Consider the following 72,089-nt stretch of genomic DNA (forward strand, 5'->3'; position numbering starts at 1 on the left):
CACACGAACAAACGTACACAGGAAGAGGCAGAAGACAGAATTGCGCTCTTTCTGTCTTCTGCCTCTTCCTGTGTACGTTTGTTCGTGTGCGCAACGCCATCCCAAGAAAGCTATGCACCAACTCGCCCAGCAAGAAGTTCTTCTACATTACTTAACTTCAGCAAGGTGGACGCCTAAGCGAGTTGGACCTCAAAAGCAGCGAAAAGACGCAGTATGAGGAAAAACAAGAAAACAACAGCTGGTTTTAAGATCGGTAGGTTAACCAATGTTTCCGCATTGTTTTTACACCCTGGGCTCCGCTCGCAGGAATTCAGAGCATCCTGTCTGATCTCTTGAAGGACAAGAGAAGGCAGCGCGCGACTTGTTCTGCAAACGTTTTGCATTCATTCCTCTTTATTTCTTTAAGACACCGCTCAGATATGCCGGAATTGAAAAGTGGTCAACACGAACGAAGCCTTTACCATAACCGCCACAAATCGGCGTCCAAGCGAGCGAGCTGCGCCGTCGGCGCCGATGAGTAGGCAGTGCGCCGCTGACCCGATGCGCCGACGCAGCGTCACCAGCCAAAGTGCGGCAGCTCGAAGCAATAGATAAGGCATGCTTAAGGGCGCACATGCGTCGGCAGCGTGGTCGGTCCGCCCTCGTCACCGGGTGGCCACCGACGGAGCGCACGTGTCCTGTGGCTTTCTGACTGCTGCAGATACCACAATCAACCGCCAGCTGCGAACGAAATTGGTCACGTTTCGGAAACTTGCGAACAAGGATTCGCAACAGGCTTTCAGGGGATGCGTTCGAAAGCTTGTGTATGTGGAGTCGAACCTAGCTGTGGACATAACTTCAATCCATGCTGCTGCGCGTAGTGCCGCATTCAGCGACAGTGACTCTGAGTCCGATATGGAGTGACTTATGATCAGTTTTCATGTTCTCTTTCTCGGTGCAATAGAACAAGAAGTTAGTTCAACAAATACGATATTTATATCTCTATATTCGCCTGAAGTGCAAATCATTGTCTTCTCGGTGCAACAGAACAAGAAGTTAGTTTCACAATATGACATCTATAACTGCATATTCCACTGAACTTCGGAGCATTATTATTGACCGCTGTGCTGTTGCAAATAAATATATGTTTGATACGTTTCGCAAAATTTCCAATTTTTCATGAAAAAACCCTGAAAAAAATGGTTTTTTTCATGCCATTCAAAATTTCTTGAAATTTTGCATATCTAGTGTATACCGAATCGATAAAATACAGCTATCGTGCGGGCATTACTGCTTTACTCTCAAGTTCTGGCCTACGGTTAAAGTGATCATGCAAAAAATTAAAAGCCGCTTGTAAATGTTAGAAGTGATGCTCAGAAGCATTGACACCAAGTAGGAGTCTTCGGAACTGAGCCGGCAATTTATTATGAATTTTTAAAGATCGCGTTTTTTAAAATTCGCGGCCGTTTTGTATCTTCGTAGGGAGCCACTTTGAAACCAAAATCGGGAAAACAGACGTCACTAGTCCCGTAACGTCGGCAGGCCACCACACGCTGTCATTCGCTCGAGCCGCGGCAGCTACGACGTCACGGGCACACTTCCGGTAGCGGTGAAATTCGTCAGCTCGAGCCGCCGCGCGACCCCCTCGGGCAAGCGCGAGCCAGGACTTTGCCTTCACGCATATGTTTTCAATTCACCTCTGGCGCCTCTTTCTGTCGCGAGTTCGGGAGCCAAGAAAGCGCAGAGACCGGAGAGACGCTGCCGACGTACGCTGCTCCTCGGGAGTGCGACAACCGGAAGTCGTAAACCGAACGTCAGCGAATGACGTATTCATGGGCGGAGCCAAGTCACGGAGCTGTTTTCTTTATTTTTTTTACGGTGCCCCGCGCGTACGAGTTGAGGGGGGAGAGGAGGAGCGTGATTTTTAATCGTCTATAACTTCGTTGTTATTGATGCTAGCTCAAAAATTCTTGCACTGGGGTGACGAGTGATGGATTGCCTATCTGTACGTAATCTCAATTAATTTATTGCATAGTCCCTTTAAAGTGGATGAGCGTACAGTTCACATTTCACACTCTGGTCCCTTGTTGGCAGTGAATAGCAGCTTGACAAATCGAACCCCCCTCCCTCTCCTAGAGGTGCTGCTGCACCTCCAGGGGGACCGCCACCCACCACACCCACCCCCCTCCCCCAATATTTTAATCTACTTGCACTGCTACTCAATACAAAGTTGGAAGCAGTAGGAGTTGTGAAACGACAACCATATGCTCATTTCTTCAACCTGCAGAGCAACGAGGGCCACTACAAAAAGCGCTAATGTGTCAAAACATAATAGAACACATTGAATGCACTCGATAAATTAGGCGGAACCTAGAGCAATCCTGCAGAGACTTGCACATTGCTTGTGCACTTAAATCCAGTCGTCCCCACCCTACAAGTCCTGTGGGCTGACCTTCCATCCTGTGTACTTCTCTGAAAGATTATGTTGAGGCACATTGGTTTCAAGTTAACTGTATGCTTCAACGCAACATTAACCTTTAAAGTTATCAAGTAGTACACCAGAAACTGATGACTGAAAGTGAACTTCGTCTAAATTTCTGGTCACAAATCTCACATGCCAGCGTATACTAATTCTACAATACATTTTCACAAACTTCTGCCGGCACTCAAGTGAACAAAAATGAAAATCCCCAATCCATTGTAGATGTCGCAGCAAAGCATCACAAACCCTTTCTAGATGTGCAGTATCCTCAACCAAAGCAAGAAAGTGGGTCTCAAGTGCTTGCACAAATGTGAATGCCCTTTGCGATGGTACAGTTAAATTTCCAAACACTGGTACATGATATGCTTTCAGCATCGTAAAATATTGATGAGAACCACTCAATGTATTGTCCTTATCTTTAAACAACTGAGGGCAAATGCAATTCTTTGCATATTTACCAAGAAAATATTTCACCAAGAAGCCTGCCACGTAACAGACAACAGAATCGTCAATAACATGAGAGTGCTTATCCGCGGCTAGCTCTGAAACATCTTGCAAGGACGGAAAGTCGTCAGCAGGATCCTGCCCAACATTATCAACCACAGATGCCCTGCTAACCGAGAATGCTGAACATTCCAGTAGAAGTTCACATCTATCATCCTCAGCATTACCTTGTTCAGAAAGTTTAAACAGTTCCTGAATGCAAATATGCTTTAAACCAGAGATAAACTGGAAAACATTCGGATTCATGTTGCAGCCTTGCTTCTGCCTAATGTGCCCAAAGATATATATTCTCCAGCGAATCCTGCTGCAGCCGACGGGTGAGGAGGTACAAAAAATTATGATTTTGAGAAAGATCACTCCAAAGAAGCACAACAGCCTGGATAGTTATCTGCCAGCCTATGATTGTTTGTGGCTGACGCTTGACAGCAAACTTCCACGTTTTAATCCAGTGAAGTCGATCTTGAAGGAAGTGAACAAGTTCGTCATCACCCCTTTTAACTGCATGGCGATACCTTTGCGCGGTTTTTTAGGAGTTGAGCTGTTCAGTGCATCAAACAGCTTATCCATTCTTTCGCGAAACTGCGCTGTAGCCATTGCTGCTGCGCGCAGCTCCTCTGCATATATTAAAGCCATAATGCCCACACTCACTGAAGCACTCAGTACTTGTGCTGCTCTGCTTACTTTCATATTAGAAAACGGTTTTTGAAAAATGTGCCGCTCGGTCGGCTTTGGGGCTAAACGCAAGCGCAACTCGTGGGACGAATTGTACAGGCGCTCAATGTAAGCCCAATCCACAACCTCTTCCCCAATTAGCAACTTGTGAGCTTGCACATTATTACGAGTAGTTTTAATGAGATGGGGTACGTCAAAAATAAAATATATCCGCTCACCCCTTCTTTGAAAGGAAGGCCTCTCAACAGGCACGCCCAGATGATAACACAAGCTGATGTTTGATGCCCCTTGGTCGCAAACAACTGCTTTCACTATCAGTTTGGCTATTTCTTTAAGTTTATCAATAAGGGACGTGAGCAATTTACGCATAATAGGTGCTGGTGTTGAAGTGTGTCCAATTGTAAATGCTATTGGCTGAACCCACCTCTTGGAGATTCCACCCACCAGAACAACCAAAGCTCTGTCTGCAATTGTCGATGTCCGCACATTACCATTATCCACAAAGACATGAATAACATACTGACGGGAATCGTAGCACAAGTTTTTTTTTCAGTACTATTTCATCGAAGATCAAAGTGCATGCTTGATCTCTTTTATCCCAAGTCTGACCTGTCGCTGAAAGCGACTCAATGACCCCAGGAATCACACCTGGTTTCATGTTGACGTTAGCCAAGCATCGTCTCAGCGAACGCTGGGTTGGCAAGGTAAAAATGGGTGCTAAAAATCTATACGCCCGTGGTCCACGAAAGTTTAGGTGGAACGCAAACTTCTTTTGCCACAAAGGAAATTGTTTGCCTTTGCCCCTTGGCTTTGAACGCACGTGTGCAGTGAGAAGTGTAAACTTCGTCTGTGACAAATGGCCGGATGACACCTAGTGCCCTCTAAATAGTTGGTGGCAAGCTGTGTTGTTGTTCGCGCAACCTTGCGATGGTCTTGCGGCAGCTCTTCACCTTCGCCTGCAGCCTCCTTATAGTTCCTGTGGCCCTGGACTTGGAATACTGCAGACAATTTGTGTATGCTGAGCCCATTGCAGGATAACTGCCAAGAACTGCAATAGAAGAAAAAGAGGTACCAGTAAAGTCAGTCTTGGCACAATGCCTTTTCATGGTTCCGTCACAGTAAACATTGCTTGCAGTAAGTGCAACGTATTGCATTACAGTTTTCTTTCTATGAGCATAATGCACTCTGCGCGATTCATTCATACAACCTATGAACACGACTAGTGTTACATTACACCTTATGCATTCAATGTTATGGTTAACACCCCTAGTTTCCTGTGAATGCACAAAAAACGTCCACTTAATCATTTGTCGCACATTTGTGTAAACAGCCCCGCATTTTCTTTTTGGGTGATGCTGTTACCGACATCTGTACGAACACGTCAGACAAATGACTTTTACCTCATCTGGATGAATATAATGATGGGAGCTTGAGGGTTGAGGAGATATTTAAATTAATTGAACAAAAAAGGCATTGCTTCAGACGCATGTACCAAAACAATGAGGGCAAACCTCCGACACTTTAATGCAAGCAGCTCCCCACAAAGCACCAGCAGCAGTCAGTCACTACTGTTTCCAGCCACCCAGTGCTGGCCCCGTTTGCTGTTCATTGCTTTCTTTGCTGCACTCAATTCTGCCAGCGTCTTCTCTTTCTGACCAACAGGTACTATGGGTATAAACTTTTTGTATGTGCACAGCCACCTTCCTTGCACTTGCGCACCGAGTCGCAAGCTCACTGAAAACATGGCCTCTCTTACCAGCTTATAAGCCTAATGGTAAAGGTAAAGGTTTGTTTGCCTACCGTGAATAGGTGGGGAAAAAATGAAACTAATAGTTCTCAGTATTACATGAGGGCAACTGAAACGAATTCTGACGTTTTCTGTAGAATATTGCGGCTTGTTTGTTCCTAGGTCATGAAATTTATGATTTTCTACAGAGGAAAGTTATGTTTCTGAGGTCTTAAGGGAACACAAGAGCCGAACACAACGTCATGGAAAACACAAATTTGCATTGACAAATGCAATTCAGGTAGTAACACTGGTGCTGAGGCAAGCACACATTCCTCTCTGTTCCTGTTTGCAATGCCTCTGTAAGGCATTTCCTGTAGAGCCCAGCGCGCCAGTCGACCAGAAGGATCTTTCAAAGAGGACAACCAGCAGAGGGCGTGGCGATCGGTGAAAGCGGCAGAAGGGCGTGCGTACACGTAAGGGCATAGTTTGACGGTCACCCATACGATGGCTAAACACTCCTTTTCGGTGACAGAGTAGATGGTTTCTGCTTTTGTTAGTGTCTAGCTGGCGTAAGCGACAACGTATTCGTCAAAGCCAGGCTTGGGCTGCGTGAGGACTGCCCCGAGGCCGACGCCGCTGGCATCGGTGTGGAGTGCCGTCGGAGAACGAGGGTTGAAATGACGCATAATTGGCGGAGTGGTGAGGAGGCTACGGAGTGTCGTAAAGGCTTCATCACAGGCTGGCGACCAAGCTGCATGGTAGTGGCCTGAAAGGAGCTTGGTCAGAGGGTCGCTGGCTAAGTTGCTAGGAGGAGAGGCCGACGAAGCTGCGGAGGTCTTTTACAGAAGTGGGTTTCGGAAATTCTGCTACAGCTCGCAACTTTGCCGGGTCCGGGAGAACGCCATTCTTGAACACGACATGTCCGAGAATGGTGAGCTTCCGAGCTCCGAAGCGGCACTTTTTTAAATTTAGTTGGACGCCAGAGTTGGCCAGGCAGCGAGGAACAGTCTCAAGGCACTGGTGGTGAGACGAAAAATCCGGCGAAAAGATCACAACGTCATCTAGGTAACAAAGGCATATGTGCCACTTAATCCCGCGGGCTAGGTTGTCCATCATGCGCTCGAATGTGGCGGGGGCATTGCAGAGACCGAAGGGCATGACATTAAATTCATAGAGCCCGTCGGGTGTGACGAATGTAGTTTTTGGGCGATCGGCCTCTGCCATCGGCACCTCCCAGTAACCAGAGTGCAAGTCCAAGGAAGAGAAGAACTCAGCGCCCTGCAGGCAGTCGAGGGCGTCGTCGATACGAGGGAGAGGGTAAACGTTCTTGCGTGCAATCTTTTTCTGACGACAGTAGTCAACGCAGAACCTGATGGAACCGTCTTTTTTCTTAACAAGGACCACCGGCGATGCCCACGCGCTTTAAGACGGCTGTATCAAGTGGCGCTTGAGCATGTCGGTCACCTGTTCGTCAATGATTCGGCGCTCAGCGGCCGCAACACGGTACGGACGCTGGCGCAAAGGGGAATGTGTGCCAGTGTCAGTACAGCGGGCAACGGTGGTTGCGCGGCCTAATGAAGTTTGCTGGTAGTGAAACGAATCTGCCAAACGGTGCAGGACGGCGACAAGTTGGGCCCGTTAGGTAGGCGTCAGGGCGACGTTGACGGAACGGTGAAAAACATCGAGAGGAGATGGATTGGCGATGGGAACAGGCGTATTTGCGCTGACGTGAAGGCCGGCCGTGCTATCGACGAGGGGGTATGCTGAGGCAGGATCGATCACGGCAACACTACCAAGCAATTGGCCACGGAGCACAGTGGTAGGGCAGGAGAACGGGTTGGACACACAAAAGCGCTTCAGCCATGAATAATTGTCAGCTCGGCATGAGGCCGCAAAACAGATTGCTGGTCAGCGCATCGTAAAGAGGGCGTATATGTGACATTTGCGTCGGAGAGAGCAGCACAAGAAAGAGGCACCAGCAATGAAGAAAAAGGCGGAACGTCAGTGTCGTCTGAGGCGACCACTGTTAGAGCGAACGGTGGTAGCCGCACAGGGCATTACCCCCTTACCTTGAGACCAGCGGGCGCCGGCCGAACGCGCCGAACCTCCCCGCACGACGACCTCGGAGGGGATTATATGCCCTTTCTGGGAAAGGGTCGGGACGGTCGCGGTGGAGACAGAGGCGGGTTGTCAGGGAGTGCGAGTCGTGAGAGTGTGTGTGTTAGGAGTGTGTGCTGTGTTGTGGACTTGCCGTGGTCGATGATGGAGTGTGCCGCCTTTTCTCATCCATGTAAATAAATGATCGTTGTTGTGTTGTAGAAAAAGAATTTGTGTGGTGGCGAGTGATTAAAACGCCGAACGGATCACTCCGTTGCTACACTAATTTCTGGTGCCGAAGCCCGGGAGAACGATTCTGCAACATCAACGGATCACCAAGATCGACTCCTCGACAGACATGGAGATCTCGAAGAGAAAGAGGAAGGCCCTGCGAACTCAAGCAACGCGTCTGGTTGGTGAGGCAGAAGCATTGCTGAAGTCTACCGCACCGAACCCCGAGGATCTGGAGGTAATTATCGAACGTCTGCAATTGACTCAACGTCAACTTAACGATGTAGACGCCGCGATCGAGCCTTTGATCACCGAACAGGAAGCCGACGCAGAGTTTGAAACCATAATCGAATACGGCGACAAGATCGTGACTTTCGTAACCAAGCTGAAGTCTGCAGCGAAACGCACAGAAGGAACGAACGTGGGCAGCACTAAATCAAACTAAGATCGAATCCCAACGACAGGAACGACTGCGAAGACAAGACTCCCCAAATTGGAACTCCTGAAATTTAACGGCGAAAGAAGGAATTGGCAGCCATTTTGGGAGCTATTTCAAACATCGATCCACAAGAATTCGGACCTATCACCAGCAGAGTAATTCCAGTATTTGCGATCTGCACTGATAGGAGACAAAACATCTGCCATCGAGGAGTTGCAGCTGACGGCAGAGTGCTACAACCACGCCATTGACATCCTAAAGCAGCGATTCGCTAATCAGGCCATCCTCATCCAGGACCATATGGAGGGCCTCCTGGCTGCCGCACAGGTGTCATCGACAGGCAGTGCCCACACTCTGCGGCGCTGGTATGACAGCCTTCAGGCTCACATGCGCGGCCTTAAGGCGTTGGGTGTGGGCGAAGAATCTTACTGCGCAATGCTCTACCCTCTTGTGCTCCGGGCGCGTCCGACCGACCTGAGCCTGCTGTACAACACGATGATGGCCTCGAAGGACGCAGAGGGCTCCAACAACGGCAGCGCCTCAACCACCGACACCAGCTCCGAGACAGGAACAGAGTCTGTGCATAAAAAAGAGCTGCGCGCACTTCTGGAATTCCTTCGGATCGAAGTTGAGTGCCGAGAAAGGGCGGGCAGGGAGCAACACAACGACACAACTGGTAAGCCCATGTCCCGTAATCCGGCGCATGAACTGAAGAGTGCAGCTTATTCTGGCAAGCCTCGACACTCGTCGGCGGCAGCTTTGCATGGCACAATGAAGGACGTGGAATGCTTCCTGTGCAAGTCAAAACAGCATGCAACGGAGGATTGCACCACCGCAAGGGAGCTGTCGGAGAAGAAATGCATGCTACGGGAGCACGGCCGATGTTTCCGATGTACGAGGCCTAAACATTCGGCAAGAATGTGCGAAAGCATGCTATCTTGCAGCAAGTGTCGCGGCAGGCATGCCTCAACGATGTGTGACCCGAACTTCATTCCTGACCGGCGAGACGCTCAATCGCATGAGACTCAGAAGGGCGTAAACGAAAGCTCTAGTGCAGTCAGCCTACAAGCAACGCAGTGTGGCGCGACACCAGCGGTTCTGCTCCAAACAGTGACAGCATGGGCCGAGAGCCAGAAGAAGAGGAAACTGGCCAGAATTATGTTTGACACTGGTAGCCAGCGCTCCTTTATCACCGGACAGCTATCAAAGGAGCTCAACTGCAAGCTGCTCGGTACCGAAATACTAACAGTCGGCGTGTTTGGAGGCGGTAAACAAGAACGCACCTTTCGAAGGGTTCAGCTTACTTTACGAAGCCGGAAAAATAACAGAAGGTACAAGATCGACGCTCTCGAAACACCGACTATCTGTCAACAGGATCTCCCAAGCCCAGACGAAAGTATCATGGAAGAATTAGACCACCTTGGCTGCAGTTTAGGCGATGACCTGAACGAGCTAAAACACCGCTCAATTAATATTGTTATGGGATCGGACCATTACTGGGGAGCGGTGACAGGCCGAATTCGTCGTCTAAAAGGCAGCCTGACCGCGTTGGAGACGATGTTCGGGTGGGCGGTGCACGGAAAGAGCAGTTCGTCTTCCCCAGTACTGAGTAGCGCCCAGGCGATCGTTATGCGAGCCACATTAGAGGAAAACGACACACCGGCAGAAAACCCAAGCGAGAACGACGTAGGACGAAGGTTAGATAACCTACGGAAAGAGCCCCATCGTCCTGCAGAAAGACCATCGGCATTCCTCTCTCCTGCCAATCGACGCACACCGAAAAATGCTGCACGCTGGAGCAAGGGACACACTCGTGCAACTACACGAGAGGTGTTGGGTCCCCCTCGGCAGAGATTTCGTGAAAATGGTGGTGCGTGCTTGTGTCACTTGTCAACGGTTCAGTGCTCCACCGCAAAGTGCTCCGATGGGACCGTTACCAAGCGCGCAGTCCTTCAAGCGAGCAGCAAACGAACTGACCGAACTGTGGAATACGCTGCGCCACCCAAATGTCGTGGACCATTTTGCATGTGCAGAAGTTGAGGGGCGCTTTATTGTTGACCGGGTGCCATGGTGGCGTTGTCTCTATGAAATGATGATGTGTTCAGTGAAGACGGCATTAAGAAAAGTGATCGGAAAGAAATGCCTAGAAGCTGAAAACTTAGCCACCATCCTTTGCGAAGATGAAGCCGTTGTAAATTCTCGGCCATTGACTTATGGGTACAACAAGGTCGGAGAGGGCGACCCCTTAGCCCCATCAAGCTTTCTCCTTGGGAGAGGGCTAACGACTCTGCCGACGGCGGATGGGGAGCCGCCCGCTTCGACCCCTGAGATGCTTGGTTCGTTTTGGCGGCAGTTGACAGAATTGTAGAATGCGCTCCACGCATTCTGGGGGGGAGTGTTAGAGCGGACGGTGGTAGTCGCACAGGGCATTACCCCCTTACCTTGAGACCAGCGGGCGCCGGCCGAACGCGCCGAACCTCCCCGCACGACGACCTCGGAGGGGATTTTATGCCCTTTCTGGGAAAGGGTCGGGACGGTCGCGGTGGGGGACAGAGACGGGTTGTCAGGGAGTGCGGGTCAGGCGAGGAGTGTGTGTGTTAGGAGTGTGTGCTGGGTGGTGGACTTGCCGTGGTCAATGATGGAATGGGCCGCCTTTTCTCATCCATGCAAATAAATGGTGGTTGTTGTGTTGTAGAAAAAGAATGTGTGTGGTGGCGAGTGATTAAAACGCCGAACGGATCACTCCGTTGCTACAACCACAGTAGCGGCAACAGCGTCGGGTACGTCCAAGGGAGCGTCACTGAAGGGCGATAACTCAAGCTGAGCACGGGCGCATTCAGTAACAGCGTGATATGTGGAAAAGAACTCCCAACCAAGGATGACGTCGTGAGATAAGCGGGCAAGGACGATGAACTCTATTGTGTACGGGACGTTCTCGATAAGCAGAGTGGCGGTACAGGCGGCTAATGGTCGAATGTCCTGAGCGCTGGCGGTGCGGAGAGAAACGGCAGGAAGAGGCATCGTCACTTTTTGAGTCTGCGGCAGAGGGTGCGACTTCGAACGGAAACGGCTGGGCCAGTGTCAACAAGTGCTTCGACGGCGACTTCGTCAACGAACACGGTGTAACGTTGGCGGGCACGAAAACAGGTATTGAGCGAGTCGCTGGCGGCGCAGTTCTTGCCTTCGTAACTGCGGCCGTTAGTTTTCTGGTTGCGGGGTGGGTGGGCGGCGGAGCATCGGAGAACGGGTACGTTGGCCTGGGGCGCGATTACGAGTTGCTCAAAATCGTCTCAATCGGAAAGTGTCTCAAAAAGTGTCTCATTTGCCCCGTTCCTATTGGTCGGTCGTGACCAGCGGCCATATTGGTTTTTTGCGTCACCGGCCGACGTCAGAAGTGCGCCAGAAGTGGTGACGTTGCTTGCCTAATTATGCGAGCCGATTGAGACGATTTTTTGAGACTGGAACGAGTGGTCTCAAACCGCTCGAGACAGAAAATGGCGGTTGTTTACATGGCCGGTGGCCGCGCGAGCAGCGGTGTAAGAGGGTGCATGAAGACGGTTTTGACGTGCCGGACGAGTTGTTTCGACGTTTTGACATAGGAAGGAGCATAATGGCAGTGCGACGAACTCGGCGTTGAACTTGGAGGTGTGCGGGTGAGTGCGCGGTCAGTGGAGCGGCAAGTGCCTGTGCGCGCCTTCGCCGCCGGTGGGTTTCAAGACACCGTAGGAAATGAAGTAAACGTCGGCGTAGCCCAACCGACTGTGCAAGTGTTTGCGGTGAGTTGCGGAGACCACTGTCAAAGTTAAGTCGCAGAAGGTGCGCGCTTTCCGGCGAGACCCCTCAAGACAAGGCGGCGGCGAAGGTGGACTTCCTTCGCATAAACTTTCGCCACCGCAGTATCCCCGGCGGCGTCATCCGAGCATCATCCGAACGGAACGGCACCACAAACACGAATATCAAGTGCTTAACCCGAAGCGGGCGGCATGAGTTGGTTACGAGGCGGAAGAGTGATTGTTGCCGCAGTGACCGGGCGTGCCGGCTCTTAATTCCCGCAGTGAGATTGCAAGCTCCCATCAGCTGCACCGGTCTGCTTCCGTATGTCGGCAGTTGCTGCAGTGTGATTATTCATGGTCGCCGGGTATTTTCTGAACAAAAATAAATATAATCACGCATCGCCCTTGGAGCACATTTGCCATCGATAGCAGCAAGGTGAGTTCACACTGGCGAGTCGCGGAGGTCGCGCGACAGGCTTAAATCGATTTATTACGCTCCCTCCCCGCTTTACATGTGCTTCGCAAACCGTAACTAATTGACCGAAATCGGTCGCCTAGAATACTAGCGCGACGATTGCAACTCGCCAGTGTGAACTTGCCTTGAAGCTGCCTTCGCCGGTTTTCGAGCCAAGCGCTCCTTTCAAATTGATCTCGGCAGACTCGTAGCAATCACTGCCTTTAAACAGATTTTTCCGCGCACTTAAGACGTCTGCGCAGTACTTTGATTCTGCGTAATGTGTAAAAAAAGAGGACAGCCGTCGAATCAGCTGATTTTTTTTCTGGCTGCCATGTTTACGATGGCTGAATATGTGCGTGGAGGGATAAGGCTGAATGGGTTGAATCAGGCGGCAGCTCACGCCGCCTAGCCGCCGCTACCGACGCTTTTCCAGCGTCAGCGCACCCTCGCGGCAGCAAAAGTGACTGAAGAGCAAATTTACTTGTAAAATTGAGGACGCTTCTTCTTTTGCTTCATGTCGTTGAGTTTGAAACTGTCGTGTCCGGTCGCTGTGTTGAATGCAGCGAAGACGCACACGGTACTTTAAGACTTCGTTTATTTAAAGCCGATGAGGGTGCGACCAGCGTCGACCGAGGCAGGAGCCGAACTGGCCGCCCGAAGAAAGGAGGGAGCGGAGAAGCGTCCACGGGAGGGAGTGGCTTCCCAAAACAGGAGGAGGATGCGGGGGCGCACCATGGGGGGGCATCTGGCGACAGCGTGCGACGAGGGGCAAGTGGTCGTTAGGAGGAGGATGCGAGTGGTCGTTAGGAGGAGGATGCGAGTGGTCGTTAGGAGGAGGGTGCGGGGGCGCACACACACAAAAGCAATAAGGGGACACAACACTTCCTTCCCCCTTAGAAAGTTGCCTGGTATCGTGCAGGGGGTCGGCGCTCACGCGTGGAGGCGCGCTGGCTTTGTGCGCTCGGGGGAGAAACACTTGTAGGCTGGCTGTTGTTCGCTGTGTCTCCTAGGTCTGTCCTGGGCGAAGTCTCTTCTTCCGGGAAGAGGTGCCAGGCTATGTGGGAAGATGGTGCACGTGTTCTCTCCGCTGGCGGACAGCTCTCAGACGGCGTCGTAAATCTACGCAGCTGGTTGAGATGTCGGCGTGCTACTGTGCCATGTATGTTGACGAGCCAAGAGCGCAGGCCTATGCGTCTGACAATTGTAGCTTCCTCCCAGCGTGGCTTTTTCAGAAACTGTCGGGCGAGGACGCGCTGCCCCTCATTAAGCGTGCCGCAGCGCGGAATTGCTTTTTCTTCCCGGAACGTCTCTGCCTTTGGCTCGGGGAGGATGGCTGTGAGCTGGGTTCGCATTTCACGCTCGAACATCATTTTCGAGGGGGTCTCGCCTGTTGTGCTCTGAACCGTCGTGTGCTGCTTGAAGAGAAAGCGCGCAAGGCGGCGCTGCAGCGAGCCTGTCTGATCTCTTTCAAGGGCGCGTTTTAGCTCGGCTACGTAGCGCTCGGCTTGTCCGTTTGTCGCTGGGTGGTAGGGGGCCGATGTAACTGATGAGATCCCGTTGTCGCGATAAAACTTGAGGATCTCCGCAGACACAAACGGTGTTCCGTTGTCCGACACTACCTTGCGCGGCAGGCCGAACGTTACAAATAGTGATCGGAGGTTGTCAATGACTGCTGCCGAAGTCGTCTGTCCCATTTGCCTTATCTCAAGCCACTTTGTGTAGGCATCTACGACCACAAGGAAAGTGCAGCCCTCAATTGGTCCTGCAAAATCAATGTGCAGTGTGTGCCATGGTGTGTCTGGCTTTCCCCATTCTGGGACAGGAGCTTTCGGCGGGGCGCTCCGGCTGCTCTGGCAAGGCTTGCATTCTCGCACCACTGTTTCGATGTCGTTGTCAATGCCAGGCCACCACATGTAGCTTCTGGCACACTTTTTCATTGCAACGATGCCCCGATGTCCGGCGTGGATGAGAGACATAGCTTGTGCGCGTAGTTCTCTCGGCATCACAACTCGGGACCCAAATATGATGCAGCCGCGATGGGTGCTCAACTCTGTAGCTCGCCTGCGGTAAGCGTCGAAGTTGTCCCCTTTGAGTTTATGCACGTTGCCTTGTTGAACAGCTGTGTAAACTAGCCGGAGAGCTGCGCACTTCTGCGTAGATGCTGCAACTGTGCCTGCTGTAAGCGGAGGTTCTGGCAGTGCTTCGAACATCAGAACGTCTCCTGGTGGAAATGGTTCGTCAACAGTTGCGTCTAGTGGCAGACGGCTTAGCGCATCGGCGTTTTGATGTTTACTCCCATTGCGGTAGACCAGAGCGTAGTCGTACGCTGAGAGTTTGATGCACCAACGTGTCATTCGCGGAGACAAAGTTGGTGGCATAGGCCTTTGTGGTCCCAGAATGCCCAATAGCGGTCGGTGATCGGTTATAAAGGTCACCTTCCGGCCGGCAATGTACTGGTGAAAATGTGTCGCCGCGTAGACGATGGCTAGCCCTTCTTTGTCAAGTTGCGCGTAGTTGCGTTCTGCTTGCGACAACGTACGTGAGGCGAAGGCGATGGGAGCTTCCCTTCCTTGCTCGTCAGTTTGCGATAGAACCGCGCCGACTCCGTACGGTGATGCGTCGCAAGCCAAAAGCAGAGGCTTCCTTTCGTCGTAGTGGCGGAGGACTGTACATCTTCGAATCAGGTCTTTCAGGGCATCGAATGACTGCTGATGGCGTGGCGACCATGTCCATGTCACATCTTTCCGAAGGAGTTGGTATAAGTCGTTGGCCATGGTAGCTCTTTGTTCCAAGAACCGGTCGTAGAACGTCAAGAGTCCGAGAAAAGCCTGTAGCTCCTGCTTGTTTGTTGGAGCTCGTGCTTCTGTGATCGCTCGCACTTTGTCCTCGGTAGGGTGAATGCCTTCCGCATCAATTCGGTGTCCCAGAAATTGCACCTCTGGCACCGCAAAACAGCACTTCGATTTGCTTATGCACAAATTAGCGTTTGCTAGCCTTTCGAGAACGAGCTCTAGGCGCACTGCATGCTCTTCAGTGGAAGTGCCACTGATGATGACATCGTCAAGGTAGACACAAACTCCTGGGATGCCCTGAAGCACTGTCTCCATGAATTTTTGAAATATGGCCGGGGCTGCAGCTACGCCAAAAGGCAGTCGCTTGACTTTGTACAAGCCTTTCAGTGTGTTAATTGCCAATAATTCAGCAGTTGACTCGCTCACCTTCAGCTGCTGATACGCCTGGGTGAGGTCCAATGTGCTGAAGACTCTTGCGCCACGTAGTACACTGAATACTTCTTCAGGTGTCGGTAGCGGGTAAGAGGACGCTTTAGTCGCAAGATTGACGGTGCTCCGGTAGTCTCCGCAGAGGCGTATGGTTCCGTTCTTCTTGCGAACTACGACAAGTGGTGTGGCCCATTCTGAATGCTGCGTCGGCTCGATGACACCTTGCTGCTCCAGTTTGTCCAACTCTTTTTCAACTGAATCTCGGAGAGCAAACGGCACCGGCCTGGCCTTCAGAAATTTGGGTTGCGCGTTGTCCAACAACTCCAGTGTGACCGGGGGCCCTTCGTTTCCTGGAATCTCTTCCGAGAATACTCTTTCGTATTTCTCTTGCAGTTGCTCAACCATGTTCTGGCTCGGCGTCTGGTGTATGCCGCATATCATCACGCCTAGTGGAGAAAACCAATTTCTCCCTAGAAGGCTTGATCCTGTGCCCTTCACAACAAGCAGAGGTAACACCATCTGTCGGGCTAGTTGGTTGCGATCCATATGTATCAGCAGCAGAGGTAGCGTATGGGTCTGGCCGTTGTAGTTAACCTGCACGTTGGCAGAGCCCAATAGTGGCAGATTCTGTCCTGACCACGTTCGCAGGTGCGTGTCGTCTTGTTGCAGGGCTGGTGCGTCAGATGGCCATGACGTTCGGAACGTGTCCTCACTGATCAGAGTACAGGCTGCGCCGGAGTCCACCTCGAACTTAATCAGCTGGTGATGTACGCTTACTTCTGTAAAAATCTTCGGTCGCGTGCCGAGATTCATGGTGTTCAGGTCGTACAACACAGATGGTGTTGCTGATGTTGTTCCATGGAGATCAGATAGCGGCGTATTCTCTGAGGCGTTGACGCTGTGATTAGGCTGGGAAGGTGACTTTATCTTGGCAAGTCTCCGTTTCGTAATGCATGCTCTTTCGATATGCCCTCGCTTGTGGCAAAAATTACACGTGGCTGACTGGAATCGACATCCCTGGGGGTTGTGTTGGTCGTCACACCGCCAGCAGCGTTGTGCCTTTTTGACCGATTTTACAACAACAGAAGGCTTGCGCACCTGGTTGCTTGTCTGGTGTACCGGCTCGGTGTTCCGGCGAATCCCTCTCTGCTGGTGACCGGCGCTCTCCGCTCGAACGGCGATGTCGTAAGCTTTGCTGAATGTGAGGTCCTTCTCAGCGAACAGGCGCTGCTGCAGTGACTCGTCACTCAGTCCGCACACAAATCTGTCGCGTAACATCACGTCCAAGGGAAGCATGGTGGTGTTAGCAGAAGAAGCTGCGTCCATTTCCTGCCCGGTAGCTGTTGTCGACAGCGTTCCAAAATTGCAGTCGGCAGCGAGCTTCTTGAGCGCTGCTACGTAGGCGCTCACTGTTTCTCCTTCCAGTTGATCTCGTCGTTGGAAGCGAGCCCGGCTGTAGACCTCGGATGGCCTTGGGTCGTAGTGCTTTTGCAGCGCTTTTACGATGTCGTCGTAAGACACTGCCGCTGGTGTGCTTGGCTGAGTAAGGGCGCAGACAGTATCGTAGGTCTGCTCCCCGCACAGCGTCAGCAGGTTGGCCCTCTTCAAGGCTGGGTCTGTGATGTTGTTAGCTTCAAAGTAGAACTGAAGGCGTCCAACCCACGATGACCACGATGAGCCGTTGAATTCTGGTATCTGATTGGGAAACCCTCGCGTAGCCATGGCTTGTCAATAGCGTTGCGTAGCGCGGGTCGAATCCACTTTCTCGTCGCCACTGTCGTGTCCGGTCGCTGTGTTGAATGCAGCGAAGACGCACACGGTACTTTAAGACTTCGTTTATTTAAAGCCGATGAGGGTGCGACCAGCGTCGACCGAGGCAGGAGCCGAACTGGCCGCCCGAAGAAAGGAGGGAGCGGAGAAGCGTCCACGGGAGGGAGTGGCTTCCCAAAACAGGAGGAGGATGCGGGGGCGCACCATGGGGGGGCATCTGGCGACAGCGTGCGACGAGGGGCAAGTGGTCGTTAGGAGGAGGATGCGAGTGGTCGTTAGGAGGAGGATGCGAGTGGTCGTTAGGAGGAGGGTGCGGGGGCGCACACACACAAAAGCAATAAGGGGACACAACAGAAACATAGTTTGTTAGCGAAATAAAACATTCTTCAAATTATTAACGGCGCGTTTACAGAAAAACTTTAGCATACGGTCCCTTATTGCGCAACTAAATGCTTCCTGGGTGGAACCCTACTATTAGACACCACAACCTCGCTGCTAATTGGTTGATTCCGCAGTCAACAATTCGCGGTGTCGTCATTTTGACGTCAGAGCCTCAAAATTGAAACAAAAACTCGTAATCGCGCCCCTGGGGCCGAATCCACGGAAGAGTTCGCTTTGGAACGCGTTCGCTTTCTCTCTTGCCACCTCGCTCCATTGGTCGCGTGTCGTCACCGCTGGCGGTGACGTCACTTCAGGGAGGCGGGAACACGGATTTTGTTTACGTCACGAGACATGTCAATCAAGTGAAAGAGAACGCGTTCGGTCGCTGTGTGCGGAACTCTGAAAGTGGCGTTCGCTTCAGCGCGAGGAGAGACGTGCCGGTACCTCCCGCCGCCCCGCTGTTGTTCGCGGTGCTCAGCGAATGTGATCGGCGGCCCCGGCGGTCGCGCGTGCATGACGAAGCTACTTGTACGCCAGCTATGAGAAGAGCTCAAACCCCACCTCGGACCAACGAGGAAAAGTGCGCTCACAACAGAGCGCAAAGTACTCTGCGCCCTACGGTTCTTCGCTACCGGGGGCTTCCAGGCGGCAGTCGGCAGCGAGGCAACTATACTGCTCCCGCAGTCGTCTGTGAGCCGGACGATTTTGGCCGCCGCTCAGGCAATCGTGCGTGTCGGCACGGAGAAAAACTGGGTGTCGTTTCCTTCGACTCCCGAGGAGAAGTCCCGCGCCAAGGCAGAGTTTTTGGAGCGTGGTCTCTTCCCCGGCGTCGTCGGGTGCGTCGAGCTCACACGAAGGCTTCACCATGTAGGTATGTTCCTCCATGAACTCAACGAGCACTTCACGCTGGCGCATCGAGATGTGCGGGCCCAGGCGACCTTTGTGCGTTGACATGACGACTAGTGAAAATGTCAAGCTGACAAGTGCTGACACGTGAAAAGTCTCCCGCGCAAGTTCAAAACGCCTATCGTCCCTCTCGCGAACACAAAATAAAACAACACAATTGAGAGCGCCCTCTCGGGAACGCAAAAGAAAACAAACCAATCAAGAAGCATTGAAACCGTCTCAAAATAAAATCTATGCTTATTTTATAGGCTCTGAGTAATAAATTTGCAGTATTGTAGCCAAACGCATTCATTTAGAGGTTAAAAACGCAAGGAAGTTAGAATATGGCCCCTTAAAAATACAAGCAACCGAGATGGGACCGCCCGACAAAGCCGATTGGCTGTTGCCTGCCCCTTTGTCCTCCCGCAGTGTTCCTCCCACCGTTCTCCCGCCGATGTCAACGTCAAAATGACGTCACGGCAAAGCGAACGCGTTCCAAAGCGAACTCTTTCGTGGATTCGGCCCCAGGAGACGGCGAGCGGTGGGAGCGGAAACGGTAACTAGGAGAAGAGGGATCCAGATGCGGCTCATGTGACACAGGCAAGGAGGACGGCGGAAGATCGTAGGTCGGCTCACGCCTATAAATGTACTAAACGATGGTCGCGACTGCGGCACAAATGGGCCACGTGGCCAGCGACTCTGCAGGCGTAGCAAATAGGACGATTGTCTTGCGTGCGCCAGGGGTTGAGAGGCTGCGGCTGCGATCGTGGGCGAGCAACCGGACGATAAGTGGGAGGTGCAGGTCGCTGGGGTTCTAACAGGTAGTGGGGAGGCCTGTAGACAGAAGCAACAGGCGAAGGCCGCGGTCGCGCCACAGCATCCGCGTGCGTTAAAGCAGCTGCGATCACTGACTGCTGAGGAGGTGGAGGTGGAGAGGGCAGTACCTCGGCGACCTGCTCCTGTATGACACGCTGGAGGTTGTGCGTGACCGGCGGCGCAGGCGTAGGTGGGCAGCTAGTCAAGCACAGCTGGCGGGCGACATCCTCACGGAAAAACTGCTGAATGTGCTGGAGGAGTGACGGGCGGTCCAGAGCACCGACCCCGGAAAGAGCCAAGCTGGATATTGTTGCGTTTTGAAAGCCGGCGCGCCGGGAGGAAAGGCGCTGCTTCCGCAGCTCATCGAAGCTCTGGCAGTGGCTGATGACATCGGACACAGATTGGGGATTTTTGGCGACGAGCATCTGCAAGGCGTCATCATCAATGCCTTTGATAATATTTCTTATCTTGTCGGCCCCACTCATGGAAGCGTTGATGCGCTTGCAAAGGTGACGACATCTTCTACGTAACTGGCAAAGTTTTCACCGTTTTGTTGTGCCTGGCTGCGCAAGCGTTGCTCGGCACGAAGCTTACGCAAATCGGGGCGGTCATAGACCTCCGTGAGGCTCGTTTTAAGATCCGCCCAGCTGGAGATGTCCGCTTCGTGGTTGCGGAACCACAGATTGCCAACGTCGCTTAGACAAAATATAACATTGGTGAGCTTGACGCTGTCGTCCCACTTGTTATGCGCACTCACGCGTTCATACGAGGCCAACCAATCCTCCACATCCGTGTCATCCGTGCCGCTGAAGATTGTAGGGTCGCATTGACGGACGGCGCCGGAACACATGACAGCAGTGGCAACAGGCTGGGCAGGTTGGGCCGGTGTGTCGGGCACCGTGGTAGAGCCTGGTAGCCTGGGCATCGTGGCGTATCTCGAGGGTGAGAGCGGACAGCACCTCCACCAAGTGTGGTTTAGGAAGTCTTCGAAGGCGCTGCGTCGCGAATGGCTAGCGGTACAGTCTCGGCTCAGACGAGAAGCAGTGATCAGTCCAGCGCACGCACGAGCATCGGCACCGTTGTCTTCGTCGTCTTTTCCCTTAAAGGGCAGCTGCATATGTTTTAGAAATCAACGAGCTTAAGAGGGTCGAATGTGTGAAACGTGCAGGTAAAGCATGCGAACTCTTTTTGGGCTAGCACTTGAAATAGTGAAGTAATCGCCGATTAAAAACCGGACGGCCTCCAAGCTTCTCTGCAGCGCACTGCGCCAAGTGGGGGGCGCATGATGACGTCATCGAAGGTATCGGTACATTTCCAACGCACAAACGCCTACTTTGAAGCAACAAAACCAACACCACCGAAGGTGAACCCTTCTGAGAGTTGTTTGGCAGCATCTAACGCATCAGGGCAGGGTGTGGCTGGGGACAGCGGTAAATTGAAATCATTAATTGACGGATTAACCAATGCCCTTGAAGCAGTCCAAAATCGCTCCGCACGTTTTATTCTAGGTGACTATGGTCGTTTATCAAGAGTAACAGTCATGATCGAAGGAAACTTTATCATTAGCACCCTTGTCGCTGCGCAGGAAAATTTCCCGTTTTTGCCTTTTCTTCAAAATTTACCGCACCAATACAATTCTAAAAAAATGCACTGATCAGATCACCTACATATGTATCGTCGCGCAGCGATAATCCGTGCAAAGTAGGTAGCCCCCACTTCAGCTCTACATCGTATCAGTATTCATTCATTCCTAAAACAGCAACAGAGTGGAATTGTCTGCCTGCCGCGTTAGTGCTTACAAACAGTGTCGACGTTTTCAAGAAAAACTTATGCTTACATTACAAAGCACAGAAGTTTTTTTTTGTTCTAACTCATTTACTTTGAAAGTTTTCAGTTATATTGTTGTGTGTTTTATGTAGTTTCATATTGTTATCTACTTTCTTCTCCATTTTTAGCGACCAACATTAACGAGTGTTGCACTCATTAGCTATGTTTCTCATACAATGTCAGTGCTTTCTGTTTAGTTTTTAGATTGTTACCCCCCGAGCCCCGAGGATAATCCCCTGTTCACGCCTGTATTCAGTTTGCCTGTCTTTTTGTATATGTCGTCTTTTTTTATTATTTATCCCGCTTTCCCAAAATACTGTGCCATAACATTAGTCTCTGTTAATTTTTTCGTCTCTGTTACATTCTTTGGAACTGTTTGTTACGTATGTTGCACTGTTTTTTTTCCACTATATCACTTCCCCTCTGTAATGCCCTCTGGGCCAAGAGGGTAACTTGAAATAAATAATAAATAAATAAATACCTTCCGTGACGTCACGCTGAGGTTTTCTGCACTACTCCTGTGTACTGAGGACAAGCGCAAAATTCAATCGTCGATTACGTCACTATTTTAAATGCTAGTGCAAAAACACTTGGCTTGCTTTACCTACAGCCTACATAGATTTGAATCCTTGAATATCGCGAAATTCTCAAAAAAGTGCTGCAGTTGCCCTTTAAGCCAGCTGCCGAGGGCTCGGGAGTCGAAGGCCTGTCTTACAAAATGTTTGTACAATTGAGGCAGTTAAAAGAAATAAGCATTACAACGTGGGACCGCACACCTCATTACTCACAGAACTGCCAATGCCAAAATAGCATCAATACAGTGCTCACCAGTGGGTTTCGCCCCGACCGAGAAGAAATAACTTCACCACGACACCGCAACAATGAATCTGGAGACTGAAGGTGCTGAAAGGTGCCAAAAGTGCTGGTTCTTCTTTTGGCGTGTTGCATATGCGCCCACACTGCACTTAGTAGAGCCCCTTTGTTCACATAAGGAGCACAGAACTAATGCACATATCGTGCATTGTCCATTCTTCAATGGCAACTGAAATAATGATGCACATGGCACAGAAACACAGCATGCGCATAGCCTATTCATAACACCACAACAGCACACATCACTGCACATTCCACACGTGGAGGTTACAGCTTGGAAGTAGCCACTGTTGTTCCAGCTCAATGGCTGTGGGGTTTGGCTGCTGAGCATCAGAAGGTAGAAGAATCAAGTTGCGACCACAGTGGCCACATTTTTATGGAGGCCAATGAAGACATGACCGTGTGCTGTGCTACATCAACGTACGTGAAGAACCTCAGCTGCTTTAAAGCTTGCACACCATCAACCCCCACTATTTTGAAATAGTACACCATGTACTACAATTTCTTCATCATCTCTTCAGCACTGTGTTCAGGATCACATCCAGTTGATGGTGACATAGAACGAGAAGTAATCACAGATTTCGTTTGTGAGAAAAAAATTACTAGGAAAAAAACATTCTTTAGGCTTACAGATGCAGCAAAGCACCATGTCATGGGGCACTCGCCATGACACACGCATGGAAAAAAAATGTTGAAATTGTGTTTTCACTGTACACATTGTTACGACCCATCTTGAGACCCGAGATGAAACAAAGGGAGATTCAACGTAGCGGCAATTTTGACGGGTCGTTTGACTTCAACTTGACCCCACGATGACCTCACAGAAAAGGGTGACTTTCTGGGAAGTGGCCAATGAGGCTCTTCCCACACTCGGCTCGGCGAAAACGACCTCCCCTTCGAGAAGCAACCCACGACAGGAGAAGAAAGGTTGTCCCTGGTCTTGAAAAAAAAAAAAACCCCGGAACGAATCAGGAAGCCTGCGCAGCTGCGGCTGTGACGTCAACACGACACAATGCTATAGGAATGCGGACTGCGGACTTAGGAATGTGGACTCGCCAGTTCCCATGTGCGGGCTCTAAGCAGGTGTCTCAGTTGGCAGTGACGTGTGGTGCCGATCTTTTGTTGATCGATGAGTTACCGCCTAGTGAGGAGGCTCAACAGGTCTTCGATGGTGGTGCTGGTGCCGATCTTTTGTGTCGCGATGGAATGTCGCCTGGTGCAGGGGCGGAGTCTTGGGCTATATAACCTGCGACCAAAGTGGGCACGAACGCTCTGGACCTTCGGTAATAGGTTCATCCAGTGGCTCTGAGCCTTGGGTATCAGGCTCATCCAGACGCTCGACGCTATGAACTCTTAACTTTTGATTCCTTGCTCTTCTTTTTGTAAATTTTTGTAAATAAGTGTCTCAGTTTCTTGCCATTAAATTTGCTTGTTTTTGAAATCTCTAACCATCTGAAGTTCAGACAGTTTCCTTCATCCCGGACGAGCCCCCTTGGTGCAACAACTGGCCACGCTACCTCGAGCCGCAACAACTGGTGAACAGCGGTGGGATCCGAAGCCGTGGGATCCGAAGCAGTGGGATCCGAAGCCGTGGGATCCGAAGCCTTGGGATCCGAAGAGACTGGTGGGATACGAAGACCCAACAACTGTGGATCAGCGATGAGAATCTGAAGCCACAAGCGACAACAACGGTCGGCCAGCGAGAGTGCAGCTGTCTTGGACATGATCACGTGTGTGGGTGAGTGCTTGGCTTTTCCTTTGATGTGGACCAGGTTCTAAAAGAGGGTTAAAATTTAGAACTGGTAGACACCTGTGCTTAAATCTTACAGGTTTGGTATTTTTGCATAGTTGTTTTGGAAATAGCTCAGACTCAGAACTATCATGGACCTACAGAGACTGCAGGAGTCGGACCTGTTGCTGTTGTGTGAGGAATTGGGGATTGAGACAAGGGGTGAAGGCAAACGAGTTCCCATTTTTAGTGGTAAAGCTGAGTGGTGTTAGTGGACTACAGGATTTTCACTCAGTTATGCAGCTTTTGGAGCTATTTACTTTTTTTTGTACATGCAGGAAGGGACGCGGACTTCTTAGCTGCTCTTTTTAAGCAGTCCGGAATGCTCTCCATGAACCAAAATTGCTACTAATAGTTTTATTCGTGCGTTTTTGAAAGTGAGGGTGTACAGTAGCAGGTTCGGTTTTTCTCAGCTTGCGTGGGTCCTGGGAGTTTTCAGTGTGAGCTATTCACAATGGCTATACTAACCGGATTATAGCACCCTCTTTTGGAACTGGTTTGCTCGGAGGGAAGTTGAGTGCTTGCTTGCGCATGTGGTTGAAGTTTCAGAGACGCCTCAAAGAATTTGGCCGGCGTAATAGAAGACCACGTTGCGAGCGGCAGAGGGCTTCTGGCATACTTCTGGCATGCTTCTGCAAGTCGTCTCTTCGTGTAGCAGCGATGACTGCTACTCGCCGAGACTCGTCTGGCGGGGGAGGTAGCTGTTACGACCCATCTTGAGACCCGAGATGAAACAAAGGGAGATTCAACGTAGCGGCAATTTTGACGGGTCGTTTGACTTCAACTTGACCCCACGATGACCTCACAGAAAAGGGTGACTTTCTGGGAAGTGGCCAATGAGGCTCTTCCCACACTCGGCTCGGCGAAAACGACCTCCCCTTCGAGAAGCAACCCACGACAGGAGAAGAAAGGTTGTCCCTGGTCTTGAAAAAAAAAAAAACCCCGGAACGAATCAGGAAGCCTGCGCAGCTGCGGCTGTGACGTCAACACGACACAATGCTATAGGAATGCGGACTGCGGACTTAGGAATGTGGACTCGCCAGTTCCCATGTGCGGGCTCTAAGCAGGTGTCTCAGTTGGCAGTGACGTGTGGTGCCGATCTTTTGTTGATCGATGAGTTACCGCCTAGTGAGGAGGCTCAACAGGTCTTCGATGGTGGTGCTGGTGCCGATCTTTTGTGTCGCGATGGAATGTCGCCTGGTGCAGGGGCGGAGTCTTGGGCTATATAACCTGCGACCAAAGTGGGCACGAACGCTCTGGACCTTCGGTAATAGGTTCATCCAGTGGCTCTGAGCCTTGGGTATCAGGCTCATCCAGACGCTCGACGCTATGAACTCTTAACTTTTGATTCCTTGCTCTTCTTTTTGTAAATTTTTGTAAATAAGTGTCTCAGTTTCTTGCCATTAAATTTGCTTGTTTTTGAAATCTCTAACCATCTGAAGTTCAGACAGTTTCCTTCATCCCGGACGAGCCCCCTTGGTGCAACAACTGGCCACGCTACCTCGAGCCGCAACAACTGGTGGCAGCGGTGGGATCTGCTACCTTGCGTCTCAACAACATCAACAAAAAACCTATAGTAGCAACAAATTTAGGTGCTCCATGAAACATAGTATGCAGCACTCCACAGAACTGGTGGATGATGTAGGTGATGTGGCTTGTGGTGCTGGTGATATGGCTGAAAGCGTTGTCGATGTGGCTGAAGGTGCTGGTGACGTGGCTGGTGGTGCTGACTACGTGGCTGACGGTGCTGACGACGTGGCTGGTGATGGTTAGGCAGCTGGTGGAGCTCACAGGGTCTACCGATGGTGCCCATGAGCGAATGCCTGTAGCAACTGCTCAGGCTTGGTCCTGCCTACCCGGTAGGGTGCGGGGGTTCCCTCTTCTTCTTCACAGTGGTCGGTGTCCCCATCAAAACCGTCACTGTCGTAGATGGTGTAGACATGAGGCTGCCCGGCATAAATGAACACACTGTGCAACAATTCACAGACTGCAATCTTCGCAGCGATTACAGGTTCATAGTGCAGTGCTCGGTACCTCTGAAGACACCTAAATCGACTCTTGAGGACACCAGTTGTCCGCTCAACAGACCTGAGTGAAGAATGAGCACTCTTGAATCTGGCTGCTAGACTGCCCTATGCGTGATACCCGGCGATAGGTGTGATGAGCCACGGCTCAAGCGGGTAGGCGCCATCAAACAAACTTCTTAAGTCACAAACAAGTTTGTGACTTCTCAAGTCACCAACTTCTTAAAATCGCATCGTGATGTTGGACGCGCCTTTTCGGTAGATGTTGTGGATTTATTCTATTCTGTTCCCCGTGAAGCCTTGTTCACTGCAGTCAGAGAGTATATTGAGAGTAAAGACCCTATTTCTTTTCAAAATACTGCGGGTGTATCCATCGAGGGTTTTTTAACCCTTTTAAAGTTTTACTTACAATCCACCTTTGTAACATTTGACGAGTTGTGTTTGCTGCTCCACTTTCTCCATTTTGCTTCCACAAATGGATCAAGTTTTGCACCAGGTTTTACCGACTAGTAACGTTTTTAAAGTATTCAGGAATATGGACGATTTTTAATAATTTTTTTACTAAGGACGGAAGCTTGAACTTCGAAAAAGTGTGCAAGATATTTTATCCTTATTTCAACAACATGGAAATGGCTTAAGTTTTACATGTGAAATACCTGAAAGTTATGTTCTACAGTTTTTAGATCTGAATAATGAGTTCGGTCAGGAACAGGTTTGTTGGGCGCATGCTCCCCGCGCAAAAAAAGGGGGCTTCTGCCATATGACTCTGCTCATTCCAAGCTAATAAAAAGTGGGATTGCTTCACTTTACCTCGAATCTGCCCTTATAAAATCATGCTCTCACAAGATGCATCTAAGTTTTAAAACCCAATTGGCCAGGCTGTCTTCAGCTGAGTTCCCTGGTTCGCTCGTAACGGCTCTCGCTGAAAGCATGCTACAGAAGATGAAGAGAAAGGCTGTGAGGGCTGGAGAAGATGTCCCTCGAGACGAGGTGGTGCGACCTGCGGTGGTGCCCTACGTGCACAAGTTAGCCCAGAAATTGAAAGAGGTCGCGAGCAGGCATGGTGTGCCCCTTGTGTTTTCAGCCCCTGAAAAGCTCGGAAGCCTCTGCTCTTGTATTGAAAGAGGGCGAAAAGAAGAGAGGTGTGGCACGAAACATGGGCCATAGTTCACGAAGTGCGCCGAGGATTTGTATACGAAATTTCCCTCTCGTGCGGCCGCTCCTATATAGGGCAAACTGGGCGCTGGGTTAACGAGCGAATCAGGGAACATGAAAGAAACGTTCAGCAAAATAAAGAAGGCCCAAATATGCCTAAGCATATAAGGTCCTGCCCGTCACGTTATTGTGAGCCATGTTTTTCCGGTGTAGGAATTCTGTCAAAAAGCAAAGATACAAAAGCTAGGAAACTAATCGAAGCGTTTTTAATTGCAAAAAAAGGAAGCATGTGCGTCAGCGACACATCCATATCTTTGTACAAGGCTGAGAGCAAATTTTTCACCCGTTCGCTATCATATTAACTTTGAAGATGACAGTATTCCTTGCATGTAAGAAGGCATATATTTATGCATGTTTTCATCGAACAAATCAGTTGTGAGTGGCGCTTCGTCCCGTCTTTCTACCTTGTGTTCTGTCTTTTTTCGGGCCTGTAACCAAAGAGGAACAGTTGCCAACTTGCCCCGCAAGACGTTCTTTTAAGTCGTAGTGCAATGCTCGGTACCTCTGAAGAGACTTGAACCGACTCTTGAGGACACCAATTGTCCGCTCAACAACAAACCTTAGTCAGGAATGAGCACTGTTGAATCTGGCTGCTGGACTGCCATATGCGTGATGCCCGGGGATAGGTGTGATGAGCCAAGGCTCAAGCGGGTAGGCGCCATCACCTGCATGTGAATGAAAAATCATGTTTTGCAGTGAGTTCACGGACCTTGTTCAACATCAGTGTTTCTTTTCCTTGTTTTTTTCTTCCTTCATTTTGTTTATGTTACCAATTATTGATACTTTGCTTATCTCAAATTTATAGGCTGCCAGTTCGTGCTTATATTTATCTGGCAACATGAGTTCCACTATTTATTATTGATTTATTACATTTCTCATATATGCTCTACACCACTACTTTGACTCGTGGAATGTTTTGTAGCGTAAGCTACACTGGCCGACGTTGATTAGTTTCGCGTGGCTCCTGAACAGCCGTGCTGCGCATGCGCGTGCAGCAAGTGATGCCACTACGCACAGCTCGCGTGCCTCGCCGCGCGCGCTCACCTTCCTTTCCTTAAAATGATCGGAGTGTAAAACGTTGACAACGCCAACACCAGTGAACACAATGAACGCTGACAGCCTATGGCTTCAGCGCTGCATTTCTGGCACAACGTTGTGAATGCATGCAGTCCACATCTCTCTCTCATCCCCCCACGTACCTATAAGCGCGATTCAGGCGTCCACTGACCCAGGGAGTCAGTTATGCGCACTTCCTTTCCTTAACCTGGGCACAGTTGTCACTACCGCCACTCAGCTTAAAGTACGGTTGAGGTGTCCACTGTTCCAAGCGGGCAGTTATGAGCCTTCCCTCTGGTTCAGGTATCCACCGAGATGTGGACACCTCACCCTCACCTCAAGCTATTGCCCTCACTTTAAGCTACGTATATCCTGGCATAGCAGAGCTAAGCCACTGCCAATTTTTTATTCAATGAATATTTATTTCGTCTTCCATGAAATGTCGTTATTGTCTTTTTTTCTTTTATACGTCCCTATTCATAGGTTACGCATTACTTTATATTGTGTTAGCTGTGGTGTCCCGCCGGCTAGTGTAACAGCCGAGCGCCGAGTAATGTGAACGGGCGGACGCGCCCTCCTCTCCCACCGCCCGTCGGAGGGCGAGCCCCTGCTCGCCCGTCCCTTTCTAAAATAAATGCTTTTCTGTTCTCAGTCACCCGTCTGGAGGGTCATTCTCCGCGATCGTCGGACACTCACGACATGGTGTCAGAAGTGGGATCCGGGCTTCGCTAAAGAGATTCTCGCCGTCCTCAGCGGTCGGAAGGAATCGTGATGGCAGAAGCAACTGCGAGTTCGGGCTTTGCTGTGAAGCCGCCCACAGCTTTCACTTTCGACCGAGCGTCGGAATGGCCAGCCTGGATTCTCGAGTTCGAAGACTACCGCTACGCATCCGGTCTCAACAGGCAAGACCAGGAGACGCAGGTGCGGACTCTGCTCTACGTGATAGGCCGCCAAGCCAGACAAATCTTCAGCACGTTTTCGCTCTCCGCTGAAGACGCAAAGAACTACTACCTCGTCAAGGCGAAGTTAGACTCGCACTTCGTTCAGACAAAGAACGTTGTCTACGAATCAGCATGCTTCAACCGGCGTGAACAGGAGCCCACAGAGACGGTTGACCAATACGTCACTGTGCTGTACAACATGGCGGGCAGGTGCGATTACGGTGAACTGCGGGATCGACTCATCCGCGACCGTTTTATCTTGGGTCTCCTTGATAAAAGGCTGTCAGAAGGGTTGCAGCTGGATGCCGACCTCATCCTCGTCAAATCTCTCTCCAAGGCTCGACAGAAGGAAACAGTGCATCATCAACAACAGTTACTTCAAGCCGCGGAGGGAAGCCCATTGGTCAAGACGGAAGGCACTGCTTTGGATGCTGTTGCCCGCGCAAAGCACAAGGGAAAAAATCGCACGCGACCGGCCAGTTTCGCGAAGACGAGCAGCCAGTCTTGCAGCTACTGCGGAGGAACGCCTCACCCTCGTTTTTCGTGTCCGGCTAAATCCGAAAAGTGCTGAAGATGCAAAAGTAAGGGACATTACGCTCGCGTCTGCAGAAAGTTTCCCTCTAAAGAAGTCTCAACACTCGAGCAGGAAACCTCAGCACTTTTTCTCGGCGCTATCCATCAACCAACCACTGCTCAGAACGACATCAGGCTCGTGGAAGTCGTCATTAACGGATTTCCATTGGTTGCCAAGATTGACACAGGGGCTCAAGTCTCCGTTGTGCCTGCAAATTTTGCCGGAGTTCCCAGAGATCTTCATCCGGTAAAAAAAACTTTGGCAGGACCGAAGGGGAAAGCGCTTCAAGTTGTCGGAAAATTTGGCGCAACTGTCAAATGGAAGACGCGAAGTTCCGACCAAGTCATCTACGCCGTTCACCATCTCAAGCACCCGCTCCTTGGATTACCTGCTATAGAGGCTTTGGGCTAGGTGAAGTTCCTGTGCGCAACCGAATGCATTGAGGAGCGTTACTCCCAACTTTTCTGCGGACTAGGTCAGTTGCCGGACGAGTACACCATTCGTCTTGAGCCGACAGCCGTGCCGTACTCCGTGGCTGTAGCAAGGGGCATTCCTGTACCGCTACGAAAAGCAGTGGAGCAGGAAATACACAAGATGAGGGAGCAAGGGGTTATTCGTTCTGTTGAAGGCCCTACGGACTGGTGTGCCGGAATTGTTGCCGTTGTGAAGCCGTCAGGAGGAGTCCGAATCTGCGTGGATTTCACTCGCCTCAATTCATCGGTCCTCAGAGAAAGGTTTTCTCTTCCGTCAGTGGAACAGTCACTCGCATTGCTAGGTGAGGCTACAGTATTTTCTCGACTTGATGCCAACTCGGGATTTCACCAAATTCCTCTCTCTCCGGCATGCCAAGAGCTTACTACTTTTATCACGCCGATAGGGCGGTTCTGTTTCACCAGACTTCCCTTCGGTATCACGTCAGCGCCGGAACACTTTCAAAAACGCATGTCGAAAAACTCTCAGTGGACTGTCTGGAGCAGTCAATCTCATGGACGATATTGTAGTTTTTGGCCGCGACCAAGAAGAGCATGACAAGAACCTGGACACGACGCTAAAGCAACTCGCTTCATCGGGATTCACCCTCAACCGAACAAAATGTGTTTTCGGTGTTAATGAGGTGACCTTCCTGGGATGCGCCCCGCCGCGGTGGCTCAAAGGTTACGGCGCTCGGCTGCTGACCCGAAAGAGGCGGGTTCGATCCCGGCCGCGGTGGCTGAATTTCGATGGAGAAATTCTGGAGGCCCGTGTACTGTGCGATGTCAGTGCACGTTAAAGAACCCCAGGTGGTCGAAATTTCCGGAGCCCTTCACTACGGACTCCCTCAGAGCCTGAGTTGCTTTGGGACGTTAAACCCTAATAAGCCAGGCCTTCCTGGGATGCCTCATAAACCGCCGAGGTATCCCTCCCGACCCTAAAAAAGTCGAAACAGTAAAGTCACTTACTCCGCCAAGAGACGTCGCCGGAGTCCGGAGGATCTTGGGAATGGTGAATCATTTGGCAAAGTTTCTGTCATGTCTGGCCGAGAAAACCGCACCGCTTCGAGCCCTCCTCAAAAAGACATCAGAGTGGACCTGCGTGCTTGCTCAGGAAGTAGCGTTAATGAGCATCAAAGACTTCCTGTGTCCAGAGAAGTGCTTAGCCAAGTATCATCCAGACTACCCTATAACACTGTCAGCGGATGCATCAGCCCATGGTTTGGGTGCAGTCCTGCTACAAACGCAGCCAGATGGATGTGAACGCCCAGTTGCATACGCCTCCAGATCCCTAACAACGGCAGAAACGCGCTATTCTCAAGTTGACAAGGAAGCCTTGGCACTGACATGGGCAGCCGAACGCTTTGAAGAATACATCCGTGGACTCACGGCAACATTCCAGACTGACCATCAGCCGTTGATCGCCCTTCTGGAAAACGCCTCTCTGGATTTGCTGCCGCCACGTATTCAACGCTTCCGCATGCGCCTGATGTGCTTCACCTACACGATGCAGTATGTGCCAGGGAAAAGCCTTGCAACGGCCGACACTTTGTCCAGGGCGCCCGTAACCAGCGACCTGGTAGCAGGAATACTCACTTGCGACGATGTCAGTGCCTACGTAAAAGGAGCTGTCATCGGACTTCAAAGTTCCGCCTTCGATCCGATCAAGAAAGCACAAAACGAAGACGAAATCTATCAACGTCTTCGGTGGTACTGCGTGCATGGATGGCCGGAAAAACGCAAAGTTCCCGCTGCTTTGTCACTATTCTGGCAACACCAAGCAAGTCTATACGAAAACGATGGCTACTTGCAATATGGAACACGCTTGGTTATCCCTCAACCCATGAGAGGAGAAATTCTCGCGTGCCTACACGAGAGGCACCAAGGAATCGAGCGCTGCAGAGCCAGACCCAGGCAGTCCGCGTGGTGGCCGGGTTATCCAGTGAACTCCGCCAAGTCGTCTCTGTCAAATCTGCGCTAAAACGCGACAGCAAAATGCTGAGCCGCTCCTGCCAACATCAACTCCCGAGCTGCCTTGGAACATGGTGGGCATAGATCTCTTTCAACGTCGTGGCAAGCAGTACCTCATCTGTGTGGACTACCACTCTCGGTACCCGCAGATAGCGCTTCTAGCTTCCACAACAGCAGACGCAGTTATAAACCACATCAAGAGTTTTTTCGCTCGTCATGGAATTCCTGCGACTGTGGTTTCCGACAACGGCCCTCAGTTTTCGTGCTCGGAGTTTGCGAAATTCGCGAAGACGTACGGTTTTACCCACATCACGAGCAGCCCCTTACATCCGCAGGCCAACGGGGAAGCAGAGCGAGCGGTGCAAACAGTAAAACGCCTGCTGAACAAAGCTGAAGATTCTTATCTTGCGTTGCTGGCCTACAGAGACACGCCGGCACCAACAGGCTTCAGCCCTTCGAAACTGCTCATGGGACGACGGCTGCGCACACGTGTTCCGACATTTCCCGCTCTCTTCCAACACGGGGCAGCGAGAGCAAGCAGGCAGCCGGAAAGGATCGCGAAACCAAGGAGCAACAGAGGCGAAATTTCAACTCGTGACACGCCGCCAGAGAGCTGCCGGTACTCCTGCCCAAGACCAAAGTTTGGGTGAGAGACTTCGACTGCGAGGGGGAAATAGTAGAGCAAGCCGGGACCCCACGGTCATTCCGGGTAAAGATAAGCCGCGGGACCGTGCGCAGCAATCAGCGGATGCTGGTTTTCTTGAAGCCATCGCAGAGTCGAACGACGGCGCCTCCTTCTCCCGCTTTCCTGGGCTACGACCATGAAGACTGGCTATTAAGACCAAGAGCGTCGCCGCCAGAGGAGGACGGGGGAGCTCGACCGCGGCGCGGCAGTAACTCACCGCCCGAGACATCAGCCGGCACTCAAGCTGCAGCTGCAAGGGCACCAGTTGCCGTGACTCGCTCCGGGCGTGGTGTCTTTGTGCCGGACCGTTTCGGGGGTATCGCCGTGGTATCGGCTAACGGAGGGGGATGTGATGTGCTGCCGGCTAGTGTAACAGCCGAGCGCCAAGTAATGTGAACGGGCGGACGCGCCCTCCTCTCCCGCCGCCCGTCGGAGAGCGAGCCCCTGCTCGCCTGTCCCTTTCTAAAATAAATGCTTTTCTTTTCTCAGCCACCCGTCTAGAGGGTCGTTCTTCTCCGCGCTCGTCGGACACTCACGACATTACCTAAGCCTGTTTTGCAAATTATTTACACTTATGTGACTTGCATTCATTAAAGGGACCCTGAGGAACACTCAGTCTAGTAACTGTTGTGAGTAAAACAAGGATTCGCTGACTCTTTCAGCCCATGTTGACGTCTGTCTTGCAGCAAAAGACACATTTATCGCCAAGAAAAAATTGCATTGAAAATTCTTCCCACCATGTGATTCAGTCCCAGACTCCTTATACCCTTGCCAAAAAGGATGGGGGGTGCCACCGCTTTCAAGTGAACAGCTTGTGGGATCAGTGACCAAAAAATTGGTGTCGGTGCACATGTTTTTCCCGTAGTGACGCCTCTAACTCGTTTTTGAGCATTTTCTACCTTATAGAAGCTCCTCCCTTGGTGAAGTTGGTCTCCTTCTGATTACAATGTGGTACTCTATTGATACAGCTCAAATTCTATTTGTCCTCAGTGTCTGTTTAGCTTATATACAGTACTTCACATACAGCAAGCAAACATTTTTGCTAACAGTTAAGTGGTGCTCAAACTAACAGATATGCCTCACAAACTTAACTTGCAAACTCTTCATATGAAATCCTTATGACATGCTAAGCGTTCATTGTGTACTTGCTCAACCAGTTTACATTAAAATTTGTTCAGTGCAGGTATTCTTCCGGTCTGCAAGCACTCATTTACCTAGTAGGTATTCACTAGCCCTTTCGGCCCTGGTGTCCTATAAAAAGGACACGAAGCAAAACGGCTATAAGTCATGATTAAAATGCCCGATAAACTGAAACAAGAACTGAGCCGACTGCCAAGGCATTCCTATAAGCACATACATCACTTTCTCCTTCGTCTTCCTCATCGTAGCGCCGAGAGTAAACAAACAAAATGGCGGAAGATGGGAACGGCGGCTGCAATGGTAAGTGCTATTTTGCCATTTTTTTACTCCATACCTGAGAGCGTGTTCGCGGTTAGAATTTTGCAGGTTATTTCAAAGACACTAAAGGCTTTAACAGTTGCAGAATGTTTTCTGTGCGGTTAGTACGTTTGTCATAGCACGCCGCAATAGGTGTGTCCTATATATAGGACACCAGGCTTCAGTGGTTATAAACCACCGGCGCGTGTGCATGCAAGTGCGGAACATTTTTTTTTTTTGTAATGCCTAATTTTTGTTTTTTTTTTATTGCAGAGGCAAAAACTGTGACCTTACTCAACGGCAAAGCGGCCTCAATTAAGACATCTGCGTCTCGAGGATCCAGATGCCATGTTTGCTGCACTGAAGGATGGTTACCTGTCGGAGGTTGAAGACGCTGAGGAGGACGTGGATTTGAGCTCTCGGCTGCCTCCAGCGGTGATGAAGTTGAGAAAGCAACACCGGAAGACAGGTCGTGGTGCAGGAGAGCTTTCAATAAGTTAGCAGCCACGTATCACACTCAATAATCTGGTGACGAGAATGAGAATGATCTTGATGGTCTACCGACCCCGTATGCGTATTTTTCTCGGTACGTGCCGAAGAGTGTTTTTTGCTGTTCTTACCGAGGAAACAAACATGTATTCTATTTATCAAGAAGGAAAATCCGTTGAGATGACGAAGAAGAAATCAGAAAGCTGATTTCACTGCATTTAGCGATGGGTGTCTTTCGCTAGCCACGGCTAGAATCTGCTTGCACATTGTAGACGTGAACGGAGACCTGTTGTGAACGCTCTGCCTTCACTACGGCGAACGCTATGCCTCACTACAGCGAACGCCAAGCGCATGCTCCTCACACTTTCCCTCGTCCCTTCCTCCCCTTACCCTCGCCCGGTCACGCTATGTAAGCTGGCTGATCGAGATGAATAAACGCTCTTTCTATCCCGAGCGTCCGTTTGTGTTCCATGGGAGCACGGCACGCGCAATGCACGTACAAGCTTTGTAACAAGACCACACCAGCAATGATCCTTTCTGAAAGGTCAGGACAGATTTGGACACATTTCGTGAAAGATGCCTAAACCTCTCTTTCGAGGAGCATCTTTGCAGAGATGAGCAAATCATTCCGTTCAAGGGACAGCGAGACATAAAATAATAAATAAAAGGGAAACCAAATACGTGGAAAGTGTAAGTTTTCATGCTGTGCGGCGCCTTGGGGATTTTCTACGACTTCCTCCTTTATCAAGGTTCATCCACTGAACTCATTCCAGCTGTTTCAAAACTTTTCACACGGATTAATCAACATCCAGTATTAGCTTCACCTCAACGCAACCAGCATGTTTGTTCTCAATATTTGAATTTTTGTTAAAGTGTTGAAATAAAGAGTAACGTCAAACTTTGCTTTTTTTGTTCTTGCAACCACTAAGACCTGGTGTCCTATATATAAGACACGACGCCATCTTTAAAACCAAGGGAGTCCTAGAGAAATTTTTTGCTTTACTGCGTTCCTTGGGTGGCAGTGAAGCAAAATAACACTTTAGAAAAATTCCCGAAGTAGCAAAAAAAATTCAGGGCTGAAAGGGCTAGACTGGAAGAAGTTGTGATGGCACAGGTCGTGGTGCACGGTTGAGCACACCACACGAATGAATCGTGAACAGACCCCGGGAATGTCGCATCGAGGGCCCTGGTACGAGGGTTTGCATCGCACACTTGCGAAGAAACATGCACAAATGTTATGATTTTTACTCAGTTTACAGGTGTAAGTTGTACATGTTATGATGAAGATGTTATGCTCATTTATGCTCATTACAATACTTATGCCACTGTAATACAGTTATTATAAATTTTGCACACTTTTTATGCACTTGTGACATGTGCAGCACTGTTCCTCTTGTTGCTTGGGTCATTTTACATACTCATGTCACCTTATTTGGAAGTAATGGCATGTAACGGTGCAATTACACTTGTTTAGTGTGTTTGCTCAGAGCTCTGCAGATGAGTTATTGCAAAATTGTAAAGGAAAATTCTGCAGTGACTGCTATCACAACTACATGTACACCCGGCGGCAAAATAAGTCGGGGCACGCGAGAGGCGGCCAGAATCAGATAAAACTGCATCGCCGCGCCGTCTGACGTTGCACTTCTGGTGTCGAGACATCGCAGTGCGCGTGCTTTCATGCTTGCAGCCGTGTCTTTTTTCTCGCTTGCGCGGTAATAGCTGATTACCTGCGGCGTTTGGCAGTCTCTATTTGTTACGTCAGGCGCGCAGTTCTGGGCGAGGGTAGGAGGGGGGTGCACGGCGAGGGTGAAGCGTGCGCTGCTCCCTTTGCCCTGGCGGGACAGATAACGTATCGCGTCTCTCGGCGACAGCGCGGTGGCGCATACATGATCGCTTCCATTCCTTGCATTTTTTTTTTTGTTTCAACGACCGTGTGATGTTGAAATAGGAAAGAGCACACCGCAACGGAGGGGCGTTCAGTCGAAAAATGATTCCATTTACTAACGTCAGATAAGGCAAGATAGGCAGGTCACTTGCACATGAAATAAAATACACGTAGAAGAGTAACGAAATAACGCGAGCAGGTTTAGGCGTGGCCATATATGTTAAACATAGAAGAATAAAAGTGAGACCAACGCTAAGGGCCAACAAAAGACAAAAATATTGCCGAAATCTGGCTTTTGCGCTGCGGCACAGTTCAAAATCTCAGCTGCTTTCAAACGGCGACGTATTGTCGATGTAGAGACCTCTAATGACAACTCATCGCGATCTCTTTAGCGTTCAAGAAAGGCTCCACGACAGCTGCGCCAACAATCAGTATGTCGTCTTTGTTCTTCGTAACTCTTGGTCTGCCGGACGGCTTCGCATCCGCAAGTGTTCCCTCATCTCGGAAGGCACGAATAATTCTGCTCACCGATGTCTTCGACCTGCCAGTTCTTCGGCATATCTGCCTCTGCGGTACATCTTCCACGAAAAGTCTGGCGATGAGTCTTCGATCTTCAATCCGAACGCGTGGTGCCATTTCAGTAGACGACACACCTCTGTTCGGCTCTCCAGGCTTTTATACCTTTAAAAAGTATCACCGGCCAATGAGAAGCGCGAACACATGACGAGCGGGTGAAGATAAAGGATTGTCGCGACAGGCGCATTCTAGATGAGCCATTGAAATTCGACTAGTTCACCGTGTAGATATATGTTCATGCTAGCGCGGTGTCCCTCGCGATAGCTTGCTTAAGTTTTGTTATTGTTGTTCAGCGCTTTCATGGACACCTACTCTGTCGCCTCAAAAAAGACAGTCCTGATAACACAGCCGAAAGTGCTTTGCATCTATCCAGGCGAGCGTAAGATTCCTTTTCTAAGAGGCATCAGCGAATGCATTATTTCATTAATAAATGTTTTATTGTGTTTACGTTATGATGTTACTATTACGTTTTTAAAACTGTCTAGTTCAAGCGAACCCATTTGCTTACAACTCCACACTATACATTGCCCGTTCGTCTAGCATTGCTCACAGGGCGCGCACATGACTAAAATACCATGCGTGTTTTCAGGAGTAGTTCTGCAGTGAATTGTTATGTGCTACATTAATGGACCTGGATGAGTGGTTATGATCAGTACAGCAGAGTAGTTGAGTCATGTGTCTGCAAACTCTTTTTCGTTAGGCTGTATGGCACACAAGAACTTCCATGATGATCAACGCAACAAACAGGTTTGGAACCTTTTATTCCCTACAATTTATTTCCTACATAGTCCCTTTGTATTGGCTCTTTCCAGCAGAAGAAAACCGAATAAAAAAAATGGCTGTAAGGATTTGTCTCCCGTGACAGGAACGTAGTACCATAGTGCAGACCCGAGCACATGGCAAGCAAACCGTCCATCTTCGACCTCGACGCACAAAGGGCCTTGGTTGCGAGAGCTCGGGCAGCGGCTTCAGCCAACGGAGTCCCGGACTGAGGACCCGACCGACCCCGCCCTTGCCCGGAAACCATTTCTACAAATAAATGTTTTTACTACTACTATTAAGGCAAGCAAATGCATCAGCGCTTAGAACTATCGGACAGAGTGGCGTGTTATTCAAACTCTTTAGTGAAGAGCATGCACATGTGCCGAAAAATATAAAACTTGTCAGCGTCAGTATTTGCCGCTGTACTGAGCTGTCATTAAACACAGACAAACTGTTGTTTCACATTGCCGCAGTGAACGAGTGTGGAAGCTGTAATGATGCAAACACGGCAAATAGTTTTCGGAGCTATCAAGTGTAATACCGCACTTTCAGAGCATTCTGCTCGCTTACAGCGAGCGTAGAAATCGCAACGTGTGAAGCGTGGTTACAGGAAGTGAGAAGGACCCGTGCCAGCAGCGATGAGTGATAGCTTGTTCAAAAAACATAAATCTTGCAACTGTGTGTTATCTGTTCAGCCAGGGCAAAGGGAGCAGCGCACGCTTCACCCTTGCCGCGCACCCCCCTCCTACCCCCCCCCCCCCCCACCCAGAACTGCGCACCTGACGTAGCAAATAGAGAAAGCGGCCCCTACTGCCAAACGCCGCAGGTAATCAGCTAGTACGACGCTAGCGAGAGAAAAGACACGGCTGCAAGCATGAAAGGACGCGCACGCGCACTGAGATGTGTCGACACCTGAAGCGCAACGTCAGACGGCGCGGCGATGCAGTTTTATCTGATTCTGGCCGCCTCTCGCGGGCCAGGGTTGCCAGATTGGGCTAATAATAGCCAAATTGGGCTACTTTTTGTCCGAGTTGGCGTCAGAAATTTCGTTTTGGCTATGTGGCTACTTTTGGGCGACATCTTTTTCATGCGTGAAAAAAAAAGTTAAAGTAGTTATAATATGCTCTGTTACAATTATACAGTGACAGAAATAAAAGGCATGCTGGAATCAAAATGCAGGCTATAGACCTTTGCAGTAAGGGCGCCCTGGGCGCTCCCATACTGTTCACTGGGCTGTCGTGAGCACCACGCACAAGCACGGTGGAGGCTGCGTCGGAACCGGTTTCCGACAGTCGAGAGAGAAGGCGTTTCGACGACTCGCTTTCCCGATGCAAAGGTCTATAGCAGGTTAAAGAAATTGAGCGCGTCTGCTACAAAATGACAATTTCTAAACGCTATGTTCGTGAAAACTTGTGTGTTTCAGGCGGTCAAGGATTATGGCATTTCGATATCTTATATAAAGAGTGGACACTACGTGAAAGTTGCCCCCCGGAACCCGCGCGCGCGTGCCACCGAACATAGACTGTTGCCGTCTGCACATGTGAGCGTTCTCCCATTGACGGTGCACCACGGGTGACCATGGTACCAGAATGGAAGGAAAACACTAAGAGAACTTAAGTCTCCCTACGTGGTGCGAACGCGTAAGCATTAAATGCTACTGCTTCGCTTCTGTTGCCTGGTTTCGTGATCCTCACATTTGAACCGTTAACCGTAGACGTGGTCTATAGTGGTAGGTGGCTGGTTGGAAAACCACCGCCAGGCATGCTCTTTTCTTGTATTGTTTATTCTGGTTCTGTGGACACATTCTGCTAAAGATACGCATGAGGCAAGTAATGCTTACGCATTAATAAGGTCTTTTTCTGTTTCTTCTTATTCTCGTGGTGGACACAGCAAGCACGCCACTCGCAAGAGCCTACGATTTTTCTGCAGCCTCAAGCGGCACACGTGCAGCCCTCGAGATTCATCGCGAGCGACGCGAGAGCGCCGTGTCCGTTGCGTAATCTGCATGCACTCATGCGGAGCCATGGAGCCATCCTTCGGCGCGGCGCGGAACCCACTGTAACTAACGAAGGCGGCGGAAGTTAGTGGCATGACATGGCATTAGATCCGTCGCTACGAGAACTTTCAGAATGGGCAAGTGGGCGAAGTACAGCCCCCGTCAAAAGTATACAGCCCAAGGGGTTTGCTTCGAAGCTGTTTAGCGTGGCTCCCTGGCGCACCAAGCAGTCCAAACTTTAGGAGGATTGAGGACTCAATGCCTTTTCTCTTTCGAGAGATCACGGTTGCTGAGGGTGCATAACGAGCCATGCTGCAGGCCTCACAATTAATCAAACCACTTGGGCTGTATACTTTTGACGGGGGGGGGGGGGGGGGGGGGGGGGGGGGGGTGTATACATCCAGAACTACAAAAAGAAATAGAAAAAGGAGCCGGAATTCAAGGGTAATATGATTTTCTCATTATTGTGAACGTGCTGTTAGACTGAAGATAAAATCGACAAAGATTATCATCTAATGGTATATATTCTTTATTTATTCTGAGCTTATGCATATCGTAGAATGTAGCTTCAAGAAGTTGCATGCTAGATGCTTTGAGGTGACGCTCTCAGTGAGAACCTTTTTCTTAAAGCATAAGATTGAAATGTGAGGCTGCGAAAGTATACAGTAAGGTATTTTCACTGTCGATGTGTCTAATCTGCGCACGAACATTTAAAAGGTGAAATATTCCTAAACTAGAGTTGCGATTGCGTTATATAGCGCCGCCGTTCTTTCCCGCGTGCAGACTGGCTGTCGTCGCCCGCCTCAGGTGATATGGCCTACTGCCGCGCCTGCAGAGTGGAACTGCGGCCCCATCTTTAGGACCTGGTTAGCGCACCTGGTTAGCCGCACTGGTTAGCGCGCATGACGGGTGCGAAACGTAACAACGGAAAGAACACGCCGTGCGCACCCCCTCAGACATCATGTGCGGGAAAGAAATCTAATATGTAAATATTCCTGCCGAAAATTAATTCAATATGCTTAAGAAATGTCGTCACAAAAACAAATATTTTTGGCTACTTTTGGGCTACGCAAAAATTTCGCTTTTGGCTACGTTTTGGCTACTGCGGAGGCAAATTTGGTTACCTGAGGTCGGAGCCATCTGGCAACCCTGTCGCGGGCCCCGACTTATTTTGCCGCCGGGTGTACAAGGTGGATGTAGAATGGTGGCGAAGGCTGGGCCCAAAAACGGTCTAGCGCGACTGCAGCACAGCCATGCACTTTGGGCGGCCGAAACACTTATATAATGAAATTCAAAAGCACCAATAAAAATGCTATAGAACAACAAAAAGAAATAAATATTTTAATACCACGTTTTATAATATAGATAAACTATTTCAGGAAAACATATTACGCCGAATTTTGTAATTTTTTTCAACGCTCTTGTTGCGCTCTCTGTTGATGAGTGTGCGGTGCATTTGCAGCGCGACTTTGCAGGCCTTGTTTCGGTACCCGGCCCCCCGGCCACAGTGGCTGCGGGAGCTTACGGAGCGATTTCTTATCTCCTTATCTTATTTCTTAGTGCCTTGGAAAGCGTGCAAATTAAGCTCGCCGGTCTCTAAATGGCCCCTTTAAGAAGTTTTTGTCGTCATTGTCCGTCGCTTCTCTGTCACCGTTTGGCAAGATCTGCTGCACCTCGCTGCACCGCTACAGCGTTTCCTTCGGTGTACGGCCAGTGCGAAACCTTATCCCGAGGCTTCGCGCTCATCGTTTCAAGCGCTTAGCTCTGCATTTCAAGATGAGGTTGCGGCATGTGAAGAAACCTTGCTCCGTGGCACATTGTGACAGCGTGGGTTGTACCGTGGGTGTCTTACCATGACTACACCGCTTCCCTCTGGACTTTCGCAGGTGAGCTCTTGCCGTTGTCGTCTGCTCTAGATATGCTTTTGTCGGGCTTTCCGCGCCTATCGTAGCTGTAACCGTTTCATACGCACTTGGCTTCATGTTATCGGGATATTTTAGTAAATTGACTTGCCGCATGGTCAATTTATACCCAACTGCGCTGCCTAACAGCTCTGAGCATGACAATAATGGGTTTTGCAGCACCGTGAAGCCAATTTGAGGATCCCCTCGCAAGTGACAGTATCGAAACTCAACCATGTGTATGTGCGCCGCATTGACTTTGCTTTAACTGAATTCGCCCAGCAGTAGTTATTTGCCGTTCTACGTATACATGACCGTCAATGTAGTTTTAGACTCACTTTGCTGCATCGCTCTCGTCACTCTTTGAGCACAGAAAAGCAGCTAGCCGCGTGGTATCAGGCGAGCGTAACTGCACTCTGAGGCGCGGAGGCTTGGCGCGAGCATTTTCTGCCATAGTTATAACGTACTGCATTTAGATGAAAGGAATCTTTGCGTATTGACGTTTGGAGTATATGGTACTCATTTGGGTGCAGTTGTATAACGTGGATGCTGCTTCATGTCCAGGTGCAAAACGTGGGTGGAGTTCTGCCGCAACCTCAGCCTGGAGAAGACGCCGTGCCAGCTGCGAGACCTGAGGGTTTCTTCCAAGCACTTCGAACTGTTTGTGTATCTGCGGCCAGGATGGCTGCGTCTCGATGCTGTGCCTACTCGAGGAAGGAGTGGCTGTATTGAATGTCTTTGCACTTCAATTTAAACTGCACTTCATGTATATTGTGACGAAGACGAAGCTGGCAGTGGCGCGGGACGGAGCGCCCGCGCTAGGCCAGCGGCCATTAAATCATCTCATAGCCATGGTTCACCACGTCTCATTCTTCGGCTGGCCGCCGCGTAACATTTGGTGGAGGTTCTGGGGTCCCTTCATCGCCATCCTGGTCACGGAGCTTCGGCGTCCTGGGCCTGCCGTGGACGTCGGCCGTGAGTACCTGGTCAGCGCCGCACGGCTGTGCCCCAGCCCGCCCGACCTGAACCGACCTCGACGCTCACCCCAGTCCCGTCCCCCGCCCGGACCACACTACACGACGACCCAAGACCCGACGGACCCAAGACCCCACCGACCCAAGACCCTACTGACCCAAACGTGAAGACACCGTCCCCCTGTCTCTGCCGTTCGGTGCGTCCAGAGACCTCGGCCGTCAGCTCCTGGCACCCTACGGCCCGGATGCTTCGTGGACCGGGACTCATTCTCTCATCTTTCTCATCGTGGCGGCCAGAACTGCACCATCTTCTACACATTGTTCGATCCTTCACTCAAGACCATCGCCATTTCGCTGTCTGCTCGTCACCGATCGGGACGATCACTCGGAGGCCCCGGGTAGTGTGACGAAGACGAAGCTGGCAGTGGCGCGGGACGGAGCGCCCGCGCTAGGCCAGCGGCCATTAAATCATCTCATAGCCATGGTTCACCACGTCTCATTCTTCGGCTGGCCGCCGCGTAGCAATATTTTAGTTTGATTAGAATTGCTTCAAATTACTTCGGTTAGCGACAAGGAGCTGTCGAGGTTGTGCGCAGGCCCTATGTATGGTGTAATGCTCTAGCGTTGAGCAAGTTTGTTGATGCTAAAACTTGTTTTTAATATTGTCATGCAGGTGTGAACATAGCTGCTATATTCTTTCAGTTGAAGAAATGAAATATGAAGAGTAATCCCTGTGTGCTGCATGGTCTATGTATTGATACGCCTACTTATGTTATGTCATGTTTGCCTCAATGGAAGCTGTCGTAGCATTGTTTTCTATACTTTCCAATTTCGTACCTGGCAACGTTCGTGGAACTTCGGCTTTTTCCTATCCGCACTGTGACCATTGAGATGAATAGCCAGCTTAAAAAAACTACTGCTTGAGCTGCCTGTGACGCGCATTTTTTGTTGGTGTGCTTTATCACTATTTGTTTGGTTGCTGTAATAAACCATGAATATGAAAACCATACTTGCCGAACACTGTATTGCAAACTGCACTTGAGCCTGTGCTTTGTGCATCATACCTTGATATACTCAAAAGCACTGGCACCAGTATTGGCACCAAGGTTTCCACTACGAATCATGCATGCTTCGCCAGCGTCTGAAAGTGTTGCTGCCTTTCTATGCTGCCTTCTTTGCCAGTCGCTTTCATTGGGTTCCCAATTGCACATTAACAAGGCCATAACTAGCAGGAACTCGAGCACATTTGACTGGCAAAGGTTGCTGCGCACTGAAAGGCAACCTTGAAGTGATACCGGCTCGAAAATGCGGGTTCTATAAAAAGACCACTTTATAATTCGCGCCAAAACCATACGTATGCGTGACGTCATTTAACGTCACTCATACGTAGTTTGCCCCCCAAATTGGGGGCGCTGGGGTGCCCCCATGAGCCACCATGTTTTAGACCAATGGGCGTCTATGGAGCCTTCGCTACCATGGTATATCTACCTTGGGGTGTACATGCGCGTCCACTTCCAACCTGAACTCCGCTCCGTGCGGCCGGCGCTCCGCGGTGCGCCTGTCACGGGCGCCTGGGGCCAGGGGGGTAAAGCTGAGCCAGCAAAGCGCTCCACGCATGTAAGTCGCCATCTTGGACGCCATCTTACAGCACATTATTGTGGCCAGCACAGTTTTTTCTCGCGAAGTCAAGGATGGGTGAAGTTTGAACTTGAATTCGGAAAACTGCGGCACAGAAAGTAATTTTATGTCACTCATACGCGTATTTGCAATGTTTTAAATACGTTTTGTAATCTTTAGCATACTGATTGTGTTCATTTCTTTTAATATCGGACGATTGTGAACATGTTCACGAGTGAACTGAGAAAACGCTCTCGGAGTTTCGGTTTTAAACTTCTGCTTTCGAATCTGATTCCAAGTTGCCTAAGCTATGGGATCAAGGCACTTAATGCAAGGAGCTGCGTAAGACAAGGAGTCACTCGCGCTCTCGTGCACCGCGATGCCACCTTCGTGCGTTGATACATGTCAAAAGCTACAAGAGTCGGACATTTCGCATCATTTTGTGAGTAAACGTGGGAAGTGGTACATAAGCACAGTTCGCGACAACTGTGTTCTGCAAAGGGTGTGAACGAAAATCTCCCGTTCTCGGAATTTCTCTTTAAAGGCCGATGACACGAAGCGAATCAACCTTGCTGCCGTTTACCTTTTCACGGTATTCGGCTTTCTTAACGCCATTGCCTCAATCTGCTTGACAGAGTACACATTGGTGCTACTTATAAAGCATGTAGGTGTTCTTGCTTAAATGCATTTTTATTACGTTTTTCAGCACTAATGCATGCGGTAATTAAAGGTAACACTGTTGAAATGAACGGCCCCGCAACGACAACGGCACAAGAAGAAGGACAACACATACGCACTCTACCAATTGTTTATTAGACGGAAAAGAGGCACACTAATGATCCTCAGCTCAAGCATGTGACACAGCTCATGATCGCTCCGAACAGAGCCAGTGACAGGAAATCGGCATGAAAACAAGACAGCATACATGTAATCGCAAGACACTTTTGTATCCCGTGCGTATAAAGCACTAGCGGCACTAGCTTCTCATAAATAGGTTTTTAAACCAAACATAGGAATAAAAAAAAATCTAAGCAAAAAAGTAGTGTCATACATTAGACGCAAAAGCGCAAAACACAAAAGCACCACAACAACCAACCAAGCACCCACAATTTAGTGTGCACAATGCTACACATCGAACGAAAGTTTCTCGAGCGGTACATGCTGTTTCATATATTTCTGTCTCCACCTTGTTTCAGTCGTTCGTGATGAAGCTCTGGGCGTTGCTGCGTACGAAAAAAAACCCATTATGAGCTCGTCCCGCGCGAGTAAAGACACGGCGCAGTCTTGCTCGGCGAAGGCGAAGGATATAAAAAAATGTGAGAGGCCCGCGGTAGTTTAACAAACCTTCGACATTTAATATAACAAAACGCTGAACATTAAAAAGAAACCAGGCAGTTGCTCCATTTACCTTGGGCATACGTTTCCCTTGCGAATTGTGTTCGTCCTTTTGGGGCCAAAGCAAAGTTCCGACGTGTATTAGCACTCGGCAACAGAGGACATGCAAAATCCCGCGCGCTCTACGGACGAAAAAATTACGAGGAACTTTAGCGGCTAAAGTGCTGAAAGGCGAAAGCCTGAGTGCTGCATTCTGCTACACGATTGTTCACTTCACATTTTGTTGGTGCATTAATTAACTGCCAATTAATGACGCTTAAGCTTCGCCTTTAGGAGTGGAACGCGACAGCGTGTTGTAGCGCTGCCACGGAGTCCATTGAACGCCACCACCCGTTCGGCGCGATGCCTTGCCCTTTGAACGCAACGCTTTTTAAGGAAAGTAAATGGCGCAGTAATTCTCTGTCGTCTCGGTGAACACCTGAGCCGCACTGTACAGGAAGGGAGGAAGTGGAGTGAAAGAAGAAAGAGGGGCCGTAATGAAGAAAATGAAAATTGTATTTGAGGAAAGGAAATTACGCATTAACTGCCTCGCATATATCAGTAGCACTAGTCGAAAATTGTATTTGACGAAAGAAAGTTGCGCAGTAACTGTCTCACATATTTCGGTGGACACCCGTCAAAATTAGCGCGTGGTGACATCACGACAATTTGGACCAATCTGAAACGCGGACAAATACGCCTTGCTCGTCAGTAAATTGTTTTTTGAGGAAAGGAAATGTATCTGTCTCGCATATCTCGGTGCACACCTGAACCTCGCCGTAACCGGAAGGGAGGAAGATGGAAGTGAACGAAGACACCGTATTCACTAGACGCACCTTTGTTCATTCCAAACCATCGAGCTGGCATAGCGGAGTGGTAGTGTGCTCGACTCGCACTCCGGAGACCGGGGTTCGAGTCCCAAGCTCGGCCAATTTCTTACTCGGTTTTATTTATTTATCTGGCCTGACTAGAAAGGTTAATTGGACTAATTGGTTAAGTAAGCAATTAACTAAACTCAAACTTACTTGGAGCATCACTATATGATCCCTTTAATTGGTTGCATGGTTAATAGCCCAAGTACAATTGGCCCTGTCTGAAATTCGCGCACTGTGACGTTACGACCGTTTCGACCAACTGAAAAGCGTGACATTTCTTGTCGACAGCTCCTGCTTACAACGATGAGGCATTAAAGGCTTCCGCCTTAATACAGTCCAAGCGCGTCACAATCGCGGCACTTGCCTTCAAATAACAATTCAGTACACACAAGCCACCTACATGAAACTACAGTCGGTATGCGACACTGCATACAATTGGAAATGGTCTAAACGCGGCGATTTTCCCGTTGTTTACAGCAGTTTAGAGTAGTCGATAGCTACTCTGCATACCGCCATCTTCCCATGGTCTACGTTGCCAGGTTCCAACTCCGTTCTTTGTCCAGATTTAGAGAGTGTCTAAACAGCTGGCAACATACACAAACCGCTGGATCATGGCGGCGTTCATGCGTTGCCCACTGGTATGCATGGGCTCAATGGCCAGCTTTCCCTCTAGAGTTCGGTATATTAACTCTATGCCTGGGGCAGTATTGCGCGCAAGCGCAGTGACAGCTGTAGGCGGGGCGCTCGCCGCGTCGTCTGCTTCAGCGCGGCGGCTCCGCCAAGCCACGCTTGCTGTGCGGTGAAGCGAACTTTGCTCTTGCTATGCGCAATAAAAAGTCCGGCACGGTTGTGGAGAAGCGCAGCAACCGCGCTTGGTTCTGTGTAGCGCGTGATATATCGGGGGCGTTTGCCCCTGTTCGTGTTTTCTTTCTTTCTTTCTTTCTTTCTTTCTTTCTTTCTTTCTTTCTTTCTTTCTTTCTTTCTTTCTTTCTTTCTTCCTTTCTTTCTTTCCTTCTTTCTTTCTTTCTTTCTTTCATGAGATTAAGGCTCTCGTGTAAAACATGGTCCATGTGTGAATGAGATGCCCAAGCTGTGCGGACACTTCGACAACTCAGCTTCTCAGCTCCTTGGTGGCGATCAGCCAGGCTATTCCCCGGACTCACATGATTGTTTTCATTACCTCAAAGTTGGGCGCCGCAATGTGATGAATGTATGGCGTAATAGAGATTGGTGCAAAGTGAGCATGAACGTTCAAGCAACGTTCTACAACGGGAAAAATTGGAAAAATTTGACGCAGAACAATACTGGCATGTTTTATTCTAGATGTGCACGAAAAATGAAAAGTTTAAAAATTGAAAAAAAAAATGAAAGGGCGGTTAGAAATGGAATTTCAGTTAGCTGGGCAGTTGAAAAAGAATATAACATATTTTTTCTCGAGCATAACAAGTACCATTGCTTGGGCAGCGGTAACGCGATGTCTTTGGCACCGTTAGCCATTGTCTAGAAGCGGGTGGCGTCACCATTAGCCTGAATTAGCTCCCTCATCCTGTCCGGGAGAGAGGCGTACGGTGCTTCGCACAGCTCAGCGTTCGCCCTGAGTTCTTCCCAACGCTCTTGAACAGTGGTCCAAAGGTTGTCTGCGGACAAGCCGTGCAGGTTGCGGGAGCACAGCGACGTTTTGATATTTCCCCACAAGTTTTAAATGATGTTCAAGTTCGGGGATTGCGGTGGCCATTCCAACACGGCAACTCCACGCTCCTGCAGGAACGACGATGTCAGCTTTGACGTGTGGACAGGAGAGCGGTCTTGTTGGAAAATGAAATCCTGTTGCGGAAAAGCTTCGCCAACAAGGAATTGCAACGCCAGGTCGTCGAGAATTGAGCAGTATCTCGCGGCCGTGAGTGAACCCCTGATTCTCACAAGAGGACCGAGCCCATCTTTAGTGACTGCCCCCCACACCGTCACAGAACTACGTCCACTGGCGGCTACCCTCTGGATGAATTGAGCATCGTACCTGCGGAAGAGAAAGAAGCATAGATAATTGCCGTCTGCTTGCCCTGGTCACGTTATGAATAAGCACTCCAAATAAAATAAAAAACCCATTGCAACCACTCTTAATTTATGTCGCGTCAAAGGTTTGGTGGTTTGTTTAAGGAACACTGACGGCAAACCTTGGCAGAGGTTTAACAAGGATAAACTGATTTAGACGTGCGAAAGCCGCAACAGCGTTTCGAAGGGCCCGTTTCCAGGGCTGATCTCGAGTTCCACGCGATGAGAGCGTGCCCTCCCCGCTCCCATCGGGACCGACGCCGCTACTATGCCGCTAGCCACCCAATTTTCTCGCTCAGGGTAGATATGTGGCTGAATGCTTTTGCACTGCAATGAAGTCTATTTTTATCGACAGAACCGCGTTCCCATGACGCGGAGGCCACGCTCCCTGAAAACTGAGTTTTGTAAGCTTGGGGTGACCTAACAACGAGCCACAGGTGTCGCCATCAACGAATAGTCTCGGAGGTACGCAGCGTGTCGTCGACGAAGACTTTCAGGTGCGCATCTTGGAAGCTTGTCTACACATTCATTCACTTCAAAGTAGACGCGTACGCTTGTGTGTTTGTGGAGGGGCGAGAGGTGCGTTCCCTTTTAATAAGGACGAAAATTGGTGGAGCTGTTCGCAGCGTCCATTTGACTTCTGGCAGTAATCGGTACTTTCGATATTGCCCGCACCTTGCAATAACTAAACAAGGTAGCATTTTAACGTTATTTCTGCCACTAAGTCATTATCGCCGAAGCGTATTGATTTCATCTGTATTAAAACACTCAGGAAATTGTCATTCAGGACTACCTTTAGCTGTAAGCTTCAAGAGCGAATATGTTAATGATGTATGTCAGTGATCCGCCGATTTTGAAACCTCTTTGCGTTATATGAGACTCATTTAAATTAAGAGATGTGAGCAATATGCGAAATGTTCAAGGAAAGAAAACTTGAATCCCGCTTAACATATCTTTAGGAGTATAAACGCAATAGCAACAGCGGTACCTCGTGCGCCTTTACTCCTATTACGGCTAAGGTCTCCCAACATGAGGTACTGGCCTTTCGTTACAATGTCGGGTCCAAGGACGCTACGAAAGAAGACATTGGTCGTGTCAGCTGCCACCGGAGGCAGATTCCTCAAACCCCTGTGAGAAATTTACAACTATCCAGGTGGTTGGAAGGTTATGATCATGTCAGAAGGGGACGAAACCTTTCTCTATTAGTCGACAACTACTACCTGCCACGGGGGGAAGTCGCTTCCAATCGGTGGGAGGTTGGTAACTGCCTTAGAATGCAAACACGGCCAGGCGCCACCTATGACCGCGGCTAGGTTTTGACGACGTCACAAGGCCACATGTCCTCTCTCGACGAAATGAAATTTCAATGCGCGGACATCAGAATGTCATGCGACCTCTGTTGACCTATCAGGAACCTTGTGATGAAGGCACTAGATCAAGCGACCTTTTCACCAATCAGGAATTTTCGTGACACGGCCGGACGCCACTTTTTCCCCAGTACGTAGCCTTTACTGCAAGCACCTTAAAATAACTTTCTTTTATTTTTTAACTGTATGACGGAGATCTTTCGCCAACTACCGCCCTCCGATCACAGCAGCTAACCACAAAGTTGCATCTTCCTTCTCGATCTCAACTACAACATCTAACATCTAACTACAACAACGTAACATCACAGCTAACTGATGCTGCAAAATGTAGCGACTAAAGTTCTCATGCAGATTACTCTCACGCAAGCTTACGACCATGGCTAAACATACCGCATGTTGACGGGACGCCATACTCGTGATGTTTGATCCCATCGTGTAGTGAATGTGCCCTCGTCGGTGAATACCACACGTTTCCAGTCATCCACCGACCAGTCAGCATGCTCTTGAGCGAACTGGAGCCGCTTAGCCTTGTTTTCCGCTCGCAGGAGTGGCTTTCAAGCGGCCGTTCTTCTTCTGAGTCCTGCCTCATAGAGGCGTCGCTTAAAGGTTGTGGCCGATGCACTAAGTCCGAGCTCAGCCCTTACTTGCTGGACTAAACTTGTCGGCTGGTCTGCCACGGCTGCTACAATCTACAAGTCTTGGTCAGGGGTAGTCAGCCGGCGACGGGGCTGTCGAGGGGCATCCTCAATGCGTCGTTCATCTCTGTACGCTTGAATGATGCGGTTGACCGTTGCAAGTTGATTGTTCGTCATAGCAGCAATAGCGCGCTCAGAATATCCCCTTAAAGGCAAATCTGCGATCTGTGTTCTTTTTTCTTCTGGTACTCTCGGTATTGTGCGTCAGTCGTGAGCGAAGAAGGGAATGAAGCACTACCGAACAAATATAGCCCTGTTATCGGGCAGCGATAAAAATGTTTCATACAACTGCGAATTGCAGATGACGACGCATATACGGTTTCCTTCCATAGGAAACAAAGCGGGGATTTTCAGCGTCATGCTTAAGCTTCGAGCCAAAAGAGGTATAAAGCAAAGTGATACAGGGACCCTCTGTCGCGCAGCGATAAGAAGAGAATAAGTCGTCATTTGGTGTCCGTTTCCAGAGGAAGCGGTGCTGTTATGATAGTAGGGGTGATACCAAGCACCCTCCGATATTGGAACCTGTTTTAATGGCTCAAGTAAATGACTTCTACTCCGTTGGAAATCATAAGGCGAGCTGACTGCATTCGATTCGCAGCCTAATTCGCTGTGATGTCAGAACCGCCTTCGGAGTTGCGATCTGTACTCAGCGGCATGCTACAACGTTTTAAAGGTTTCTCCCCGCTGATACTTGGGCGCAGTGATTATCCGGAATGAACTGAACTAAAAATTGGATTGCAACGCTTTTTCATCTCTTTGCATGAAGCTTGAAAAGAAAATGTTTGCAAATAAGCAGCAATTGACGGCGGTGCTTACGTGAGTTAAATCCCTAGCGCATGAAGGACGCGGTGCGGGTAGCATCATTATCATCACCAGCCTCACAACGCCTACTGGAGGGCAACGGCCTCACCCATATTTCCCCAATTAACCTGATCCTGTGCTAGCTGCAGCCATGTAAACCCGCAAACCTCTTACATCCGCCCACCCAACTTCGGGCCGCCCCTTGCTGCGCTTGCCTACTTTTGGAAGTCAGTCCGATACCCTCGATTACCAGCGGTTACCTTGCCTTCCGATTACATACTCTGCCCATGCTCATTTCTTCATCTTAATTTCAAATAAGATGTCGTTAACTCACGCTTAACGCTGACCCACTGTGCTCTCTTCTTGTCCCTTGAGGCTACACCTATCATTTTCCTTTCCACAGCTCTCTGCGTTGTCCTACGTTTGAGTTGAATGAACCATTTTAGTAACTCTCCAGTTTTCTGCCTCATGTGTAATTGCCGATAAGATGCAGCTGTTACATACTTTTCACGGGTTCTGGTAATCTGTCAGTCATGATCTGAGAATTCTTGCCAAATGCACTCCAGCCCATTCTTATATGTCTAATTACTTCAGTTTCATGGTCCGGATGTGTGGACACTACTTGCCTTTGGTGGATGTATTCACTTACTACACCCAGTGCCTCGCTACCTATAGTAAACCGCTATTTTCTTCTGCAACTATTAAAGATTACTTTATTTTCCGCATACTGTTTTTTAGACCCACCATTCTCCTGGGCCGGTCTAAGTCAGCGATCATGGTTTGCAACTAGGTACCCTGAGTTACTAAGCAAGGCGATGTCATCAGCGAATTGCAGGTTAAAGATATTCTCTGCTAACTCTTATCCCCAACTGTATCCCCAACATTCATCACATTGCGGCGCCCAACTTTCAGGTAATGAAAACAATCATGTGAGTCCGGGGAATAGCCTGGCTGATCGCCAAGGAGCTGAGCAGCAGAGTTGTCGAAGTGTCCGCACAGCTTGGATATCTCATTCACACATGGACTATGTTTTACACGAGAGCCCTAATCGCATGAAAGAAAGAAAGGAAAAAAGGAAGGAAGAAGGAAAGAAAGAAATAGAAAGAAAGAAACGAAGAAAAAAAGAGAGAAAGAAAGAAAGGAAGAAAGAAAGAAAGAAAGAAAGAAAGGAAGGAAGGAAGGAAGGAAGGAAGGAAGGAAGGAAGGAAGGAAGGAAGGAAGGAAGGAAGGAAGGAAGGAAGGAAGGAAGGAAGGAAACACGAACAGGGGCAAACGCCCCCGATATATCACGCGCTACGCAGAACCAAGCGCGGTTGCTGCGCTTCTCCACAACCGTGCCGAACTGTCGTTTTATTGTGCATAGCAAGAGCAAAGTTCGCTTCACCGCAGAGCAAGGGTGGGTTGGCGGAGCCGCCGCGCTGAAGCAGACGATGCGGCGAAGGCCCCGCCTACAGCTGTCATTGCGCTTGCGCGCAATACTGCCCCAGGCGCCCGCGAGAGGCGCACCGCGGAGCGCCGGCAGCGCTTGCCGCACGGAGCGGTGTTCAGGTTGGAAGTGGACGCCTCTGTACATGCGTATGTCAGTCTGTTGTGTGAAAGTTGCCTGTAGGTTTTCATCTTTTGCGTGTGCCATGATTGAGGACGTTGTTTCATTTGTTTTGTCCCTTTGTCTGTTTGTTCCTGTGTCTGTTTGTTCAACTGTGTCGTCAATTCTCATTAAGATTTGCCATCTTCTTTACCTACGGTTTCCTACACTTCTAACCTTATGCCACATCTCTGCTTTTCAGCCACCAATCCTCCGATCGCTTTTTGCTAACTTCTACTGCAGATTTATTTGCAAGACCATTGTTATCTTTAAACCCCCCTAGGGCCTCCCGAAGAGTGACCGTGCCTGCATCGACATTCGGATGGATACCAGCACATCTGAGTATGGGGTGTTCAGTTGTTTCCACAGATCGACCACACACTGAACATGTGTCATCTTCTTCGTTAAATTTCTTTTTGTAGCTGCGCGTTCTAAGGCACCCTGACCTAGCTTCAAAAAGCAGGGCACTCCTCTTGAGTTATCATACAAAAATTCTTTCCTGATCTGCCTTTTCCAGTATCGATATAGTTCTACACTATGTTTCTTTTCCATTGAATTAATCTAATTTTTAACTTCCGCGTATTTAACCTGTCGTTTAATGCCCTTTCTTTCTCCGTCCTCATGGCCGGCATACTTACTGGCTAGTTTTCTAGTTCTCTTTCGGCACTGCGAGTCAACGCTCTTCCTGTATAAATATTTAAATACCTTAGCTGCCCACCTGTTATCGTACAATTTCCTCAGGCGTTCTTCATATAGAATTTTACTCTTAGCTTCCCGTGCTTCGAAAGATGCCCAGCCCATATCCCTTGTACTGCCTCGTTTGTGGTCATGCCTAGTGCTAATCTTCCAACAGCTCTCTGGTTTACGTCTAATCTCGATTACGTCTAATCTCGTCAAATTTACGTCTAATCTCGCGCTTGGCTGACAGGAGCGCCGCCTATCGGCCCCACAGCCCTTCAGTGGTGGGCTCCAAACTTTAGACAAAGACTGTACATTAGAAAAAAAATGTTTGCGCAGAAAGCAGGTGAGTGTATCGGCTCCAGGGTCCTTCCCTGTGTTGAGTGACATTTTTCTAATGTACGTTGACAACGATTTGGGAAACAAAACTGCACGGTCTGCACCTGGAATCCTTCAGATACGTAGACCATTATCTGGTTTTTGTAGAACGCGGTGGTTTAGCAGGTCGCATGGGCGATATCTAGAATGTGTTCAGGGAGTGTGGGTCAGGCTTACAGTTCACTTTCGAGGTTCCAGTGGACGGGGAATTGCAGTATCTGGACCTCCGGTTGCGTTTCAAAACCAACCAAGTATGCTGGAATTATAACCCGAGGACGACAAAGACCCTTCTCAGTTCCCATTGAGGACACTCAAAATTGGTAACACAATAGCATAGTTAGTTCGTGCCTGCGAAGTGCTTGACCAAATCATGCCATCATGACGTCGGAGACAGCTTCCAGTCCCAGTTGTCTAGGGTGAAGAATGCCGGGTATCGAGACGAAGTAATAACGGGGGCATGCTCCCGGCTACTGCAATCATTAAAGCGCCAGGCCGCTCAGCATGTGCTCGGTGTTCAGCCTGAAAAGAAAATAGTTGCTGTTTTACCATACGTACACAGCCTCTCACATATGGTCTAAAGAATATAGGTATAATGTTGGTGTTTTCCTTTCAGCCCCAATCAAGCTAAAGCAAGTATGCCCAGCGATTGAAAGAAAGAAAGAGGCATGCAATAGTAATGGGTGTGGCATCGCACACATCGACCAGTTCGTTGCCTGCAGCACAGGTGTGGTACACACAATTTCTCTCTCCTGCGGGGCCCGTTACATTGGCCAGACCAGACGGTGCTCAAATATGTAGTAACGGAGTGATCCGTTAGGCGTTAATAATCACTCGCCACCACACACATTCTTTTTCTACAACACAACAACCACCATTTATTCCGTGTACGAGAAAAGGCGGCACACTACATCACCGACCACGGCAAGTCCACAACACAGCACACACTCCTAACACACACTCCTGACAACCCCGTCTCCGTCCCCACCGCGACCGTCCCTACCCTTTCTCAGAAAGGGCATATAATCCCCTCCGAGGTCGTCGTGCGCGGAGGTTCGGCGCTTTCGGCGCCCACTGGTCTCAAGGTAAAGGGGGAATGCCCTGTGCGGCTAGAGCCGTCCGTTCTAACAAAATAAGCGCCTACAAGAATATAAGAACAAGTTAAGAAATCGAGACACCCTATCATATCTGGTGAAAAATTGTCTAGGATGTGGAGAGATTAAAGAGAAAAAGAAAAAGTGCACTGCTTTTTTTCATCGCGCTCGAGTGCTGTACAAGCACAATATTCAGACTACACAGGAAGTGGTTGAGGCTTTCCACATTAAAAATGACAAGCAAAATTGCGTTAGCAAACAATCAGTTTTCTTAATTGATAAGAAGATGGATTTTCTTTATAACGCTTGACTGTCGTGCGCAGTTTCAAAGGTGTTTTTAGTTTTAAGTTTTGGTTTTTGTGTGTTTTGTGGTGTAACTTTCTGCGTCTTTCCTTCATAAAAGATGGTTTTAGGAAATAAAGCCAACTGTTAATTCATGTGCAGCGTAATATGTCAGCACATGACACCTATCTCCCCAAGTGAAGCGACTGGCGTGCCGGAGATGTTTGCGCAGTAACGGTGTTCTGCCTATGCATGCGATACGTCGCGCGAGGTTTTCGCAGATTGTGCGAGATTTGCAGGTGTCGTCTGCTCACAATTAACTCTCCTTTTGCTTTCGAGAGAAAAAAATGGCGAAGGTCGTGCTTATTGAAGGGCGTGTAGACGGCAGTATAGCCGCTAATTGAAGAGGAAGGTAGACAGCTTTTTGAGGACGGCCTGCCTCTGCATGAAACAGAAGGTAAGTGATGTGTGTCAGGCAAATTCAAAGCATTGAGTCATTTGTGCATGTGTTCGCATGACCTCGACTGGGCTCTGGTTTGCATACGGCCTCCGCATCTGTATAGACAAGAGGTCAGAGGACAGCACCGAACCATCCGTCACAGCCACCGTTGCCGGCCGACCATCCCTGCAGCAACATCTTGCCTGCGCAACACCCCTGGACCGACCCGTTGACGACCCACAACCCTTGCTTGAGACAAACTTTGCAGGTCCGGCTGATGTCGAGCCTCCCGAGGAACTGTGGCCGAGGGCTAATGTGCTCCGGTTGATCAAGGCGTACAAAACGTTTCGAGAAAAAACGGAGGAACGGCCTGAAACCCTAGCGCATCATGTGGGAGGAGCTGGCCGAGACACTGAATAAGGATTTCCCGGCCAGCGTCGTGACCTCCTCCGAAGTAGAGAACAAGTGGCGCACTCTGAAGAGGGGATTTTTAAGAGTGCGCCGCCAACACAATTAGTCAGGCGACGAGAGGACGTGTCCCTTTGAAGAGGGAGTCGTATGCAGCCTTGACTATGCAACCCCGTAATGCCTGCAGAAATTAACACTTGCGTTTTGTACATTCTTCTCTGCCGAGAGAAAGAATAATGGTGGTTGTCCAAATGATGAGCTTGACACAAGTGAATTGCATGTGCTTATTTATACGTTAATTGCACTGGCCATAGAACATGATACAGAAAATACTAGAACCCCCAGTCAGGCAGAAAATATATAGATATATCGAAAGTTTGGCAGTATAAAACTTTTAATTGTGCACAAATTGCCACGCCAGCAGGATCACTGCCTGTTGCGTGCTAACACGAGCAGGCGTGAAACCTGTGGGGATATCTGCTATTTCCTATGACCAGAGAGTTGGCGGAGGCCTTCGAAAGAAGCCACGCAGTACATCTTCCGTACCATCTTGGACTGGGCCTGGTGCGGACACCAGAAGGGTAGTTACTGTTCATGTACACCTGTTGCAGGCGGTGAAAAACGATGCTGGTGTAACTACACACCTCTAGTAGCCTTCTCGTCAGAGAGAACCGAATTTGAAGTCATCAAGATTACGCAACTGATGTTAAATAAATCTGAACACATTACAAACCTTCACAGCAGACATTGCACCAAGGGTCGTGCGGCACCATCCCTGTGCTGCTGGTGAATGGTAGCATTGGCAATGCGATACGAGGGACACTGTTCCAAAAGCACTTTATGTAGTCGCAACTGTATAGTGTGCAACACTGCTGGCTTGCGCACATGAAAATGTTAATCTGCTAGCACTAGCGTACAGGCCATTCGTGGTCTGAGCAGAGAGAGCGAGAGGCTGCTGGAGGACAATGTCACAGAAGACGACGCAGATGCAGTGAGCACTGGTCGCCAGTCTAGCTAGCAGCGCTCACAATCCCCTTCCGCTCGGAGAAGGAGTTACAGCACAAGCCAGAACGTGCTGGCCTCCCTCGTAGCGCGACTAGACAATGCTCAAAGGAATAGAGAGAGGAGGCACCAGGAGCTCCTTGCTGCTCAAAGACAGGCAGAAGAGCTGCGGGACCGCCGTCGCAGGGAGCGAACTTCTCTGCTGGAGAGGCTTGTGTCTGTATTTGAGCAGCAACGTGCTCCTGGGTCCCCACAGGAGTAATTGATTTTGTGTTCTCGGGGGGCTACCTACATTTAATGCATTTTTGTTTATATGAAGGAGATGAACTTTAGGTTAATTTCGCACATTAAGTTATAAATTGTACAGGTCCAAGGTATGTGTTCAGTTGTTTTTAGTTGTTGTAAGTAATTTCCAGGGATTCAGCTTTTTTGTCTGATTGCGTATATGTACATTGTGAACATTTCCGCCTTCCGGAATATGTGCCATCTGTGAAATAGGCTGTAAATATTTACATCATGAAAATTTCCCCTTTCTAAGGTAAACATCTCAATTGTGTAAATGCAGTCGTGCCTTATTAATGTACACAGTTTGGTTCCCGAGCAATTTCAAATTTAAATGTCCATACAACGAGTCGCCCGTAATAACGAAACATGAAAAAAAAACACAGGGAGACAGTTCATGATAACAGTCTTCACGTGTACATATAAGTGGTCTACAATGAAGAGGAAATTACACAAAATCGTGGGAGCTTGAAGAGCATTACTGTGGTAACCATTAACTTTACAATAACTAAGCACACGAGACGCATGCCGTTGTCTCATGGTGTGGTGATGTGTGTCCCACTAAGACTGTTCACGTCCCTCGTACTGCTCTTCAAAAACATAGCGTAAAAAGGACACGGACGACACTGAACTGTACGGGACAGGCGCTAACTTGCAACATTATTTTCGAAAAGCCACCTCGTATAATAAATAGGAGCCGATCACCATCATCAAGCGCTAAGCATGCGAAAAATGGAGCACAATCAAGATTGCAGCGTGTGGAAAACACGGAAACAGGAAACAATTACGATCAAATAAGAAAACGAAAAACACGGTTCCGGGGGAACAAACGAACAGAAAAGAGACATCGCTTACTGAAACTTAATTACTGCAAAAGTGTGTTTTTCAAATTTGTCAAGGTTTAGAGCCAAACAAATAACGCGGCAAAAAATGGAGATAAAAATAGATCGAGTAAAAAATGAAGGGAGTGTACAAGGCTCCACACAAAGACAAACATGTGGCGAAGAAAGGCAGAATGACAATGGGGAAATTACATTCATGAGCATGGCACGAGATGTAAAAGATAACAGAAAATCAGGCCGAAATCAGAAAAGGGCTGTGCAACTATATGTAGTAAAATCAAAAATTACAAACTAGAAAAGCATAAAATATATGTATATGAAGAAAAATAGAATGAAAGAACAAACAGAAAAGGATAAATCTAGAAGCACCAAACACGAGGGTAGAGGGCTCCACGCTAAAACAAAGGGGGTGGGGGGAGCGAAATGACCATTGGTGAGAGGGATATGCAAATATGAGAAATGGAAATAACAAATGACGTAAAAGCTAATAAGACGCCAAGGAATAAAAGCAAGAAAACGCAAAGGAAAAGCGGAACCATTCCAGTTTACGACAAAAGAAAGAAGAGTCAGGGTTCGGGCTAGTGGGTAGTCAACATGAGGATCCATAGCGCACACAATTGAAGGGACAGAACACAAGCGCTAAACTTCCACTTAACGATCTCTATTTGGCGCGGACAACCTTACAAAGATCACGTAAGGTACAGGTATAGATGACTGACAATGATTATCTTGTGAAGTTCATGACGTGTCAGGAATGAGAAACAACACAATGCAAGCGACCAATCAGTGAGCACGTTTCACACTATCGCCCGCTGCCTTGAATCTAAGAAAGCTAAGTCCTTTTTTGATAATGACACCGAAGGATCACTAACGCAATTTTCCAATCCCTCTTTTTCCATCGGCGCAGCTTCAATTATCTCCCTCGTTTTTTGCTCACTATTTTTTCCTACCACTGAACACTCCTCGCACTTAGGGGTGAACTTGTGACCGCGGCAGTGACGAGCCAAATTACCTGGCTCCACATCTCTGACGTTTCTGTAGCGCTCGCTGAGTCGCTAATTCAGGCACCGGCCTGTCTGTCCAATATACAATTGCCACATGAAAGTGGCAACCTGTAAACGATGTTTTCGGTGTAATTTACAAAGGGGCTCTGGTGCCGCACAGAGCAGACGTTCCTCTCCTGCTCATCGGGACATGTGTCCTTACACATGCGGGGCAACTTTTCTGGGGCTGACATGCAAACTCTAACTCCAATTTTCTCTCCAATCTTTTTGAGGCCGTTGGGCAGCCTGTGAATATGCGGCATTACTTTAATTTTGTCGGGACCTTCCTTTTTATCTGTCAACCTTGTGCTTTTTTTGTCTGTGCATGCTTTCTGTTCCTGCTACAACAAGGTACCTCGGGTAACCCGCTTCCTGAAGGCGATCAATCTGATTACTGAAACTTGTTCTCATTCGCATGTGCATTACTTATTTGCTGCATTAGACTGGCATGTTTTTACTACTCCTCTTTTAACCAACCTCGTATGTGCCGAGGTAAACGGTAAGAGAGCCTTATTCCCTCTAGGCTCATGCATCCAGCAAACTTGACTCGAAGAAACTAGTTTTAAATCAAGCAACCGGATCATACCCTCAACAGGAATCTCGTGGGTAATTGACAGTGGTGCTCCGCTGCAGACGCGAAAGACGCGGGTTTGATCCGGGCCACGGCGCTTGAATTTCTTTGGAGAAGAAATTCTAGAGGCCCGTGTACTGTGCGATGTCAGTGCACATTAAAGAACCCCAGGTGGTCGAAATTTCCGGAGCCCTCCAATACGGCGTCTCTCATAGCCTTAGTCGCTTTGGGACGTTAAACCCCATAAACCAAACCAAACCTAATTGATAGTGGCTCAAGACACTTCGCAAAGGTAGATATTGTGCTTTCTGCTACCTGAAAAAAGCTTCCACTATTGTTCCGACGAACAGTCAAGTAATCATCTACAAAACAGAACGCGTTTACCACCACTTCACTGTCTAGATTACTCTGGATCCTCCTATCTGCACTCGCAAGAAGCAAGTCACTAAGGGCAGGCGCTATGCAGGAACCAATACACACTCCCTTTTTTTCACGTAAACTTCCCCATTCCATTTAACAAAGGTTGAGGACAAGTATAGTGACACTAATTTCAAGAAACCATCAACTGAAATACGGGCTTCATTTTGGAACAATACCGCGCCAAATTTATGAATGTAGTCTTCAATGCATTCTAAAAGATACTGATGAGGCAAAGAGTAGTCCAGGTTCTTTATATCTATTGAAAGAAATTCTACATCTGCACCATGAAGGCTTCTCAGGTAGTCAACAACTTGGTCTGAGCTTATAATTAAAAATGGGTCCGCAGGTTTCAACAGCTTTAGCTTAGTTTGAAAAAACAGGCCTACTTCCTTCTGCCACGAGTCACGTTCAGAGACGATGACCCTAAACGGCGCCTCTCGCTTGTGGGTCTTGAGTGAGAAAAACATCTGAAGTGCATTTTTTCCTGAATTCGTGATTGCGAGCAAAAGCCTGGACAGATCCAGCTGCTTACACACCTTCTGCGCTTGTGCTTTTGCACTAAGGAGTGTTTGTGCCGATTAAACACTGAATTAACTGCGTCATGGGCTTTCATTCGATACAAATCTATCGGAAGCACTGCAAAGCGTCCATCCTTGTCTGACGGTAGAATACACAAGCAATTGTCCTTCAAGTACCTTACTGTCTTTCTCACCGGAACACACGTGCTGGACGGCTTCCACATGTTTAGCAGATCCAGGCCTTCAACGTTACGCCATTCCTTCTCTGTGGACGGGGCTCAACTCGAGACTTGTTTCACGAGGGATAAGAGTTCCGGCGCTGATTTCTTCGGTGGCACCGCATACTTCGGTCCCAGCTGAACAGTTCGCTGCACAAAGTCCGGAAGCTTGAGGTTGCCGAAAACGTAGATCCTTGAGCCTTGATCAGGTTTCCTGCCCCTTTCCAGGTACTTGAAGGACAATTGCTTATGCATTCTACCGTCATACGAGGAGGGAGGCTTTGCAGTGCTTCCAATAGATTTGTATCTAAGCAAAGCCCATGACGCAGTTAATTCAGTGTTTAAACGGCACCAACACTTCTTAGTGCAAATGGCAAAAGCACAAGCGAAGAAGATCACAATTACTTCGTAGTTAAAGAAAAATTCGTCCTGGTCCGGGGTTCGAACCCGGGACCACCGCCACACCGGAGCAGTCGCTCTACCAATTGAGCTAACCGGGACGGCAAGCTTATGGTAGGGCGAGAGCGAATTGATCTATAACTCGAAGTGGGAACAGTGTTGACCAAATATTTTAGGGGAATCCCCCAAGGTGGAGTAGATTTGTAATAAGGGAGTAATTACTCATTGACGTCCACCCGAGCGCAGCCATACGGCCACAAAGGAAAGCTATACAGCTTTCACAGTAACTTCGTAGTTAAAGAAAAATTCGTCCTGGTCCGGGGTTCGAACCCGGGACCACCGCCACACCGGAGCAGTCGCTCTACCAACTGAGCTAACCGGGACGGCAAGCTTATGGTAGGGCGAGAGCGAATTGATCTATAACTCGAAGTGGGAACAGTGTTGACCAAATATTTTAGGGGAATCCCCCAAGGTGGAGTAGATTTGTAATAAGGGAGTAATTACTCATTGACGTCCACCCGAGCGCAGCCATACGGCCACAAAGCAAAGCTATACAGCTTTCACAATAACTTCGTAGTTAAAGAAAAATTCGTCCTAGTCCGGGGTTCGAACCCGGGACCACCGCCACACCGGAGCAGTCGCTCTACCAATTGAGCTAACCGGGACGGCAAGCTTATGGTAGGGCGAGAGCGAATTGATCTATAACTCGAAGTGGGAACAGTGTTGACCAAATATTTTAGGGGAATCCCCCAAGGTGGAGTAGATTTGTAATAAGGGAGTAATTACTCATTGACGTCCACCCGAGCGCAGCCATACGGCCACAAAGAAAGCTATACAGCTTTCACAATAACTTCGTAGTTAAAGAAAAATTCGTCCTGGTCCGGGGTTCGAACCCGGGACCACCGCCACACCGGAGCAGTCGCTCTACCAATTGAGCTAACCGGGACGGCAAGCTTATGGTAGGGCGAGAGCGAATTGATCTATAACTCGAAGTGGGAACAGTGTTTACCAAATATTTTAGGGGAATCCCCCAAGGTGGAGTAGATTTGTAATAAGGGAGTAATTACTCATTGACGTCCACCTGAGCGCAGCCATACGGCCACAAAGGAAAGCTATACAGCTTTCACAATAACTTCGTAGTTAAAGAAAAATTCGTAATGGTCCGGGGTTCGAACCCGGGACCACCGCCACACCGGAGCAGTCGCTCTACCAATTGAGCTAACCGGGACGGCAAGCTTATGGTAGGGTGAGAGCGAATTGATCTATAACTCGAAGTGGGAACAGTGTTGACCAAATATTTTAGGGGAATCCCCCAAGGTGGAGTAGATTTGTAATAAGGGAGTAATTACTCATTGACGTCCACCCGAGCGCAGCCATACGGCCACAAAGGAAAGCTATACAGCTTTCACAATAACTTCGTAGTTAAAGAAAAATTCGTCCTGGTCCGGGGTTCGAACCCGGGACCCTTTGTGGCCATATGGCTGCGCTCGGGTGGACGTCAATGAGTAATTACTCCCTTATTACAAATCTACTCCACCTTGGGGGATTCCCCTAAAATATTTGGTCAAGCGAAGAAGATGTGTAAGCAGCTGGATCTGTCCAGGCTTTTCCTCGCAATCACGAATTCAGGGAAAAATGCACTTGCATTCAGGACCCACAAGCCAGAGGCGCCATTTACGGTCATCGTCTCTTAACGTGACTCGTGGCAGTAGGAAGTAGGCCTGTTTTTGCAAACTAAGCTAAAGCTGTTGAAACCCGACGACCAATTTTTAATTAGAAGCTCAGACCAAGTTGTTGACTACCTGAGAAGCCTTCATGGTGCAGATGTAGAATTTCTTTCAATAGATAAAAAGAACCTGTACTACTCTTTGCCTCATCAGCAGCTTTTAGAATGCATTGAAGACTGCTCTGCCGCGGTGGCTCAGTGGTTATGGTGCTCGGCTGCTGACCCTAAAGACGCGGGTTCGATCCCGGCCGCGGCGGTTGAATTTCGATGGCGGAGAAATTCTAGAGGCCCCTGTACAGTGCGATGTCAGTGCACGTTAAAGAACCCCAGGTGGTCGAAATTTCCAGAGCCCTCCGCTACGGCGTCTCTCATAGCCTTAGTCGCTTTGGGACGATAAACCCCATAAACCAACCGAAACCAGCATTGAAGACTGCATTCATAAATTTGGCGCTGTATTGTATCAAAATGAAGCCGGTATTTCAGTTGATGATTTCATGAAATTAGTGCCATTATACTTGTCGTCAGCCTTTGTTAAATGGCATGGGGAAGTTTACCTGCAAAAAAAAGGGAGTGTGTATTGGTTCGTGCATAGCGCCTGCCCTTAGTGACTTGTTTATTGCGAGTGCAGATAGGAGGATTCAGAGTAATCTAGACAGTGAAGTGGTGATAAAAACGTTCTGTTTTGTAGATGATTACTTGGTTGTTCTTCGGAAGAATAGTGGAAGCTTTCTTCAGGTAGCAGAAAGCACAGTATCTACCTTTGCGAAGTGTCTTGAGCCACTGTCAATTAGGTTTAGTTTGGTTTATGGGGTTTAACGTCCCAAAGCGACTAAGGCTATGAGAGACGCCGTAGTGGAGGGCTCCGGAAATTTCGACCATCTGGGGTTCTTTAACGTGCACTGACATGTCAAAGTACACGGGCCTCTAGAATTTCTCCTCCAAACAAACAAATTCAAGCGCCGTGGCCCGGATCGAACCCGCGTCTTTCGCGTCTGCAGCCGAGCACCACTGTCAATTACCCACGAGATTCCTGTTGAGGGTATCATCTAGTTGCTTGATTTAAAACTAGTTTCCTCCAGTCAAGTTTGCTGGATGCATGAGGCTAGAGGGAATAAGGCTCTCTTGCCGTTTACCTCGGCACATACGAAGTTGGTTAAAAGAGGAGTAGTAAAAACATGCCTGTCTAATGCAGCAAATAAGTCATGCACATGCTAATGACAACAAGTCTCAGTAATCAGATTGATCGCCTTCAGGAAGCGGGTTACCCGAGGTACCTTGTTGTAGCAGTAAAAGAAAGCATGCGCAGACAAAAAAAAAAGCACAAGGTTGACAGATAAAAAGGAAGGTCCCGACAAAATTGAAGTAATGCCGCATATTCACAGGCTATCACACGGCCTCAGAAAGATTGGAGAGAAAATTGGAGTTAGAGTTTGCATGTCAGCCCCAGAAAAGTTGTCCCGCATGTGTAAGGACACATGTCCCGATGAGCAGGAGAGGAATGTCTGCTCTGTGCGGCACCAGAACCCCTTTGTAAATTGCACCGATAACGTTGTTTACAGGTTGCCACTTTCATGTGGCAGTTGATATTGGACAGACAGGCCGGTGCCTGAATAAGCGACTCAGCGAGCACTACAGAAACGTTTGAGGTGTGGAGCCAGGTAATTTGGCTCGTCACTGCCGTTGTCACAAGTTCACCCCTAAGTTCGAGGAGTGTTCAGTGGTAGGAAAAAATAGTGAGCAAAAAACGAGGGAGATAATTGAAGCTGCGCCGATGGAAAAAGAGGGATTGGAAAATTGCGTTAGTGATCCTTCGGTGTCATTATCAAAAAAGGACTTAGCTTTCTTAGATTCAAGGCAGCGGGCGATAGTGTGAAACGTGCTCACTGATTGGTCGCTTGCATTGTGTTTTTTCTCATTCCTGACACGTCATGAATTTGACAAGATAATCATTGTCAACAAAACTTGGGTAGGGCCTAGTTGGTACATGATGTTGTGAAGGTAAAGGATGCGCAATCAAAGGACGAACCACGAAGAAAGACACAGGGACACACACAAGCGCACTAACAAATGTTTATTTCTTCCTTGAAACGCTTACTTATACACCTGGCCACGCATGCTCAAAAGCAATCTCTAACCACAATAGTCATGGCAACGGCTGTTAACGCAGACGCGAACGCAAAAATTTGATTTCGGCAACGTACAGAGCCACGGACGTGTCACTGATACAATCTACCGCGTTTTCCTTTATGTGGAAAGCTTCCAAAGCCAGCCGCGCTTGTTCATTTTTACTTTTTCCCAGTATCACGGTCTCGTCAAGTCGCGGTGCGCAATTACGGCAAGAACTAAGATGGGACACAAGGTGTGCCCCTTTGTCTGTGTTGTTCCTGACTTTATTCGCATGTTCCCTGAGTCGCTCGTTTATGCACCGCCCTGTCTGCCCGATGTAGGTCTTACCACATGAAAGAGGGAAGGAGTATACCACCCCTGTGGCGCAAGGGATGTAGGTAGACCCGTGCCTGATTAGGCATCCACTCCTTCTATCACCGCACGTGCGGGCGCACAGCTTCGCCAGTTTATTCGGCGCAGAAAACGCCAGAGGGACACCATGCCTGCCTGCAACTCTCTTGAGGTGATGAGACACCTTAGGCAGATATGGCACCACCACAGGCCTGAACGCTTCGCGTTCACTCGTCCCTCTCATACTTGGCGTACCGGTCTTCATCTTTCGTATCAGGGCCTCGGCAACCGCCGTCAAGAGCGCCATAGGGAAACCTGCTGCCGAAAGCCGGCGGACCTGATTGTCAAAACTTGCCTGCAGTTGATGCTCACACGACTTTTTGAGAGCCGAATCCATGCAATGGGTAGCAATGCCTCTTTTCACAATCTTGGAATGCTCTGATTTGTACGGCAAAAGTTCCTTTTTTGCACGAGGTTGGTAAGACCAACATACATGCCGCACGCAGAACTCTAGTTTTAGGTCCAGGAACTGCAGAACACTCCTGTGGGGTAACTCATGTGTAAAACCAAGACCTTGTCCGTGTTGCTTAAAAACTTCTAAAACTTCATCAATCGCATCCTGGCTGGAATAGTCACGCGCTAAAAACACTAAAAAATCGTCAACGTACCTAAACACTTTTAAAACCTTTCCCTTGCTAAAAACATCGTCTAAAGACTTGTCAATACTCGATAAAAAAATTTCACAGAGAACTGGAGCAACGCAGGACCCGATACAAATGCCGTTGCGTTGCAAAAATGGCTGGTCATTAAAAACAATAAAAGTGACCTTAAGATAATATTCTAAAAGATTTAAAAAGTTGTCAGTCATCTATACCTGTACCTTACGTGATCTTTGTAAGGTTGTTCGCTCCAAATAAAGAGCGTTGAGTGCAAGTTTAGCGCTTGTGTTGTGTCCCTTCAATTGTGTGCGGTATGGATTCTCATGTTGACTACCCACTAGCCCGAACCCTGACTCTTCTTTCTTTTGTCGTAAACTGGAATGGTTCCGCTTTTCCTTTGCGTTTTCTTGCTTTTATTCCTTCGCGTCTTATTAGCTTTTACGTCATTTGTTATTTCCATTTCTCATATTTGCATATCCCATTCACCAATGGTCATTTAGCCTCACCCCCCCTCCCCGCGTTGTCTTAGCGTGGAGCCCTCTACACTCGTGTTTGATACTTCTAGTTTTATCCTTTTTCTGTTTCGTTGTTTATTTCTATTTTTTTTCATATACATATATTTTATACTTTTCTAGTTTGTAATTTTTGATTTTACTACATATAGTTGCACAGCCCTTGTCGGTTTTCGGCCTAATTTTCTGTTATCTTTTACATCTCGTGCCATGCTCATGAATGTAATTTCCCCATTGTCATTCTGCCTTTCTTCGCCACATGTTTGTCTTTGTGTGGAGCCTTGTACACTCTCTTCATCTTTTACTCGATCTATTTTTATCTCTTCATTTTTGCCGCGTTATTTGTTTGGCTCTAAACCTTGACAAACTTGAAAAGCACACTTTTGCAGTAATTAGGTTCAGTAAGCGATGTCTCTTTTGTGTTCGTTTGTTCCCCCGGAACCATGTTTTCCTTTTTCTTATTTGATCGTAATTGTTTCCTGTTTGCTTATTTTCCACGCGCTGCAATCTTGATTGTGCTCCATTTTTCGCATGCTTAGCGCTTGATGGCGGTGATCGGCTCCTATTTATTATACGTGGTGACGTTTCGAAAATAATGTTGCAAGTTAGCGCCTGTCCCGTCCAGTTCAGTGTCGTCCCTGTCCTTTTTGCGCTGTTTTCGAAGAGCAGTTCGTGGGTCTTGAACAGTCTTAGTAAGACACACATCATCACACCATGAGACAACGACATGCGTGTCGTGTGCTTCGTTATTATAAAGTTAATAGTTACCACAGTAATGCTCTTCAAGCTCCCACGATTTTGTGTAATTTCCTCTTCATTGTAGACCACTTATATGTACACGTGAAGACTGTTATCATGAAGTGTCTCCCTGCATTTTTTTTCCTGTTTCGTTATTACGGGCGACTCGCTGTATGGACATTTAAATTTGAAATTCCTCACGAACCAAACTGTGTACAATAATAAGGCATGACTGCCTTTACACAATTGCGATGTATACCTTAGAAAGGGGATATTTTCATGATTTAAATATTTACAGCTTTTTTCACAAATGGCACATATTCCGGACTGCGTAAATATTCACAATGTACATATTCGCAATCACAAAAAAGCTGCATCCCTGGAAATTATTTACAAGAACTAAAAACAACTGAACACACAACTTGGACCTCTACAATTTATAACTTGATGTGCAAAATTAACCTAAATTTCATCTCTTTCATGTAAACAAAAATGCATTAAATGTAGGTAGCCCCCCGAGAACACAAAATGAATTACTCCTGTGGGGACCCAGGAGCACGTTGCTGCTCAAATACAGACACAAGACTCTCCAGCAGAGAATTTCGCTCCCTGCGACGGCGGTCCCGCAGCTCTTCTGCCTGTCTTTGAGCAGCAAGGAGCTCCTGGTGCCTCCTCTCTCTATTCCTTTGAGCATTGTCTAGTCGCGCTACGAGGGAGGCCAGCACGTTCTGGCTTGTGCTGTAACTCCTTCTCCGAGCAGAAGGGGATTGTGAGCGCTGCTGGCTAGACTGGCGACCAGTGCTCACTGCATCTGCGTCGTCTTCTGTGACATTATCCTCCAGCAGCCTCTCGCTCTCTCTGCTCAGACCACGAATGGCCTGTACGCTAGTGCAAGCAGATTAACAACATTTTCATGTGCGCAAGCCAGCAGTGTTGCACACTGTACAGTTGCGACTACATAAAGTGCTTTTGGAACAGTGTCCCTCGTATCGCATCATCAATGCTACCATTCACCAGCAGCACAGGGATGGTGCCGCACGGCCCTTGGTATTATGTCTGCTGTGAAGGTTTGTAATGTGTTCAGATTTATTTAACATCAGTTGCGCAATCTTGATGACTTCAAATTCGGTTATTTCTGACGAGAAGGCTACTATACTTGTATAGGTACACCAGCATCGTTTTTCTGCGCGTGCAACAGGTGTACATGAACAGTAATTACCCTTCTGGTGTCCGCACCAGGCCCGGTCCAAGATGGTACGGAGACTGTACTGCGTGGCTTCTTTCGAAGGCCTCCGCCAACTCTCTGGTCATAGGAAATAGCAGGCATCCCCACAAGTTTCACGCCTCCTCGTGTTAGCATGCAACAGGCAGTGATCCTGCTGGCGTGGCAATTTGTGCACAATTAAAAGTTTTATACTGCCAAACTTTCGATATATCTATATATTTTCTGCCTAACTGGGTGTTCTAGTATTTTCTGTATCATCTTCTATGGCCAGTGTAATTAAATTATAAATGAGCACATGCAATTCACTTGTGTCAAGCTCATCACAGAGAAGAATATACAAAACGCAAGTGTTAATTTCTGCAGGCATTACGTGGTTGCATAGTCAAGTCTGCATACGACTCCCTCATCAAAGGGACACGTCCTCCTCTCGTGGCCTGACTGATTGTTTCGGCGGCGCACTCTGAAAAATCCCCTTTTCAGAGTGCGCCACTCGTTCTCTACGTCGGAGGAGGTCACGACGCTGGCCGGGAAATCCTTATTCAGGGTCCCGGCCAGCTCCTCCCACATGATGCGCTGGAGTTTAAGGCGGTTCCTCCGGTTTGCTCGAAACGTTTTGTACGCTTCGATCAACAGGAGCACATTAGGCCTCGGCCACAGATCCTCGGGCGGCTCGACACCAGCCGGGCCTGCAAAATTTGTCTCAAGCAAGGGTTGTGGGGCGTCAACGGGTGGGTCCAGGGGTGTTGGGCAGGCAAGATGTTGCTGCAGGGATGGTCGGCCGGCAACGGTGGCTGCGAAGGGGTGGTTCGGTGCTGTCCTCTAGCCTGTCGTCTATACAGATGCGGAGGCCGTCTGCAAACCAGAGTCCAGTCGAGGTCATGCGAACACATCCACAAATGACGAATGATTCGAATCTGCCTCACACACATCACTTACCTTCTGTTTCATGCAGAGGCAGGCCGTCCTGAAAAAGCTGTCTACCTTCCTCTTCAACTAGCGGCTATACTGCCGTCGACACGCCTTTCAATAAGCACAACCTTCGCCATTTTTTTTCTCTCGAAAGCAAAAGGAGAGTTAAATGTGAGCAGACGAGACCTGCAAATCTCGCACAAACTGCGAAAACCTCGCGCGACGTATCGCATGCATAGGCAGAACACCGTTACTGCGCAAACATCTCCAGCACGCCAGTCGCTTCACTTGGGGAGATAGGTGTCATGTGCTGACATATTACACTCCACATGAATTAACAGTTGGCTTTATTTGCTAAAACCTTCTTATTTGAAGGAAAGACGCAGAAAGATACACCACAAAACACACAAAAACCAAAACTAAAAACTAAAAACACCTTTGAAAATGCGCACGACAGTCAAGCGTTATAAAGAAAATCCATTTCCTTATCAATTAAGGAAACTGATAGTTTGCTGACGCAATTTTGCTTGTCATTTTCAATGTGGAAAGCCTCAACCACTTCCTGTGTAGTCTGATTATTGTGCTTGTACAGCACTCGAGGGCGATGAAAAAAAACAGTGCACTTTTTCTTTTTCTTTTTAATCTCTGCACATCCTAGACAATTTTTGACGAGATATGATAGGGTGTCTCGATTTCTTAACTTGTTGTTATCTCCTTGTAGGCGCTTATTTTGTTAGAACGGACGGTGGTAGCCGCACAGGGCATTACCCCTTTGCCTTGAGACCAGTGGGCGCCGAACGCGCCGAACCTCCCCGCACGACGACCTCGGAGGGGATTATATGCCCTTTCTGGGAAAGGGTCGGGACGGTCTCGGTGGGGACGGAGACGGGGTTGTCAGGAGTGTGTGTTAGGAGTGTGTGCTGTGTTGTGGACTTGCCGTGGTCGATGATGTAGTGTGCCGACTTTTCTCGTCCACGGAATAAATGGTGGCTGTTGTGTTGTAGAAAAAGAATGTGTGTGGTGGCGAATGGTTATAGTAAGGCCTAACGGATCACTCTGTTACTACACTAATTTCTGGTGCCGAAACCCGGGAGAACGATTCTGCAACATTAACGGACCACCAAGATTGACTCCTCGAAAGACACGGAGATCTCGAAGAGGTAGAGGAAGGCCCTGCGAACTCAAGCAACGCGTTTGGTTGGTGAGGCAGAAGCATTGCTGAAGTCTACCGCACCGAACGCCGAGGATCTGGAGGTAATTATCGAACGCCTGCAATTGACTCAACGTCAACTGAATGATGTAGACGCCGCGATCGAGCCTTTGATCACCGAACAGGAAGCCGACGCAGAGTTTGCAACCATCATCGAATACAGCGACAAGATCGTGACTTCTATAGCCAAGCTTAAGTCTGCAGCGAAACGCACAGAAGGAACGAACGTGGGCAGCACTGAATCGAACGAAGATCGAAGTCCAACGGCAGGAACTACTGCCAAGACAGGACTCCCCAAATTGGAACTCCTGACATTTAATGGCGAAAGAAGGAATTGGCAGCTATTTTGGGAGCTATTTGAAACATAAATCTACAAGAATTCGGACCTATCACCAGCAGAGAAATTTCAGTATTTGCGATCTGTGCTGACAGGAGACGGAGCATCTGCCATCGACGGGTTGCAACAGACGGCGGATTGCTACAACCACGCCATTGACATCCTCAAGCAGCGATTCGCGAATCAAGCCATCATTATCCAGGACCAGATGCAAGGCCTCATGGCTACTGCACAGGTGTCATCAACAGGCAGTGCCCACAATCTGCGGCGTTGGTACGACAGCCTTCAGGCTCGCATGCGAGGCCTTAACGCGTTGGGTGTGGGTGAAGAATCGTACTGCGCAATGCTCTACCCTCTTGTGCTCCGGGCGCTTCCGACCGACCTGAGCCTGCTGTACAACAGGATGATGGCTTCGAAGGACGCATAGGGCTCCAGCAACGTAACACAACAAACACCGACACTAGCACCGAGACAAGAACAGAGTCGGTGCATGAGAAATAG

At 48.9% G+C, this 72,089-nt stretch overlaps 2 protein-coding genes across 2 annotated transcripts; both read left to right on the forward strand.

Annotated features, from left to right (window-relative positions):
* The first annotated feature begins 6,284 nt into the window (after nt 1–6,284).
* On the forward strand, nt 6,285–25,698 carry LOC149326417 (uncharacterized). The gene is made up of 3 exons (XM_089564571.1): nt 6,285–6,297; nt 8,321–9,025; nt 25,571–25,698. Exons 1-3 carry the CDS (start codon nt 6,285–6,287, stop codon nt 25,696–25,698), a joined length of 846 nt encoding a protein of 281 aa, XP_089420697.1.
* Nucleotides 25,699–28,991: 3,293 nt separating this feature from the next.
* On the forward strand, nt 28,992–29,732 carry LOC149326418 (uncharacterized). Its single transcript, XM_089564573.1, has one exon. It carries the CDS (start codon nt 28,992–28,994, stop codon nt 29,730–29,732), a length of 741 nt encoding a protein of 246 aa, XP_089420699.1.
* The last annotated feature ends 42,357 nt before the right edge of the window (nt 29,733–72,089 follow it).

Source organism: Amblyomma mixtum, chromosome 10 (assembly GCF_055824585.1).
Source record: "Amblyomma mixtum isolate Tamu chromosome 10, ASM5582458v1, whole genome shotgun sequence".
Classification (NCBI taxonomy): domain Eukaryota; kingdom Metazoa; phylum Arthropoda; class Arachnida; order Ixodida; family Ixodidae; genus Amblyomma; species Amblyomma mixtum.

Coding starts and splice junctions, on each gene's coding strand:
- LOC149326417 (XM_089564571.1), top strand. Junction 9,026..25,570: donor GCACGGCCGATGTTTCCGAT/GTACGAGGCCTA, acceptor TGGATGATGTAG/GTGATGTGGCTTGTGGTGCT.
- LOC149326418 (XM_089564573.1), top strand. CDS start 28,992: ATGGCAGAAGCAACTGCGAGTTCGGGCTTTGCTGTGAAGCCGCCCACA.